This window comes from Malus domestica, chromosome 12, assembly GCF_042453785.1.
Source record: "Malus domestica chromosome 12, GDT2T_hap1".
NCBI lineage: Eukaryota > Viridiplantae > Streptophyta > Magnoliopsida > Rosales > Rosaceae > Malus > Malus domestica.
The window spans coordinates 6,886,833-6,958,397 of NC_091672.1; the positions used below are offsets into that span (position 1 = coordinate 6,886,833).

General features: G+C 39.2%; 4 protein-coding genes and 2 long non-coding RNA genes across 9 annotated transcripts; 4 read left to right on the plus strand and 2 right to left on the minus strand.

The window, feature by feature from the left end:
* Positions 1-14,740: 14,740 nt before the first annotated feature.
* LOC139190243 (protein STRUBBELIG-RECEPTOR FAMILY 4-like) lies at positions 14,741-17,795 on the minus strand. Of its 2 annotated transcripts, XM_070810201.1 has the most exons (6): positions 17,656-17,795; positions 16,725-16,803; positions 15,589-15,721; positions 15,230-15,301; positions 14,958-15,000; positions 14,741-14,769 (listed from the first exon to the last, which is right to left on the minus strand). In XM_070810201.1, exons 2-5 carry the CDS (start codon positions 16,792-16,794, stop codon positions 14,964-14,966), a joined length of 312 nt encoding a protein of 103 aa, XP_070666302.1. In that variant the 5' UTR covers positions 16,795-16,803; positions 17,656-17,795; the 3' UTR covers positions 14,741-14,769; positions 14,958-14,963. The 2 variants fall into 2 exon arrangements, with proteins under 2 accessions (XP_070666302.1, XP_070666303.1); XM_070810202.1 differs by lacking the exon at positions 14,741-14,769 and having other exon boundaries at positions 14,965-15,109.
* A 3,594-nt stretch (positions 17,796-21,389) lies between these two features.
* On the plus strand, positions 21,390-22,113 carry LOC139190244 (uncharacterized). The gene is made up of 2 exons (XR_011574337.1): positions 21,390-21,589; positions 21,729-22,113. It is a non-coding gene; the product is annotated as an uncharacterized lncRNA (long non-coding RNA).
* A 713-nt stretch (positions 22,114-22,826) lies between these two features.
* On the plus strand, positions 22,827-26,142 carry LOC108172146 (uncharacterized). Its single transcript, XR_011574336.1, has 4 exons — positions 22,827-22,987; positions 23,429-23,549; positions 23,820-23,985; positions 24,414-26,142. It is a non-coding gene; the product is annotated as an uncharacterized lncRNA (long non-coding RNA).
* Positions 26,143-27,864: 1,722 nt separating this feature from the next.
* On the plus strand, positions 27,865-30,435 carry LOC103424502 (outer envelope pore protein 16-3, chloroplastic/mitochondrial-like). The gene is made up of 3 exons (XM_008362584.4): positions 27,865-28,017; positions 28,533-28,902; positions 30,089-30,435. Exons 2-3 carry the CDS (start codon positions 28,563-28,565, stop codon positions 30,235-30,237), a joined length of 489 nt encoding a protein of 162 aa, XP_008360806.1. The 5' UTR covers positions 27,865-28,017; positions 28,533-28,562; the 3' UTR covers positions 30,238-30,435.
* A 10,243-nt stretch (positions 30,436-40,678) lies between these two features.
* LOC103455186 (rhodanese-like domain-containing protein 9, chloroplastic) lies at positions 40,679-43,158 on the plus strand. 2 transcript variants are annotated; one of them, XM_008394774.4, is made up of 6 exons: positions 40,679-40,951; positions 41,777-42,036; positions 42,204-42,354; positions 42,463-42,548; positions 42,640-42,744; positions 42,830-43,158. In XM_008394774.4, exons 1-6 carry the CDS (start codon positions 40,908-40,910, stop codon positions 42,898-42,900), a joined length of 717 nt encoding a protein of 238 aa, XP_008392996.2. In that variant the 5' UTR covers positions 40,679-40,907; the 3' UTR covers positions 42,901-43,158. The 2 variants fall into 2 exon arrangements, with proteins under 2 accessions (XP_008392996.2, XP_070666304.1); XM_070810203.1 differs by having other exon boundaries at positions 40,886-41,301; positions 41,397-42,036.
* Positions 43,159-43,360: 202 nt separating this feature from the next.
* LOC103455298 (uncharacterized) lies at positions 43,361-51,375 on the minus strand. Of its 2 annotated transcripts, none has more exons than XM_029090450.2 (9): positions 50,630-51,375; positions 48,945-49,085; positions 47,985-48,365; positions 47,170-47,274; positions 45,775-45,915; positions 44,821-45,024; positions 44,434-44,526; positions 44,163-44,274; positions 43,361-43,820 (listed from the first exon to the last, which is right to left on the minus strand). In XM_029090450.2, exons 1-9 carry the CDS (start codon positions 51,104-51,106, stop codon positions 43,777-43,779), a joined length of 1,698 nt encoding a protein of 565 aa, XP_028946283.1. In that variant the 5' UTR covers positions 51,107-51,375; the 3' UTR covers positions 43,361-43,776. The 2 variants fall into 2 exon arrangements, with proteins under 2 accessions (XP_028946283.1, XP_028946284.1); XM_029090451.2 differs by having other exon boundaries at positions 44,163-44,271; positions 50,630-51,279.
* Between the last annotated feature and the right edge of the window lie 20,190 nt (positions 51,376-71,565).

A 71,565-nucleotide genomic window follows, 5' to 3' on the forward strand; every position in this document is an offset into this window, starting at 1 on the left:
ACAGAGCTATAGCTTCGAAAGCTTCATGTACAAGAGCTCTAGCTTCAAAAGCTTCATTTACAGAGCTCTAGCTTCAAAAGCTTCATTTACAAAAGCTCTAGCTTCAAAAGCTTCATTTACACAACTCTAACTTCAAAAGCTTCATTTACAAAAGCTCCAGCTTCAAAGCTTCACTTGCAAAGCTTCACCTACAAAGCTTCAGTGCAGGGTATACAAATACCGCCTCCGAACAACCGCCACTTCGACCCATACATGGATTCAATTTGAAGTCTCCAACCAACAGACTCTATTGACCGAAGAGTTTGAGGACTACATTATGTACCATATATTGAGCCTTAACTGGGCCTCATGAAAAATACTTGGGGGACTTAAATGTAATTATGCAATAAAGGAAGGGGCAAATATGTAATAAGTGAGGAGCCATTATTCTATAAAATGACTCCTTACCCTCACAATTAGAGGAGTCCAACTCTTAGGCCTGAGGCCATTTTCCTAAGCCTCCTCACATCCCCTCTCACATTATAGAGGTTCTCTCCTTCACCTCTCAGAAATACAATATCAGTGTAGACGTAGCCTAAACCTTGGGGTGAACCACGATACATCTTGTGTTATTTACATTTCTTGTAGATTCACGGTCGGATTTACGTTGTTCTAAGACCTCCGGTTTTGTGCATCAACATGTATTGAGGAGCGATCCCTTATTCTATAAAATGGACTTCATCACTTTCATTAAAGAGCACCCATTATTCATGTACTGAGGAGCGAGCCCTTATTTTATAAAAAAGACTCTCTCACCTTCATTAGAGAGCATCGCCGCCAGCATCACTCCTAACCCATCACTTATGTATTGAGGAGCGAGCCCTTATTCTATAAAAGGGACTCCCTCACCATCATTAGAGAGCATCGCCGCCTACTGAGCAACCGCCTCGCCGCAAGCATTAACTCTAGCCTATATTTATGTATTGAGAAGCGAGCCCTTATTCTATAAAAGGGACTCCCTCACCTTCAAACGCCACAAGCCGAGCCAACCAAGGCAACATAAGCCACAAGCAGAGCAGTCTCGCAACATGTGTTACTTCTAGTTGAACATCATTTCAGATTGGGCACCGCCTCATATCGAGCATCAGTTCAAGATGACATCTAGTTACTTCGGCCCACACATGGACTGAATTTCAAGTCTCTAGCCAAAAGACTATCTTGATTGAAGACTTGGGGGACTACTGTTTATACCATACTTAGGGCCTCCGTATTTAGATCTCATACAAATACTCGGGGGACTTAAATGTAATTATGTAATAAAGGAATGGGCAAATATGTAATAAGTGAGGAGCCCTTATTCTATAAAAGGACTCCTCACCCTCACAATTAGAAGAGGCCAACTGTTAGGCCTGAGGCCATTTTCCTAAGCCTCCTTACATCCCCTCTCACATTATAGAGGTTCTCTCCCTCACCTCTCAGAAATACAATATCAGTGTGGACATAACCCAAACCTTAGGGTGAACCACGATACATCTTGTGTTATTTACATTTCTTGCAGATTCACGGTCGGATTTACGTTGTTCCAGGACCTCCGGTTTTGTGCATCAACATAAACAAATAATTCACTCGACATAATTCCACCCTCGTTCATTTTTCCGAAGACGGTTTTATTAATTTGAGTTCGACCTATTCTAGACTACGTGCCTATTAATTACAACCCTTCTTTTTGTGAAAGGAATACCATTTGATTCTAATATGAATAAATCGTAACTTGGGGATTTGGGTGTTTATTTGATTTTTTTATTGCACTAGGTAGAGCCTTAGATTGCCTACGTACCCTCGTTGAGGGACCAAGTCACTCGTAGTTCCTTATGTGTTTGTTGGGGTTTGATGTCTTGTGCAGTTTTAGCTCGTGCGGGCGAGGACTTTGAACCATTGGACCTTAACGTAGCTTCGTGGTTTTTGAGACTCGTCGCAGCTTTGTGTCATTTGATACTTTTCTTCAGCTTCGTGCCATTTGGAATTTGATACGGCTTCGTGCCCTTTGAAACTTGACGTGACTTCGTGCCACTTGAATTTGGAGCGTGGCTTTGTGCCATTTGAGAACCTAAGTGAAATTAATTCACTAATAATTTGACTTTGGCTCCGTGCAGTATCTTTGGCTTGATATCATTTCTTGCTCCATGTTTAACTTTAACTTGATGGAGGCCATACTTGTGATAAACTCACATGAGTGGTAGTTTAATTTTTTTCCTCTTCCTTTGGAGCTTCTTTCTCTTTGTTTGTCTTCTAATGCATGGATGAACATGTCTTCTTCTCTTTTGAGTTTTAAACTCATTTCTTCATTTTGTTGTGGGGAGGAATTTATTTGGAAGACATTTGCCCATCTTTTTTAAAGTGATCATGTGCATGATTTTGAGAAGAAAAAAAAAAGCCATCTTTGTAGTCACAAATATGATTGGTAACGGTGCACCTTTTTTTTTTTTTTTTTTGCTTCAGATGGACAGCCTCAAAGTCATCAAGTTCCTTGGAACTTGCATTTGTTTTGTCTTACATACTGCGGCTTTAATTGCAACTTTAGATCATCACCTCACGTGCTGACTTTGGATCGAGAACAACCACATCATATTTTGGTATGTCTTTGTGATTTGCATAGACTCTCTCTTGCTTTTGCTGTGTTTCTTTGCTCTTTCTTTGTTTTGTTTTTCTTTTCTCCTCTGTCGTCTGTCTTCTCCGCTGTGTTCTGCCGTCTCTCCGTTGTCCTCTCAGGGGAATGGTCTAGAAGCGGTCCAAGGAATCCGATGGTGGCATTTTTCCTCAGTGTAGGCGAATTTTGAGGCCTTGGAGAATCGGCATTTTGACTTCGTGGGTTCCGTTCTGTGCGTTTTGTTGCGCCATTCTGAGAGCTTGCAAGGGAGAGCGATAGCGAGCATGGCTTAAGAGATGACATCGTTGTAAGGCTAATGCCGATGTTTGGGCAAAATTGATGAACATGCAGGCCATTGAAGAATGACCAGCCTGAACCATGGGTTTATGTCGGTGTAAACTGCAGCTGAGGTTAGTTGCTGCAGTCTCTGAATGCAGCCACCTTGCCGTTGCCATTTTGGGGCTTGCTGCGTTTTGGTGGAGTATCCTGGAGAGAGAGAAAGATATCTGGCCGGTCAAACAGTCCATCCAGAGAGCCTCTTTTCTTCATCTTTTTTTTTTTCAAAAGAAGAAGAGCAATGGGGGGTTGTTGTCGACGACGAGCATCGTAACAGGAGGAGGAACCGGGCTTCAAAACAACGCCCCTTGACAAAAGGGTGGGTTGTTCCGTTTGCCTGCTGTCAGTGGAGAGGCAGCGGCGGCGAATGACATTTCCCGATCCCTTGGCGGCTGTTGATCCTTTCTTCCACTGATGCGACTTCCTACGGTTTCTTCCGGTTTTATGCGACACGACATCACCAAACCCATCTCCTTCAAGCCGCATAATGCACTACTCCATCTGGAAGACCACCGGAGACGACGGTTGGAGACGTGGCACGACTGCTACTTCCGTTTGGGCTTTTGTCTAACGTCGGTGGTTGCTAGCATATAAGTTCTTGTTGCTGAACAAAGTTTTCCAAGACAACGTTGGCCTGCAAAATATATTTACTAGAGAGAAAATGAAGATAAAAGAAACATAGTTTTGTACCTTCTGATTGTTGTTTGTGGTTTGTACCCCTTTCCCTGCAAGACTCGATTCGGAATCGCCGGCAATGGGATTGGTACTTCGTTGCTTCTTTTCTCTCTCAATTTCTCTCTCAATTTCTACAAAGTCTCCCTTCTTTTTTCTGTGTCTCGTTTTCTTTGGTTCGATGCCTTTTTATAGACGAATGGTGGACATGGCAATTGAAGTTAGTGGGATGCTACTTTCCTGGGGGTGTGGGGATGCTGAGAGAAAACCATCACCTGAGTTGAGTTTTGGAGAGTTCTAGACACACACGACTTCCATATTTGGTTGCCATGTAGATGACAAACTTCATCAGACTTGTCATGCATTGAGGTCCACGTGTGTGTGGGTGTAGAGGTTTTTTTATTTTTTATTTTTAAGTTTCTCTATTTTGACTTGCTAATATATTTTGTTTGCAAAAATATATAGCTGAATAGGAGCATTGGATAACCTTCTAATACCCCCAGGCTTTTGTCGATCAGTATTCCCAGCTGCTTCAATGAAGAAACGTGATGAATCAATCAGTCCATGATGAGGTTGACAAAGGAAACAATCAATTGCTATGGATAAAGACAGGTCAAAAACAATCCTTGATCGGGGGCCGCATGCTACACAAAGAGGTCCTAGTAGAAATTCTATCAAAACTACTTGCCAAGTCTTTGATTAGGTTTACATGTGTCTCGAAAGAGTGGTATGCCTTTATCAAAAGTTCTTATTTCATTGCTAGACACCTTTATCGCTTTCGATCTGCGAACAATGCTTGTTCTTTCCTCATCTCGGGAATTAGCACTGTTGTTGATAATTGCAAGTGTACAATATCATCCAAGTAATATAGTGATAAGTAGAGTGTTGTTCAAACAAAGATCTGATTAACCTAAATTTACGATTGAGGTTGACTTCAAACTAAACTTAAATAAAAGAAGGATTACGATGATAACTTCAAATATGCAAAGAAAAGAAACGAAAGTAAAAATAATAATTGATTGAACACGAAGTAAAAGTGAATGAATTATGCAAGATTAATTTATGCAAGCACTAGGACATCAGGTTCCTCATTCTCAATCTCATCTAATCCCGTTATTCATATTAACATCAAATTATTCCCATGTTCCTAGCAATTATCCCTTGATTCATCAATATTCCCTGTCATAAAATACTAACCGTGTTTCTAACTATCTACCCATGCTATGTCTAACCAGAGATATAGATATATCTATATGACAGACGACGTGTGCTAGATGAATTTTTTTGGCTCCTTCCCTTTTTTGCCATATCTATCAATCATACAAATACAAGAAAATTAGATGCCAATAGTACCGAAAGATAGAAAAATGAAAAAACGAAACCATGAAAGCTAAAATAAAATCGACTAGAATTAGGGTTTCAATGGCAGAAGGCAAAATATATACATAAACCCTAATTGTTAGAAAATCCCAGCAGCCATGAAAAATGAATAAAATTGAAATTTAATATATACATAAACCCTAAACTTAAAATTGGCACAAGGAGAACTCATTGTCACAAAACCTAAACTGGACGAACTAGACAAACATGATGACTTTAGGGTTACCTGTATGCTCACAGTTGTGCACTCCAAATATTGATTATGGAGAGTTTTTGTTCCCTCCTTTGAAGGTTGGAGGCATTAATATAAATAATGGCACAGATGCAACCCTAATCTAATCAAGAGTGTAGTTTCCCTCCTCTTTTTTTTTGGCCGTGGGCGGAACAAATTTTAGGAAACATTTTTGGAAATTGGGGGAGAAAAGGGAGGGACATGCCAAAACCCTAATTAATTTGGAAAAAAAGCCAAACTGCTTAAATTGCATAAAAACAAGAGTTTGGGAATTGTGGGAAAAAGAAGAGGGAAGCCAAATTTATTTTTGGGAAACGGCAAAACACTAAATTCTACAAACATTTTTTTTTAAATATAAAATAATATTGTTCCATACCATTCATTTAAGGAAAAAAGCCAAAACCCTGAACATTATCAAAAATTAATATTTGCAGTATGGAAAATTAATTTGAATGATCTAATCGTCAAACTTGTTTCTATATGCTTCAAGATCACATACATAAAAAATTGCAAAAAACAGACATTCAGATATTAGGTAACGAGACGAGACCTTTTGATGGTTATAAACGCAAACTCACGATTTAACTGTGATCTTAACTCCGATTTTGATGATTTTTTACAAATACACTCCTCAGCCCTATAAGACTATGATGAATGAATTTGATCATCAATTTAAAATATTTGCATTAATGCTTACCACAAATTATTATGTTCAACTTAATGTAAGTATAGAATAAACTCCAAGTGTTTTTTGAATCTGTCGTTTTGAAGGAATACACATTCTACAAAACTAATTTCAACGATCCAACCGTCAAACTTATTGGTATATGCTTCAAGATTGCATCCGTAAAAAATTGCAAAAAACAGACATTCAGATATTAGGTAACGAGATGTGACCTTTTGACGGTTATAAACGCAAACTCATGATTTAACGGTGATCTTAACTCCAATTTTGATGATTTTTTACAAATACACTCCTCAACCCTATAAGACTATGATGAATGAATTTGATCTTCAATTTAAAATATTTGCACTAGTGGATACCACAAATTATTATGTTCAACTTAATGAAAGTATAAAATCAACTCTAAGTGTTTGTTGAATCTGTCGTTTTGAAGGAATACACATTTTGCAAAACTAGTTTCAACGATCCAACCGTCAAACTTATTGGTATATGCTTCAAAATCGTATCCGTAAAAAATTGCAAAAAACAGACATTCAGATATTAGGTAACAAGACGAGACCTTTTGACGGTTATAAACACAAACTCACGATTTAATGGTGATCTTAACTCCGATTTTGATGATTTTTTACAAATACACTCCTCAACCCTATAAGACTATGATGAATGAATTTAATCATCAATTTAAAATATTTGCACTAGTGGATACCACAAATTATTATGTTCAACTTAAAAGTATAAAATAAACTCCAAGTGTCTTTTGAATCTGTCGTTTTGAAGGAATACACATTCTACAAAACTAGTTTCAACGATCCAACCATCAAACTTATTGGTATACGCTTCAAGATCGCATCCGTAAAAAATTGCAAAAAACAGACATTCAGATATTAGGTAACGAGACAAAACCTTTTGACGGTTATAAACGCAAACTCACGATTTAACGGTGATCTTAACTTCGATTTTGATGATTTTTTACAAATACACTCCTCAACCCTATAAGACTATGATGAATGAATTTGATCTTCAATTTAAAATATTTGCGCTACTGGATACCACAAATTATTATGTTACACTTAATGAAAATATAAAATAACCTCCAAGTGTTGTTGAATCTATCGTTTTGAAGGAATACACATTCTACAAAACTAGTTTTAACGATCCAACCGTCAAACTTATTGGTATATGTTTCAAGATCGCATACATAAAAAATTGCAAAAAACAAACATTCAGATATTAGGTAACGGGACGAAACCTTTTAATGGTTATAAACGAAAACTTACGATTTAACGGTTATTTTAACCCCAGCTGATTTTTACAACTACACTCCTAAGCCCTATAAGAGTGTGACGAACGAATTCGATCTTCAATTTAATATTTGCACTAATGGATAATACTATTTTAATATGATTTTGTGTTTTTTTTGGTCGAAAATACGGTTTTATTGTTGCGTGTATGTAATATTTTAATACCCAAATTAATGTATACAATCCCTCCACTTTAGTACTGCTTAATTATACCCAAAATAAATCTACATATAATTTTAGTTGGGATAAACAACTCTTGGATTTGTGAACTCCAATTCCTCCGTTTTATGGTTTGGACATTCTTGACTTTCTCCCTCCATTCCGTTGGACGTCTGAAATCGCACGGGTTGGAATACTGCTATTCTCTTCCTCCGCTGAGAAGTTTGTGAAATCACACGGGTTGGAACGCTGCTATTGGTTTGGGTATGCTCTCTGTGACTCCACTTTTGCTTGATTCTATTTTCCTTTCTTATTCAGATCAATGGAATTTTGGGTTTTCTTTTTTATGTTTAATTTTCTATAATTTTATTTGGCTCTGTTTGCGGTTGAGGGTAGTTGGAAGAAAAGCATGTATTCTGTAATCCATTGCAAACCCAAATGGACCGAGGATGCAGAGGAGATTCGGTTCCTTTTTTTTTGCTTCTAAAAGCATATTTACTTTTGGTTGTATTGGACTCTCTGAGATTCTTAGGAGAAGAATGTTTGCTTCTAAAAGCATATTTTGACGGTTATACTTTGTTCAATGTCAATGACAAATGTTATGATTTAACAAAGGCATGCAAATTATTTCTTTATCTAGAATACTATATTAAGTTATACACTTTTTTGCTCAATGGTTTTATTTTTAATTTAATGGTCCAATTTTCTCCATATGTGTTATAAGTTATATGATGTATTTATTGTAGAATTTAAATTAAGCATCAAACTTATTTCAAGAATATTCAAATGACACATGTGACCTTTAGTAAATAATTGATTCCAACAAAACCATATGCCTTAAAATTTATTATGACAAAGAAAAAATCTTGTCGGAAAAATATGATTACTTTCGACAACAACTAATCACCCTCGAAAATATAAAAGCATTACCGAGAGGACTTTTTTTTCCCTCAAAATTATAAAAACATTACCAAGAGGACTTTTTTTCCCTCGAAAATGCTAAATCAATTTCGTCAACATGTTACACCTTTGGAAATAACCATTCTATTTCCAATAAGAACTTTACTTGTCGTTAATACAACTGGCGCCAATTCTTACCGCCAAACAAAAGTGCAATTCCGATGAAACTTGAGACTTGTTCCGAGGATATCATGTGCGTTGGTAATACAAATTTGTTTCATGCCATGTTACCGACGACTCATATTTTATGGTCGCAAAATGTGCTTTTTACGACGGTTTTTTTGGGCCCTTGAAAAATCTTCGTCGGTAATGACTACTTTTTTTGTAGTGATAATCGAAACACTTTACACTCTATGGATAATTACACGATACTACACAAATCATAACCAGTATGTCTACTCAATTATGTTATTTATGGTAATTGTTATGAGAAGCAATCTACTAAACTCAACCTGTCAGTTACAATTTAGTTCTTCACACAAATAATGGCCAATTATTTGATAACGACGAAGCACAATAACAATTACTCAACATGGAAAATAACCGAGATTAATATATAATAACGAGAATTATATGTTCATAATAAGAGTACACCCTATGTAACATCCCACAGAGTGGATCCTGTAAGCTTTATATATATATATATATTCTCATCTCTACCTAGCATGAGGCATTTTGGGAACTCTCTGGCTTTAGGTTCCATCGGAACTCCGAAGTTAAGCTAGTTCGCGCGAGAGCAATCCCATGATGGGTGATCCACTGGGAAGTTCTCATGTGAGTTCCCATAAACAAAACCGTGAGAGCGTGGTTGGAGCTCAAAGCGGACAATATCGTGTTACGACAAAGTCAAACCCGGGATGTGGTGGGGGCCCAGGCTGAGATGTGACAATTTGGTATCAGAGCCAATCCCTGGCCGGAAGTGTGCCGACAGGGGGGTGGATTGTAACATCCAACATTGCCCAGGGGAGTGGATCCTGTAAGCCTTATATGTAATCCCATATAAGCGAGTTCGCATGAGAGCAATCCCATGATGAGTGACCCACTGAGAAGTTCTCGTGTGAGTTCCCAGAAACAAAACCGTGAGGGCGTGGTTGGGGCTCAAAACGGACAATATCGTGCAACGGTAAAGTCTAGCCCAGATGTGGTGGGGGCCCGTGCCGGGATGTGACACCCTAGTCCTAGCAAAAGAACTTAGTTCATGATCAAACTAATAACAAACATGGATGAATTCGATGACATGGGATAAATCTTGAACTCCAACTTTGTATTTGAGTGTGTATATGCGCTAGGAAAAACTTGGAGCCTTTCCCAAAAATCCTTGCGGTGCTGGGTTCTCCACCTTTCTTGCCGCACACCTTATAGGGCTGGTTTGGTATTGTTGTGTTTTGAAAAGAAAAAAAAACTGCTTCTGCTGTGCTGTGATAATAAGCTCATTTTTGCTGCTTCACGTTTGCAGCTTTTTTCACCCATAACTGTGAAAATAAGCTGTTTTTAAGTGTTTACCATACCTTTTTGAGCTCAGCTTTTTTTTATACTCACTTTTTATAAAACATCTCAGTACCAAACCAGTACTTAGGCTCTCCAAAAAAAAAAAACTCCTCTTCTTCTCCCCCCGTCTGCCTCTTAATAAGGGGATTAGACCTTTTCATTCTTGGAAAAGTCCAACGCCACTTTTTATGAAGCCCAAATTGGATTTAATTTGATAAAGCCCAAATTCTAGCACAACTCTCACGTAGCAGCAGTATACTTCGTTATTCCTTCATACTTTCTTTATAATTCTTCTTAAAAAAAACACACTTATCTCCGACTTTTATTTCTACAAAACTCACACAAAACACATCAAACTCACCAATTTAATATAAAATCATGACCAAATAATAAGTAAAAGAGGTATAAAACATGCATATAATATCACCCTAACAAGCACTGAAAAATAGTTCGTTTGCAACTGTGAAGTGCTGTTAATACATTTTTTATGGTCATGTTATGATTGAACTGTGCTCTTCATTTCAGCATGAATCAATGGAGGCACTATTGTCGGTTTGCCATGGAACCGATGAAGACCACCACTGAACTAAGTTCCGTTATGCATGGACCCCCAGATTGTCTTCCTTGTTTGATGAGATAACACCGAGCAGCAATGCGGTCTTCTCTGGAGACGGATGCACTTTGCTTGCAATGGAGATATATTTTTTTAATTAGGTCCCGGGGTCGTGGATGATCTCGGCGACAACGCCCTTGAGGTGCCGTTGCACTCTCTGAAGTTGAGGCTCCGGAAGCGGGCCGGACCGGTGGATCGCTGATTTCTCTCTTTAAAGTTTCTTTCTTTAAAGAGTCTTTTATACAACCCAAACAGTAAATTACATTTAAAAAAATCCTCCGTTGGGTTGGTCATATTGGCAAACGGCCGAAATTCGATTGCTCTCCGACGGTTTCCCTGGCTTCTGCATAAGGTCATTTGGTCATTCATTCTCAACCGTTAGATGACCGTTGACGAAATTCGAAGGTCCATGATCGGGTGAGCTTTATACTCGTACCACGTTAGTCATAAGTCGGCTCTAAATATGCACATAAGCAAACTTAAAGGTTATTTAACAGAATACATGGAAACAAATCAAAATGAAGTGAATATAGAGTTTCATGGACTAAAGTGACGACTTTTGAGTTTCAGGGAGAAAAATGGGATCAAAATCGAGTTACATGTAGCAAGGTGAAGACTATGAAGTTTTAGAGAGCAAAGTGGGGATTGTTAAGCTTCGATGGACAAAATGGGATCAAAATCGAGTTTCAAGTGCATGGCTAAAATTAGGCCTTAAACCAAAACAAAATCTCCATCCTTCCAAAATTTGCAGATCCGAAATCTCACCCCTACAACCCAACCAGCTTTAATAAGTAATTAGTTATTTTGTTTAATGCAAGTAACATCACAAACCTGAATGTGTGGGAGCTCCCCTATGGCACATAATCAAAACTAACAAAATTTTTGACGGAAGAGACTAATGGCTCATTTGGAAATGTTTTTAAAATGACTGAAAAAACTTTTGGTAAAATTAATTAAGAATTAACGTAAGGACTGAACTAAAGACTGGATGATGTTGAATATTTCAAGAATATATTCATATATTTGTTGGCTGAAAAGTTGGGTATTTGCCCAACCGTTGCTTCTCTTCAAGTGAAGCATTGTAGCATATGACATACTATATTATATATATATATATATATGAAATTGTTATTAGCACTCCAAAAATCTCATTCTACACTCTTCACAAGTGTATTTTTCTTTATAATTATGGAAAGTTTGGAATGCCAAATAAGATTTTTGGAGTGCTAATAACAATTCTCTCTCTATATATATATATATATATATATATATATATATATATATATATATATATATATATATATATATATATATATATATACACGTGTGTGTGTGTGTGTGTGTACGAAAATGATGGTACCAAAAGGTTGGATTTAATTCAACCTTGTATCTTTTGGTTGAACTACAACTTTTGGTTAAAAGATATGATGTTTACTCAAATTGTGTGAGTAGAATTAAAGATATAAATAATCAATATTTATTTTCCGAAAATTCTATATAGAAAACATGTCTTTTGGGTCAACACTATTAAGAAGGGTTGTATATCTTCAGCTAAAATGAAAGGACTCAATGAATGGGTGCTTTAATGCCTATAAATACCTATTGTGGCATAATGTTTCACAAACAGTTTTCAGAAATTTGTTTTTACATTCTTTGCTCTCTTTTCTCTCCATCACATTCATACAATTTCTTTCTAGTTATTTATAAGGGAATACAATTTGGTTTTGCTAATCGAATATTTCTTACTTTGTTGTATCCTGGAAGTGACTTTCCAAGAACCCTTTAGCAAACTCATTCGAGTAGGGGCAAATAACACTTTAAGGAAACGATTTAAGTCGTACCTCAAAGTTATCATTCGGATTATTCTCTATATTTCTATATATATTTACTCTAACAGATGAAATTTGTAAGCTAACAAAAGCAAAAGTAGACATTAACTAGGGTAATTGCATATTTAGTTACACTGGATGCTACCACTGAATTTTGTAATACAAATCTAATCAGAAGAAACAAAAACAAAAACAAGAGACAATACCGTTATGCTGAAGCAAACAGTATAGCAGCATAAGGAAATATTTCATGCTCTCCTTCAATAGGCACGTAATATGTCTATTTTTAAGGTCTGGTTTTCAAAAATAAATGATTAGATAGGCAAGTTTTAGGGTAGAAACTCGATGGGAACTGTATGATGCAATGAGTTGTTTTTAAACCTAAGAACAAATGCAGAGAACCCTTTGCTAACAATCCTTTTGGCATGCATGCTGCTACAAATTTCTAAGACTCACAGTTTAAAGTATGGCTTTCTAATTCATTACACGACAACAAAATAGACCCAACAGTTCCTAAACACTTCAAGTTTTAAGCACAAAATGTTGTGTACAACTGATATGTCATCCTCATCCACAACAAAACACACAAGTGGATGACCAAAACCCTTCCGATGCTAAGTTGTGAGTAGTATTTTGGTTTAGTGTATTATTTCCATTCCACCTTACATTTTTAAAATAATGTCAGCCGTTGTGTAGGTTCCCTTTACAGATTATCTTGTACCATATGGTATAAGATGAGGGTGACCTAAGCCAACAACGCCCCAACAATTTCCGACATGTTTTAATGGTTGGAGCTGTTGTAGGCTTAGGGGCATTGTTGTACCTCAGTGCGCAGTCCCCTAACCACGAGAAAAGAAAAGAACTAGGAGATGACGATTCAAAGAAGCGTGAACCTTCGAAGAAGCATCTGTTTGTGAATCCCAAAATCAAGGATCTTCGGCTTGCGCCCTCCCCAGCACCAGTTTTTAGACCAGCCAATTACCTAGCTATTGAAGACGGGAAGGTGGATGCTGCAGCACTCAAGAAGAAAAAAGGAGAAGGTCCTCTGCCATACAACTTTCTCACTTGGAACCAAAAAATGAGGACAAAGGGGATCCAGAAAATGAGAACAACAACAATGAGGAAAACCAAGATTGAAGCAGCTGGGAATACTGAATTAGAATGTTCGTTTTGTTGGTCTGGAAATACTAAATTTACATAACAAGTTGGTTTGGGTGGTCGTTTTGGCTGCTGTTATTTGTTGTTTTGAATTTGGATGTTCATTTTGTTGTTTCTAGAAGGGTTATGGAGACATTTCGCTATAATATGCTGGTATAGTTTCTTGTTCTTTTGTTTTGTTGCATAAACATTTGATGGTTAATGCTTGTCCTTTGGGCATTTGTTCAAGTTAGCGAATTTTGTTGTGGTTTGTCGGTGCAGGGCTTTTTGTACACAAAAAACATAAGTAAACCCACAAAAAGCCCCTAACCATTCTACAAAAGTAACCAAAAAGCCCTGCACCAACAAACCACAACAAGATCCGCTAACTTGAACAATTCCCCAAAGGACAAGCATTGTCCATCAAATGTTTATGCAACAAAACAAAAGAACAAGAAACTATACCAGCATATTACTGCGAAACGTCTTTAGAACCCTTTCTAGAAACAACAAAATGAACATCCAAATTCAAAACAACAAATACGGGCAGCCGAAACGACCGCTCAGACCAACTTGTTATGTAAATTCAGTATTTCCAGACCAACAAAACGAACATCCAAATTCAGTATTCTCAGTAGCTTCAATCTTGGTTTTCCTCGTTATTGTTGTTCTCATTTTCTGGCTCCCCGTTGTCCTTATTTTTTGGTTCCAAGTGAGGAAGTCGTACAGCTTAGGACCCTTCTCCTTTTTTTTCTTCCTTAGTGTTGCAGCATCCACAGATTCCCTCGCCTTCCCATCTTCAATAGCTAGGTAATTGGCTGGTTTAAAACCCGGTGCTGAGAAGGGAGCAGGTAAGAGATCCTTGATTTTGGGATTCACAAACAAATACTTCTTCGGAGGTTCACGCTTCTTCGAATCGTCATCTCCTGGTTGGTTAGGGGACTGCGCACTGAGGTACAGCAATGCCCCTAAGCCTACAACAGCCCCAACCATTAAAATATGTCGGAAATGGTTAGGGCATTGTTGGCTTAGGTCACCCTCAAGGTACAAGATGATTTGTGAAGGGAACGTGCACAACAGTTGACATTATTTTAAAAATGTAAGGTGGAATGGAAACAATACACTAAACCAAAATACCACTCACAACTTAGCATCGGAAGGGTTTTGGTTATCTCGGTGAAGTAATTCTTTGACAAATCCCTGTCCTCACCACTAAAAACATCAAAAGCAATGCAAAACTACTAAATAACATCAGAACCATTGAGTTGAAATAACATACACTTCTCTTAAATTCTCTAGCCAGACAAGTACATCACCAACAGGTCCAGATAACATAATGTGGCTGACATTCCTGAAAGAAAGAAAGAAAAACCCAAAAAAAAAAAAAAAAAAAAACAGATTCAGATTATGACTCAATAACCGAGAAGTAAACCAGTAAATTAAATAGGCAGTCATGTGAAATCAGTATGACATGCAACCATAAATTATATACTACGCCAAACACTATAACACGTCAAGTTGAGAACAAAAGAAACTTACAATCTGTTAAGATTCCTTAAGGTCGCAATGGAACTCGGCAGATCTCCAGTAAATTTGTTATATGGCAAATCATAAGCAAGTCAGATGGGCATTGTTTCTTGCATTTCAGACTTTTTCATATGATCATTAAGCAACCAGTTCATGCAGTGGTACTTTCCTTGACAGAAGATCAAAAGTTTTTATCGTTTTGTGTAATGAGACTCAACTTAAGATTCAAATCAAACATTGAAAAAGTATCTACTTCAAATCTGAAAGGTGTAGAAGAAGCATACAGTTGTCTTAAATTCCGCAGACCAGTAAATGCATCCCCAGTAGGTCCGGATAACAAATTATGGCTTAGATTCCTAAAATAAAGGAGCATTTCAGTTTATGGCTAATCATGATCCAAAACCAGTAATAGACTCGATTAGGCAACAGTCAGGGAATATTGAATTCACAAATATTGAAGATAGAGAGACAAGGAGTAGGGGATGTTTTCCACCACATTGTTGCATGCCAGATTTCTGCATAGAATCCTTAAAATTATCGAAAAAGCAATGGTTCAGACTATGAAGTTTTCTGCAACAATGTTAAGGTGATCAAAGAAACATTTTGTACATAATATAGTGAATGGAAGAGTTGCATTACATACAGGTATATCACAGGGGAAACAACACATGAAACTCCATCCCATGACTTTTCACAAGGATCCCCACCATCCGATTGCCACCCCTTTAGCACCAGTGGGTTGTTAAGGACCCGGTAAAAATCATGAAGTGCCGTGACTGCAATGCACAGAGTACAATTAAAATGTAAAACATAATCATCTTGAAGCTAATTCAATTCTAATTTTAGAACAAATCTTTCTTGACCACCGAAGTCGAGCGGATGGAAAGAACCACAAGACTTACTATTGTTTTGGGTTTGTTAATTTTCTGTTTGGTTCGCTAGAAAATTTAGCTTAAGTACCATAACTCTACTCATGATTTTGTTAGCACCCAAAAAGGAAACTGAACCGAAACCAGAAATTATAGACAGAAAAAAAAAAAAAAACTAATTGAACCATTATTTCGAATTTTTTGTGACCATTAGGGTTGGGCACGATGCGATTCCACCCCTAAATTGAAACCGGAACCGAAACCAGAAAATATCAACAGTTCAGTTTGGTGTGGTTCCGCTTAAATTTATTACTAGAACCGTATGATTAGGTCTACACCGATTCTGATTTGGTTCTTACCGGTTTACGGTTCCGAATACTAAATTATTTGAACCCCAAATCATCATGCATTTAAATACATCTTTTAAAACTGATTATATAAAGTTGTATACCACATATATCATTTTTAATGCAAATGTCTTTGGTCAGTGGCACCAAGTCAACCAAAAGAGACAATTAAAAGAAATATGCATTGGTCAGTCAACAAACAAAAAAATCATGAACTCAAGTAGCATTAGTCTCCTGATATTGGCAGCAGTAGCAATAGCAGCAAGAAAAAAGAAATATTCAAATAGCATTAAAGGAAATATGCATTGGTCTCTTGATATTGGCAGCAACAAGAAGCAAAAACAAAAATCCAAATGTCATTGGCAATGGCAGATTCTTTTTTAAACAGCAGCTTTTGTAAACAATCAAACAACATTTAATCAAATCAAATAACTTATTTCAGAGAGCAAACAAAATCAAACAACTTCTTATTTCAGAGAGCAAGCAAACAACATACATCAAACAACAAGCTTACAATTCAAATTAATAAGGAAGGTGCTATAAAACTAAAGTTACATACATACCATCAATAGTAAAAGGTGATGAGTTATGATTGAATAGTTTCTGAAGCCCCAATGCTAGATGTGCCACCATTCATTTTTTCTAGAACATGTAAAAAATCAAGAATTCATTAGAAAATAAGAAAGTAAGCACACATACATCAACACCTTGTATTCTCTCATCCGCGTCAAACACCAACCCACCCCTCTCCCTTCCCTCCCCTTCTAAGTTTCAATCCAATTTTCAATACAAACAACAAATCCATTCACACATATACTAAATTATAGAAATATAGATTCACACATAAGGTGTGGGCATTGTCCTTAACAACCCATGTGATTTTGATTGTCCTTAACGTTGTGTTACCAACGTTGGTTTATAAAATCCCAACCCTTGAAAACCCAACACACCCGCATGGTATTAAAACAAGCTTTTATCTTTAACACATGCCACATGGCATGCTCTTAATGGATGCAAGTTAAAACTTTGTGGTCTTTCCCACACATTAGCTTTTTGATTTCTAAAATATCATAAGCCGCTTTACTTCTCCAAAATCCCCAACTTCAGTTTTCTCCGTTGCATCCTCCATAGCCACTCCATTAAATTTCTTTTAAGATTCCTAGTTTCCTATGCAGCTTTGTTGGTATTCTGAGCATGTCGGCCCCGCCTACGGGTTGAGGGTAAACCCTGCCCAATCCACCCAATGTCCAGCCCTACCCTTTAATTCTTGGCAAAAATAATGGATGCTCTTATTGATTACCAACATATGGTAGTTTTAAGTGATACTATTACAATTTAGGCTGCACATCACTCAACACGAGCTAACCTCACAAGAATACAGTAGTACAACAAAAAAAAAAGTGTAAATTTTAATTTAGCCCAAGAGAAAATGGAAAACTAGTAGAACTCAGTCATATTCCTAATCTCAAATATGAGAAAAGATAGAGAAAATACCAAGGAGGGAGGACGGAGGACAAAGCGTTGTGAGCTGTCGCGGATGGGGGATGATGATGGTCATCATAGAGAGCTGATGTTGTGGTATGCCCGAGGAATCGCTGATGTTTTTAGATGAGAGACCATGAGTGAGGTGGTCGATTGAGTGAAAAAGAATGAAAGTTTAAAAGTGTGAAATGGGGGATGTGAGGAAGTAAGTGAGGTGAGGGTGAGATGGGTGAGCCCTAATTGGGATGGGATCCACTGTTTTGCAACTTGGTAAAACTAATTTTTCAACCTATTATACCATGACATGTGTGTGTATATATGTATATATATACATACTTTATTTATTTATTATTAATAAAACGGTTCGGTTCGATTCCGGCCAGTTCTTGTTTATTTGAAATCGGAATCGAAACCGGTTTGAACCGGTTCAGTTCGATTTTTTACTCAAAGTTGACTTTTTCGGTCGACATAGTTCTTTTTGGTTTTTTTTTTATACGGTTCGTTGCGGTTTTGCGATTTCCACCCCTAGTGACCACATCACTCTGACAGCACAAAGACCTACTTTTTCTACAGTATCTAAAACGTCAAGTCGTTTTCCAGAAACGACGGTTCTATTTATTTTCCCGCCAAATTTCCTACAGTATCTAAATTTCCTGACCTTTCCGTTTGGTATAATCCTTGGAAAACTAACATTAAAAGTCTATTTACCTGAAATTAAAAAAAATTAACCATTTTAGTCTGATCGGCCCGAATAACAGAGAGTTCACAAGTTCAGATTCTATCCTTTCTCAAATTTTCCTCCACTTTCTCGGTAACCAAACAGGAGATCATGTACCCCAAAACAACGAACTTCATCAAATGCAGCAATCAATCGTAAAGCAAATAGTCAGAGAAACGTGAAAGAAGTAAAAGTAAATTTTCTTTCGTTTTCCCGCATTTTCTCGGCAACCAAACGGAGTGGAAAGTGTGAAGAAAAAACAGTAAAATTGACCGAAACGTAATCAAGATTACATTTTTGAGAGAAGAAAACGACGTCGGAGCTCGGGTTAGATGAACTTTGGAGGAAGCAACGGGCACGGAGAGAGAGAGTGCTGTGGAGGTTGCGGACAATAAGATAGAGAGAGGAGAGAGGGAGAGAAGAATATGTCGTAACAAGTCAAAAAGCTGGAGTCCACGTAGGAACAATGCCGTTTCGTCTCGTTTCTTTGCGGGGCCACTTCTCGGCGTTTGTTCGACTTCTTCTCGATTTCATAACCTAGAGTCTCCTGAAGAGTTTTTCATCTTTCTCCGTGTGTTTGATTTATTTTTTGTGTTGGTTGTTTTCGATTTACTGATGGATTTTGTATTTAAATTTTCTTTTTATAATTTTGGGGGTTTTGTTTGTGTGCTCGGATGCTATGTGTGGCTGTCTGATTTCATTATTTTTTTGCTTTCAGGAAACGCTGGTGTTCTAATTTTGGGGTTTTTGCTGAAGTATATAGTTTGTTGAAACATTTAGTTTTTAATATATTAACAGTTTTGCAGGGTCAATTTTGTGTTAGTTTTGTTACCAACTTGTTTTATTTCTTTTATTTTTTAGGTTTCGATCTCCTTCTATTTGAGTGGTATACTGGTATACAATTTATTGTTCTAAATTCACAATCTTACACTCACAGATTTCGCCGCTCAACCTATACTTGGTAATCAGTTCGAAGTTGGACTATTTTAACCCTTTCAGTTTTTAGACTCTATAGTGTTATATCCAATGTTTTATTTTGATTCTACATTCATTTTGATTTTACTTTTGACTTTCATTCCACGTTCATTTTGATTGAGTTGTTTTAAGGACTTTGCGGAAGGACTCCCTTTGGAATTGCCGAATACTGTTGTTTGTCAGGTGGATGCCTTGGAAGCAGAGTTAATTGCTACTAAAAAGGTGTAGAAGCTTAGCTAGACCGTAACTATCATGAAGAAGTAAATAACTATAAAAGTAGTTTCATTATGGTCTATAGTCATCTGCCACACCTTTGCATGACTCTTATGATCGTATCTACCTTTGAAATTGAATTTGGGATTTGATTATTTCAATTAGTTTCTCTGGTTTATATTTCAAGGTCAGCCGGTTTTGTATTTAGCATCAATTAATTGTTTTTTTCTTGGTGAGTACCTAAATGTTTACACTTTCAATTTAACAGAAAAGGATAAATTGAGACAAACTTGGAACCTAATAAATCAATATTAGCAAACCAATAAACTTATTTCGTGACTATCACAATATAGTTTCAATATTCTACTTTTTGCTTACAATTATGTTCTCTCTAGGACGTTAAGGTACATTTTTGGTTTTTAAGTTTCACCGCCAAATACCAATTGTTTGATTGTGTTTTCTAACCTCTCTATTCTCAATAATGTTAATGTTTTGTGATACCAGCCAGCTTGTGGTAAGCCTTTCTTTTTTTTATTGCTTTCATTTGTTTATATGTGAATCAATAACTTTGTTTACAAATAATGAATGTTGCAATTGATGATAAATTGATTCCTTGTTTAAAAACTTGAACTCTAGATATGTGCAAAATATCCATAACTTGAACTCAACCTATGGACCTCAAATCTCGGTGCGTCTTCCATCATTTCTCCAATCTCACTATATTTGGAACTATTACACTTGCAATCATATTAATTCTTTAGAAACAATATTTATATTTCTCTGTAACCTGTTAATTTTGAAATATATTATCGTTTCCTTGTTGGTACATGAAAATGAAAATATAAAAATACAACCGGTTTAAGAAGCTAATCTCTTTTTACGTTCTTGGTTGTCTACAATAATTTTTAGTTATGTGAACCAGAAATCATGTATGATTTAACTTGCAAAGTTTCTCTTATCACCCCTCTGGATAGTTTCGTGAACGAAAATAAGCATGTCTCTGTTTGTCTTTGAGTTTTACTTTGATTGAAAGTCGGAACAATATCAACACAAGCAAAAAAATCCCTTTCTCTACAAAAAAAGCAGTTGTCACTGGTAATCCAAGCAAGATGAAAAAAAATATGATTAAAGTAAATAATAAACCTTATATAATTTCTTTCTAATCTTCGAATAATTATTGTTGTGTAATCATGATAGCACGACTGGTGCGGCTTGAATGAATCTGTACCAGGGCATTATGGTGGCTCTGCAGCTCACAAAATTGTATGTTCTTATTTTATTCTTAGGTTAGAGCATGCATATATTATCAGTTGCTAGATGTCATGATCAATCCCTATATTCTAATGTGAAGTAAAAAAGGAAGGAACACTCTATAACTCTAATCAGATGTCTACTGAAAAGAAAAACAAATCACATTACAGACCAATATGTGTTAAAATTGTGGTGAAATAAAAAGATGAATACAAGTTACAACGGTTCTGATAGAGATGACCCATGACAACAAAATGGTCAGGCGGAGTCATTTAATGGTTGTCAAGGTTAGTGAATAAGAGTATATCCTGTATCTGGCAAAAACACTAAGATCCGATACACTATCAATCTCATATGACAGGAGAAATAAAAGCTTTAGAAGGCTCTCCTTTTTTTTTTTAGTAAAACTAATGAAAAGGTCTCGAAAACTTTGAGTTTTAATGATAAGGACAAAATAAAGAGTAAAGTGAATAACACCAGGATTGACTTTTTAGTGTAAAAATGTGATTTTTCGTTAAAGTGAACAGTACCGAGATATTTTCGTTAAAATCCCCTTTTTTTTCTTCAATTTGTTTTTCAATTCAATTGTCAATGCTATTTGCTTTTTACTAACGTATGTTTTTTGTTTTTAATAGTATACGAACATAAAAAAGCCTCCAAACCTCCAAAGAAACCAGCAAGATTCTTTAAAAAAAATCACAAGAGAGAAACTCTGCAGGTTTTGAAAATCGCTGTGAGCAGAGTCACTGAGCTGCTCAGGTTCCTTTCCTCCTTCAACAAAAAATCCAGGTATTTTTTTTCCACATTTTACGCTTCTCAGATTCAATCTTTGAGATTTCCAAATTTTCGAGCTTTCAATTTTGTGTGGGGTTGAGAATTTGGATTAATTCTATGATGTTTTAAATTATTCTTGATTGATTGGGTTTAGGGGGAGGGAGGGGAAGGAGCAGAGGGAAGCGGAAGAGAAGAGGCTGAAGATGGAGGAAGGAGAGTGGAGAGAAGAGAGAGAAACAGGCTGGGTCTTGCCTGGGGTTTTGTATGGAGTTTTGTTGGGGTTTTGTTTGAATTTGGCGAATTACCATTGATAGATAGCATAACTCCTACGCACATTTTTATTCATATTCCTTTTCTCTCATCTCTTATTAGTTTTTTTTTTTCCTTTTTTGTACTCTCCTGGACTGTAACAAAGTGGTAAATTGCTAACGGATCCCCTCATGATCCTTTGTTGGATTTGGATTCTGGAAGGAAAAGTCTTTTGACACAGAACATTTGGTTTATGTTCATGAAAGCAACCATAACCAATTTGGCGATTATTGCTCCCTGCTTGTGTTCTTTGTGATTTTATTATTTAATAATATCATGCATCCATGATAAATTTTTTCTAGCCTCCCCCAACCCAATGCCAAACAAAGTTTTGTATATTTTTACAATGATGTAATCTGGAAGGTATCCTAAAATTCAACAATATTGCTTTTATTAATCGTTTGGTTGCTCTTAAATTGCAGCATTTGTGTTGAGTATTTTGGGGTTTTTTTCCCCCTTATTTGTTGTTGGAAACACTGTTCTACTCATGCTAATTTTGATGACAAGAAATTATGTTAAACTGCAGGACTAACTATATATAAAACAAGACATAGTATACCATAATACATATGTGTACATGTAATTGAAGAGGACTGTATACATTATAATGAGTCTTTAGTGATTGCACAAATTCATGGTTTTTTCACCCTTTTCAGAAGCAGTTGATTCAGTTGGATACGATTCTGTTGAAGCTGAAAATCTTTGGATGACAGTTTTAGTTTTAAGATCATTGACCTCCATTTCTTATGCACGGTCAATAAGTATACAATGCGTGAAGGCAACCTAGCTGTTATTGCTCCTCCTTGCGACCTTATATTATCTGCACTCAAAATATGTTGTGCAGCATATTTTCTGTTTCATTTTGTCAACATATGCACTGTTGCACTGTTTAAAATATCTGCACTCAACATATGCAGTATTTATATGCAGTGGAGTGGATTAGAATTACCTCGTTTTGAAAAACAATTTCAAAATTTAAAGTGTGGTTTTGCATTTTATTAGTTAGGTGGCAGCCAGGTTGGAGAGGTAGTGGGAGAAGAAATGTATTGCCACTGAAGAAAATTGTCTAGCTTTCTATAAATCACATATATGACAGATCAGAAGGTAATGATTTTTACACTCAAATTGTCTGTTATAGTGTATCTCTTGATTCTCCTCCAATCTATTCAATCCAAAACCAAATTCAATTAAGATATTGTATGAAAGTATGGTTTATTTTATTCTCTTCTAAATTGGAAGAATTTTTTTGTTTTTGGGTGAGTTCAAATCAAAGAAAGTTTTTTGTCTATCTTATTTTCTTTTTATTAATTTTTCTTTTCTATGAATAATATTAGTAAGACCGCTTTGGTAAGCAAATTTCGATTATATAGGCATGGTTGCTTACAAGACAAAAGATATGTTCTTTGCTTTATGATTTCTAGGCTTTTAGATTAGAAATGTTAGCTTCTAGCACCATGACATATGGTCAAGTACAAGATTGGGGTAATGACACTTTATAAAATCTGGGTTTGTAATAAGTAACTTTTTCTTCGTTCTATATCATAGCACTATGGATTCAAATTGCATTGGGTGTTGTTTATGGTGTTGTACTCTCCATGGATATTTTGGAGGCGTTGCGTGATTTATTGCATCTAGGTTGCCCTTGCTCATGGAGATCTTTGTGATGGTAAGCTATTAATCTCTGAGATCTGTTTCTTTTTGTTTATTTCACATGTGTGGCTATTTATTGAAATTTGATATGCCAAGGACTGGAGTTGGTCACGGTTTTTAGGTTAAAATTGAATCATCCATGATTTTGAAAATATTGAATTCTGATCAAACCTATAAGGATGGATGCATAGGTTATACATGCAGATTGTCACATTATTGTAGTTCTCAATTGATTTATGGAAGGTAGTCTTAACTCTTCGTCTATGTACCAATTTTCTTATGTTAGTGCTCAAGCAGAAATTATAGAGGTCCTTATTCATTGGAGATTTGAAGAGTAAAACTTAGCAGTGCGGTACCACTGGAAGTGGTAATTACTAATCAGGTTTCTACTCTTTTTTCCACATACTTTGGTTCAAAATCAATATCATTTGAATGATGAAACATTAAGGGGGGTGTATTCAATTAGGATTTTGAGGGATTTTAATTCTTTTAATGAATCTAGGGGTATTCAATCAGGAATTTAAGTGATTCTCTGAAATTCAATGTGTATTCAATCAGGATTTTAAGATAGTTTATGAAAATCCTTAGAAATCCGGGTGTATTCAATTAGAATTTTAAAGAAGTTTATAACATTCCAGGTGTATTCAATTAGAATTTGATTTTAAAGAATTTGAGAAAGTTGAGGAATTAGAGGGAATTGGAGAGATTTCGTAGTGTATTTTGAGCATTCACAAATCTCACCTCCCCCCAAGAGATTTCGAGGGAATTGAATCAAAATTTTACATGGAATCTCTACAAATCAATTAAACTCCATAAAAATCCATGGATTTATAAATCCATTAAAATCTCTCAAATTCTCAATTGAATACACCCTCCTAAGTTAGCATCTCAAGTGAACGGTATTTACCACTTCCCTTTTAAATGAATTTTAAGATCAGTTGCAATCTATGTTTGTTTAACAATGTTATATCATTCATTATATAGTTTCACAAAGATCATGCATAATCCTTGATGAACTTAGTTTGGTTTTCCTTTGTTTAGGGATAGAGTGAGTGAATCACAGTTCGACCAAGTCTTGAATGATGAATTGAGGCAGATCATTGAGGTCTCTCTGTCAAGTTAAATTTTCATTCTACTTTTTATTTGTAATGCTCATTTCTTCACTCATGAATTTGCATAAGATTAAATAAATTTTCAATCCCACAACAACGCGCGGGCACTGTTGCTAGTGCTAACTATAAAACCATCTCCAGTTTACTCTCTATAGGCTCTCCGCCACTTTATATTTTTTGCACAATATTTTATCATGTTGACACGAGAATGGTGCCAAAAACATAAGGTAGCAGAGAGTTCATGGAGAGTCTCATTTTTTAGAGAATCTCCTTAGCATTTTCCTCCCTAATTGGAGGTCGCCTATTTGATCTAGTAAGGGGAGGTAAAGGTCACAAAGAAACGTTCTTGGAATCTCATTTTGTTGCTTTAGCATTCGCATCCCACTCGCAAGAGAAATGAAGAATTCATAATTGCACTGCTATTGTTTGTAACAAGTGTGTGAGTGACCCCTGCAAGTGTACTGAGAAGTGATGCATTCATTCTCTCATTTGGAGTTGGAGAGCATTCGAAGCATCAGATATTTAATCTAATATCTTATTTTCCTTATTTTTATTTTTGGGAAAATTACATAAAACTACCTCAATTATTGGGTCATTAACAGTTTCATACCTTGTCTTTAAAAAGTTTCAATGTTATACCTTATCTTTGAATTTGTTGCAATGTCATACCTTCCGTCAGTTGTCTGTCAATTCTTCTATTAAATGCTGACGTGGCTTGAGAAGCGGAATCAAGTGTGGGGCTTTGGCCTTGGAGTTTGTTGGGCAGATGTACCAGGAATTATTACTGAGCACCGAGGTATTTCTAGGGAAGTGAAGTATCTTCGGGAAGCTTATGAAGCTCAGAAACAAGGCAATGCTACTGCGAAAGAAAAAATGACTCGTATGATGCATGAGGCAAATAAGAAAGCGGAAAAGATGAAAAAAGAGCAAGAATAAAGCATACAAAGGCTTAGGGCAGAACAAGAGGAAAGTTTGAGGTTAGCAAAGGTGCAAATGGTTGAGCAATTGAAAGCCATGTTGGCATATGTGGGCATCAACATTGGTTCATTTGGAGTGGGTGCTTTACAAAGTACTTCAACTCAGCAGCAAGGGTGTGGAAGCTCACACGTTCAGATTTCAACGCTTTTTAAAGGTGGAAATGACAAGAATATGCAGTGTGGACCTCCAGTTTCTAATGCTATGATGCATGAGGACTGCCAAAGTGAGAATATTGGTTAGTTGTCATCAAGCAGCCCTTGTAGATGTGTATTTTGTTTATATATTGCTGGTTTAACCATTATAACGTTTGAATTGGGATACAAGGTTGGATATGTTATATTTTGTTGTATATAGAGAATCCCTGGTATATCCAGCATAGGATAACATGTATTTTTTGTTTAACATTTGGATGGGTTGTATTGTTAGGTTGCATGAATCGGTCATAGCCAAGAACATGGGTTATGTAATATATTAGCTTCACTATTTTAGTGCTAATGTTGATTTATGTTTATTATGTAATGGATGATTTGTAAGTTCCTAAAATTTGGTGGAAATTAGGTCCTGTGAGCACGCCTGATGATTTCTATATTTAAATAAAAATATCCAATTGTGTCACACTTTTACAATTGTACTGGAGCTTTATTTATTTATTAAAATATAATAGAATGGCACAATTTTAAAGTTGTGGGGCCTTTTCTTTAACATTTATACAGCAATCTAAGCCGTTAAAATAGCAATTGTGCCCATCTTACACCATACATTCAATAACCTTTATTGTGAGACACAAAAAGGGTTGTATTTGTGCTTAGCCTTTGGGCACAAAACAACATATTGTGTGCTATCAGCAATGGTGACGCCCATAGAGAGCACATATACAAATTTAGTTTCTGCACTGTTGCTATTGGTCTATGAGCACAATTGTTGGTGCTTTTTGGCCTCAAAGGGCACATATAATTTATTGTGTACAGTGGCCATTTTTGTTGTAGTGTAAATGATAGGGTTGAGATTGGGTTGGGTTTGGACGGGTGTTTTTTCTTCATTTTAACCGGCCCGATCGGATTTGAAATCGAATTGAACATGGGTGAATTCGGATTGACCCACCCAAGTTGTATTCCTATTGGGAAGCTTCCATGATTGAAGAAATAGCAGCTATCCAAGCTATCAATACTTGGACCCTTGTCCCACCTTCTCCCTCCAATAACATCATCAGTTGCAAATGGGTTTATGGTTAAATGTAAACTCAATGGCAGTCTGAACAGAAATAAAGCTTGACTTATTGCCAAAGACTTTCTTCAACAACATGACATTAATTATTATGAACCTTTTCTCCTTTTGCTTATTAATGGTAATTGTGTAAATGACTCAGTCGGATAATACTTAAGAGTTAGTTTGTTGAGGTAGTTGAGGTTTGTAGTTTATTTGTTAAGAGTGCTTGGTAATTACATGTGTAAATAAGTTGTATATAAACAACTATCTTGTAATCTTATTATTAAATTTTCAATGAAAGATACACTTTTCAATATGGTATCATCCGCCTCTGTCTAAAGACTGGATCCAAAATCCACATTTCCTTCCTTTTTCTCTTCGTCTTCGCTGTTAAGCTTCGTCACTAAGCTTCCTCTATCTTAAATCTCTCTGATACTTCTCCTATTTCTTCAATTACGATCCAAAACAATGGATCTATGGTGCTAATTAAGCTGCCAAGGGTGAATACTCTTGACAAACGATAATACAAGCAGTTTGCTCGATAAATTTTAAACAAGCTCAATCTATCATTATGTTAGATATTCGGCTTGGCCCGATAAGTTAACATCCTTTGATCTTGTTTGCAAATACTTTTAAAATGGCTGAAAGTTTTTTTGGTGAAAATGTTTTGGTACCAATTATTAGCAAAAATGTAAGTGAATCTTGAAAAAACATTTCACATGCTTTTGAAACCCAAAATATTTTGCCTAAAAATGCTTTCAAACATTTTAAAAGTACTTTCAAACGAGACATTTAGGGCTGGTTTGATATTGGTGTGCTTTGAAAAAAAACTGCTTCTGCTATGCTGTGAGAATAAGCTCATTTTTGCTGCTTCACGTTTTCAGCTTTTTTTTCACAAAAAACTGTGAAAATAAGCTGTTTTTAAGTATTTAACAAACATCTTTTTTAGCTCAACTTGTTTTTTTATACCTATTTTTTATAAAAGCAAACCAGTACTTACCAACTATTAAATACAAGAGCCAGGAGGGGCAAAATGGTCAGTGCAAGTAATGATAATCTGGTGTGACAAGGTGCAGATGGCTAAACTTTCATTTCCTTCCATTTGTATTTACTCTGAGGTTGTCTTTGTTCCTCTGTTCGTAGTGAGAACTGAGTAGAAATCGCCCACTTCTTATTTTCCCCTCGAAGGTAATTTACATTTTCTGAGGAGGAATCAAATCCTCCTCGATCTTTTTTTTTTTTACAAATTTAGGGTTTCGGCTTGTTGATTAGTTTGTTTTTTTATTGATGATTGGATCGTCGTCTTCGGCGTTAGAATTTGCTCTAATTTTGGTGACAATTTTCACGAGATATTTGGGCTTTTGGTGAATTTGAGTTTAATTGCATCTGTATCGATGGGGTTTGAAAGAACTAAAATTTGGGATTTATTTGTGCAAGTTTTGATGTTACGGGGTTGAATTTTTTTTTTTCTTTCTCCAAATGCTTAGTATGCTAATGTGGATGAATTTTGTTAAGAAATGAAAAATGTGATAGCAGTAGTGATAAATTTGTAAGATTTGAACCCAGTAAAGCTTAAATTTTGAATACCGATAGCGGAAAATGAAATGTAGTTTCTTCTTTCTCTTCCGTTGTGTACGCTGAAAGATCGCCTATCAGAAAAAGGGCAAACGGGGGGTGAGTGCTGATATCTGTGTCGCTTGCAGGTTTTGTTTGTACCAGTTTAGTAGACAGTCATGGACTCCTTGGACCCGGCAGAGCGTAGGTATTTGGAGGATGAGGATACTCCTCTGATGAAGACACTTAAGGGTGCGACAAATGGATTTGTAACTGGAACTATCTTTGGGACCATAGTTGCTACTTGGTATGATGTGCCTCGTGTTGAGAGAAATGTCGCTCTTCCTGGGCTGATAAGGACCCTGAGGATGATGGGAAACTACGGGGTTACATTTGCTGCAATTGGGGGAGTGTACATTGGCGTTGAACAGCTTGTGCAAAATTATCGGATGAAGAGAGACTTTATCAATGGAGCTGTCGGTGGTTTTGTTGCTGGGTCTACTATTCTAGGTTACAGAGGTGAGGATTTCTTGTAATCCTTGATTTCTTACTTGAACTTTGTATTCCTTCTATCATGAGTGGTAATCTGTAGTAACATGATCTTATAATGTTTGGTATTTCTACAAACCAAATTGGATTTTAGTTTCCAAAAAAGGGTTTAGTTTTTACGGGATAGATTTCTTGTCAGTGTTCATTAAGAAAGTAGGTATCACCTTATGACTTATGAGGTTTTCTTTCGTTGAATAATTTCATTAGTTAAAAATGGTAATGGTAATATGTGTTTCAGTTGTGTATGTGTGTTTTGGTGTACGGTAGATGTATGGAATATGGATAGATATTTAAAAATGGTAATGGTAATATGTGTTTTGGTTGTGTATAGTTTTTGAACTAATGTTCTGAGAGAGAGTGAGTAACTAGATTGTCAAGCTTTAGGATTGTTCAAGGAAAGAAACCTTTTTGAAATGAGTTTTCACCTTCACGTGAACCTAATTAGTTGGCCTACAATTAGTACATTTCTTCTTATCCTTAAATTTTTCATCCTTAATAAATAAAATCTGACTTTAGGATAACAGCACCTTTGATTACACAAATGGTAATAGATTGAAGTGCATTGAATGGCTAAGTTTAGCTATGCTAATAAGCTTTGAACTTGGTGTTCCAATGAACAATGATACTCTCTTCGTCTCTCGTATGCCAGAGCTAGTTTGAGACCTCATGTGCAAAGTTTTATGTTGATTAGTATATGAATTTAAGAGGCTGTTGATCCTGTCCCTAAAGTTTGAAGAGAATACATCACTTTATGTTCTAATTAGAAGCAGAGTAAGTACTTGGGAATTTGCAATCCACCAAGATGGATCTATGAACAAAGCATCCCCGTGTCTGAAAACCACACTATAAGCGTTTCTCATATACTTTCAGCTCATACAGAAATGCATAATTGACACGTAGTTCTCCATGCACATGACCAAACTTGCACTTGATTTTCTAATCCTTGTTTACTGCGTTTGTGTGCGTGCTTCCCAATTATTTTTTCCACTCAATGGCCGCTGCAAGCATTATTGTTTTGATTTGTATACGTATTGATTAGTGATTCAGTACTATTATTTCACGGGGGAAATAAATTGGGACTTTGGACTCTCCATTCCTAGTTGATATTTTTGCTAGCGGGTACTTGTTCTCAATTACATTAATCATTTGCTGTCAGGAAAGAGCATTTCAACTGCAATTTCTGCTGGAGCAGCCCTGGCAGTCACTTCGTCGCTCATTGATGCTGGGGGCCAGACCACGAGAATTGATAATGGCAAGGAGTACTATCCTTACACCACCAAGAAAAGATCCACATCCGATTCATAAACTTAACTGATGAAAAGGTGAACACTTGTTTCTTGAATTGGCTGTATTTCCAGAGATGCAATCATACTCTCAGTTCGCTTTCTCTGATGTCCAAATTTATGTTTTTGACCTTGAATGGATGTCTTGAATAAGTTTTCTATTTCGTGCTGTTGAAATGTTACGAAAATATATATCATTTTGTACACGAGTTTTTCAATATTTAGACTGGTTTTTATTCCGGTTCTTGCGAGTTAGTAAAAATCGCAACGAGAATATAACATGTTTACACTATGATTCCTAGCTTTTAGTGAATATCTCAACGCCTCATTCAAATTTCGTTCCTTTCGTTCCAAGCTCGTGTTTAAATAAACACATCATATCATTTTACTAAACCCCTTTTAATTTTCCGAACAAGTGTTTACTTGTGTGTGCAAAAGAGTCGCTTTTGTAATTGCAATGCATTATAGAATGTGAGATATCGGTTCATATCCTTTGACTTTGAAAAAATGCTTCTATAAGTCTTTCCGGAAGAGTATATTGTCGTGGCAAAACCACCAGGTGGTTGCCTTTTTGAAAGAAAAAAAAAAAATCAGACGCTTGCAACATACTGTGATCAAAACCTAATACTCATTAAATAGGACAACCGCAAGGTCATGTAACATGTACTATTAGCTTCTCAAAAGAGTGCGAATGCAATGTCATTACATTCTCGAATGTTGTTTAAACGTACAAAATTAACCGCAATGTCATTTCATTTTAATACAAGTTAGCTTTGTCCAGTGGCAGATCCAGGATTTTAATATCGGATGGTCCTAATATAAAGCTAAAAAAATTAGATGAAAATAACATTGAAACATTAAACGATCAACTACAACTTTTTATTCTTAATCTTAATATAAACAACAATTTGATGCAACCCTTTTTTTAGCAAGATCACTAATCCCTTACAATTGAGAAAAGTCACTTATTAAATGCATTGAATGAATATAAATATCAAGTTAATCTTAAAATGTATGGGTATGTGAAGGCTGAAGTAGAGATCGGAGAAGAGATGGTGGCCTTCCGTTGGGTGGGGTGGGAATATTAGGGAACGGGGATTAGGGACTAGGGAGTTAATTTGGGTGGAGTGGAATTGTTTGAAAGTCGAACCCTTTTTGTTTTTTTTTTTGTTTGTTTTAATAAAAAATGGTGAGGCTCTCAGCCTCCCGCGTGACCTAGGATGGTGTTCTCAAACAATACATCAATACTCACTGTTTTACTTAAAGCTCCACGTGACATCGTGACCTAGGATAGTAGGATGCCGTTTAAAAAGTAAATAGTCTTCTTCTTCTCTTCTTCTGGTTTGGCAGAAAGCCAGAATATTTGTGCAGCTACTGCTCTTCCCCTCCACCACTGCCTAGACTTGTGGTCCTTGGAAGTCCTCACAGCCAATTATCTGAGCTTTTGGGTGGTCCCGGGACCACCCAGGTCCCTTAATAGATCCGCCCCTGGCTTTGTCATTGTACGTGGAGCTCACTTGTATTATCTAGTACTTCAATAGTATGATCAGTTTTATATGTCTAAACAACATTACTCGATTGGTGCTAAGCTTTGTTGAGTTGTAAAATTAATTGAAAGGCGTGAGGAGACAAAGGAAGAAATGGTCCGAATGCTCTTACTCATGGAGACTCAAATGGAAAAGGAAGATGCAGCATACCTTTTAGAGCAAGAAATGTTCGAGTTTGAGGGAATGAAGGAGGACCTCAACAAATATACTCCAAGGAGGAAGAATTCTTCCCTTATAACTTATAAGTAAGCAAAAATTATAAGACCCCATGCCACAAGGAATGTTTTTTATTCATCTAATGATCAAAATAATGATCCACCCAGACCAAGTCCACCACCAAGTCAACCAAATCCCTATGAATGTATTAGTAATTGTTGTAATTTTTATTTGCTAATGTCTATTGTTTTAATTTTTTTTATATAGTATTTGACACACCCCGACCTAGATCAAGGCATGCTGGCCGTCACGTCAGAGTGACGTAGCCATGTGTACAGTGCGGAAGCGATAATGATAAGAATTACATGGATAATTGAAAACCAAATTACTAGAGTGCACTACTAAACAGAAAGTGATAGGAGTTAGTTAAAACAGTAAACACTCATAATCAGAGCATAAAGTCTAGGTGCAATCCAGTATGACAAGTACTAGTTATACAGTACCAGGAATGTCCTACTATTAATTAAATGAGTCAGAACAGCCGACGCCCTCGAGCCACCAACAACAAGCTTACTTAAAATCTGGAGGGGCGCAAAACAGAAAACGTGAGTGGGCCAAAACAAATGTTTTACAAAACCATTTCATTTACCAACATAACTAACCCCTCGCTGTAAAACATGTATAATTTCCCAAAATCAAGATATAAGCATATATATATATATATATATATATATATATATATATATATATATATATATATATATATATATATATCTGAAATCATATCAAGTCGGTTCATGCTTCACATAATCATATTCATATGTATGTCATGCCAAAATATAACAAAGTAAACAATCCAGGTAAAAATAATTTCATAGAAATATGATATGTTAGCCAGAATTCCTGTGGTAGTCTGTACGGCTGAATTCATAGCTCAAACTCAATCTAGCCGGAGTCACTATTATGACCTATACGGCAATATACTGCACATAAGTCGGAACCACTGAAAAGGGGTCTGTACGACAAGATTTGGTGAAATATAATTATGCTCAATTCTATTCTCTCATAATAGCTGGGTGATAATTCGCTAGTCACCTATGAGTCGGAACCATAAATAAGGTCTGTACAACAAGACTATGCACTTAAGTTGGATCCAATATGAGCATATAGTGCGGGAGGTGATGTAAATAAACAAGCATGTACTTCATATCTCTGGCTAATTCATAATCACCCTAGGTGCAGTTTTATGAGCTCAACATTACTCAATCACATATCACATTATCGATGATTCACATAACCAAACATAACTTACATGTGCCTCCACAGCACCACATTTATATATATATGCAATCATGAAATGCATATTCAAAATATAAAAGCATTTGGCATATTATTTCAAAGCATACTTTTCTTAAAATGCAATTCTGGGAAATATATCAAGTATATAAATATATACTGAAAACAAAAACCCACTCACTGATATGTTGACGGGTCGTAACCCCTGAGTCGCCCCTGGATACGCTCGTCCTCGGGATAAGTCTCACCTATATGCGAATTAACTATAAAAACGTTATTTGAAAGCTCATAGACAAAACTAGCTAATAACTTCTCATACATTGCTCAAAATGGGTATATGAATATACCACAGTGATCTACACAACCTCAGGATCATCCCCATATTTTTAGAAATAGTTTTGGACCTCCCACGCACCGCCATGCGCCGGCGGGTGCACGGCAAGACACGCTACCACGCGCAGGGAATCCTGACAGATTCCCTAACTGCCGTTAGGAATATTCCTCGGAATATTCCGTTAAAACCCAACGGAAACCGTCCAAACTAACTGACACTGTGAGAATATTCCGTCAAACTTGACGGAATATTCTTCCATCTCCTACCTCCAGCTCCGGCAACTGTCGCCGGCGCCGGAAACTGGGCAATTTTTCAAACTCCTTAATCTCGCTCATTTCTTCACCATTTTTCATGCAATTTATACCAAAATGAAGCTAGGGACATCTACAATCATGTTATACCATTTCAAAGCACAGCAATACCAAACCAGCCCTAAGTTTGGCTGGAGTCTTTCTACTAAGTGCGTCCGCCACCGCATTTGCACGACCAGAGTGATACTCAATCGTGCAATCATAGTCACTAAGTAACTTAATCCACTTCCGATGTCGAAGATTAAGATCTCTCTGAGTAAACAAATACTGAAGACTCTTATGATCTGTAAAGATTTTACATTTCTCACCATAAAGATAATGTCTCCAAATCTTCAAAGCAAAGATGATAGTTGCTAACTCCAAATCATGTGTAGGGTAATTCTTCTCATGAGGTTTCAACTGTCTCGAAGCATAAGCAATTACCCTACCATGTTGCATCAATACACAACCCAAACCATTCAGAGAAGCATCACTATAAACCTCATAATTACCCATATCATCTGGAAGTGTTAGAACATGTGCATGAGTGAGATAGTACTTCAACTGCTGAAAACTTTGCTCACATTTATTATCCCACTCAAACTTAACATCATTTCGAGTCAACCTCGTCAATGGCAAAGCAATTACTGAAAAGTCCTTAACGAACCGTCTATAATAGCCTGCTAAGCCAAGAAAACTTCGTACCTCTGTGACGGTTCGAGGTCGCTCGAATTCTCCACAGCTGCCACTTTCTGAGAATCCACTTGAATGCCTTGAGCAGAAATGAAATGTCCCAAAAATGCCACTTGATTCAACCGGAATTCACATTTGCTAAACTTAGCATATAGTTGGTGTTCCCTCAAACTGCTCAACACCAACTTCAGATGTCTAGCATGCTCAGCCTTAGACTTAGAGTATACCAGAATATTGTCAATGAAGACAATAACAAACATGTCCAAATATGGCTGGAATACTCGATTCATCAAATCCATAAAAGCTGCTGGTGCATTAGTTAACCCGAATGACATCACAAGAAACTCATAATGACCATATCGAGTCTTGAATGCAGTTTTAGGGACATCCTCATTTTTAATCTTCAACTGGTAGTAACCTAACCTCAAGTCAATCTTAGAAAATACACAGGCACCTTTAAGTTGATCAAATAAATCATCTATACAAGGCAATGGATAACGATTCTTAATATTTACCCAATTTAATTGCCTGTAATCAATGCACAGCCTCAAAGTTCCATCTTTCTTCCTCACAAATAAAACTGGAGCTCCCCAAGGTGAAGTACTAGGCTAAATAAAACCTTTATCCACTAACTCTTGCAACTGCACTTTCAATTCTCTTAATTCAGCAGGAGCCATTCTGTAAGGAGTCAAAGATATAGGATTCGTACCTGGAAGTAGATCAATTACAAACTCCACCTCTCTATCTGGCAGTAATCCAGGCAAATCCTCAGGAAATACATCTGGAAAATACTGACCACACGAACATCCTCCACACTACTAGGTGCATCATCATTCAACACCACATGAGCCAAATATCCCTGACAACCTTTTGACAACAATCTCTTTGCTTTCATGGCTGAAATAATACCATGCCTCACCCCACTAGGCTCTCCTACAAACGTAACTTCAGGTAATCCAGGACCATGAAATGTGACTGTCTTTCCATAACAATCTATCTTAGCACGATTATAGTGCAACCAATCAGTGCCCAAAATCACATCAAAATCCATAATATCCAACGGCATAAGATTAGCTGGCATAATTACGTCCTCTACTACCACTGGACATCCTGGATATACACGATCCACAAAACAGCTATCCCCTCTAGGCATAGAAAACTCTAAATCATATCCTAGAAGTGTAGGATGGGGTTGTGTCACTTGAGCAAATGTATGAGAAATAACAGAATGTGTAGCACCACAATCAATCAATACTCTAGCAAAGTGACCAAGAATATTTACCTATGATTAAATCTGGATTATTCTAGGCATCTTACAGTGACATGTTATGGATACGCCCTTGACTCTGCTGTCGTCCACCGCGACATCTGTTGGCGTGAATACCACGTCCCTGCCTCTGCTGACCTAACTGCCTCAAAGATCCTACACTACTAGCAGCAATCTCTCCCTACTGGGGCTATCCCCCTTGGTACCACTGAGATCCACCAGCTGAATGTGGCTGATAAGACATAGATCATCCCTGATACTGAGGATACCTATTCTGATACTGAGGATCCTGAGAGTACTGTTGTTGTCCTGAGGTGTAGGGAGCGGTGTCGCCCTGGTAGTGGTAGGCACATCCTCGTCCAATCTGAGTATAACCACCAGAACCTGAAGCGTGTTAGGTAGGTGCAGGTGGTGAGAAGGAAGGCTGCTAGGGTCTTTGCTAACTCTGAGGGCATTGGGCAGCCCTATGACCCATATGTCCACAAGTAAAACATTCATTGCTACCTCTCATTCACTCCCCAAAATGCCGATTATTACACCTGCGGCATAAGGGAGCACCAGATCCACCTGTACCACCAAAATCTCTCTGTCTCTGGAACCTTAGACCTCCAGTGAATCTACCACCTCTCCTCTACATATTAGTACTCAATCCCCCTCTAGAAGAGCTGGAACTGCCACCACTCCTCTTAAAGTTCTGAGTCTTGCGGGGTCCCTGAAATGCTTGCCCTTTTCCTTTGTCATCTCGTCTCTGGCCCCCATTTTTTCCTTCATCATCTTCACTTTCACTAGGCACGTTCTCTGAGGCCTCAATCCTCAGTAGAATCTCATAAAACTCCTGGTAAGAGGCATAATGAGTCGATGTCACTATGGAATGCCATTTCTTCTTAGTACCCAAACTGAAACGGCGAAGCATCTCTACCTGATTAGCAGCAACCTCCGGATCATATCTCGACAGATTAGTAAACATCCTGTAATACTCATTAGCAAATATCTTTCCTTGCATGAGATGAGTAAACTCATGTTTCTTAAGATCGATATACGCAGGAGGAATGAACCTTTTCCAAAACCGCTCTTTAAACACCCTCCAGTCCGCAATCTCTTCTGGGGTCATCTGGTAAGACTCATGTCTCCACCAGGATGCAGGCTGTTCTCCCAAAAACTAGGTAGTCGTCTCGACCCACCTATCAGGAGAAAGATTCCCATGACTCTGCATCACCTGAAAGGTCTTCTCCACATGATTAAGCCATTTTTTTGCCCCCTCATGACCTTCATTTCCTATGAAGTGAGTCAACTTCAAATTATGAACTGTCTCAAGAGGTGTCCTCTGAGGAGTATGGAATGATGTCTGAATGGCAGAAACTATAGCTTCCCCTAATTGAGCAATATCAGGGAAACTAGATTCAGCTGGTTGACGGGGCTCTCTACGAGGCGGCATAGTTCTGACATAAGACATCACAAGGATTAGAACATTCAAGAATTCTACACGACTGCTAAACCTAGGCTCTGATACCAAACTGAAATACCCCGACCTAGATCAAGGCATGCTAGCCATCACGTGAGAGTGATGTAGCCATGTGCACAGTGCAGAAGCGATGATGATAAGAATTACACGAATAATTGAAAACAAAATTACTAGAGTGCACTACTAAACAGAAAGTGATAGGAGTTAGTTAAAACAGTAAACACTCCTAATCAGAGCATAAAGTCTAGGTGCAGTCCAGTAGGACAAGTACTAGTTATACAATACCAGGAATGTCCTACTATTAATTAAATAAGTCAGAACAGCCGACGTCTTCAAGCCACCAACAGCAAGCTTACTTAAAACCTGGAGGGGCGCAAAACAGAAAACGTGAGTGGGCAAAAACAATGTTTTACAAAACCATTTCATTTACCAACATAACTAAGCCCTCGCTGTAAAACATGTATAATTTCCCAGAATCAAGATATAAGCATATACATATATATATCTGAAATCATATCAAGTCAATTCATGCTTCACATAATCATATTCATATGTATGTCATGCCAAAATATAACAAAGTAAACAATCCAGGTAAGAATAATTTCATAGAAATATGATATGTTAGCCGAAACTCCTGTGGTAATTTGTACGACTGAATTCATAGCTCAAACTCAATCTAGCCGGAGTCACTACTATGACCTATACGGCAATATACTGCACATAAGTCGGAACCACTGAAAAGGGGTCTGTACGACAAGATTTGGTGAAATATAATTATGCTTAATTCTACTCTCTCATAATAGCCGGGTGATAATTCACTAGTCACCTACGAGTCGAAACCATAAATAAGGTTTGTACGACAAGACTGTGAACTTAAGTTGGATCCAATATGAGCATATAGTGCGGGAGGTGACGTAAATAAACAGACATGTACTTCATATCTCTGGCTAATTCATAATCACCCTAGGTGCAGTTTTATGAGCTTAACATTACTCAATCACATATCACATCATCGATGATTCACATAACCAAACATAACTTACCTGTGCCTCCACAGCACCACATTTATATATATATATATATATATATATGCAACCATGAAATGCATATTCAAAATATAAAAGCATTTGGCATATTATTTCAAAGCATACTTTCCTTAAAATGCAATTCTGGGAAATATATCAAGTATATAAATATATACTGAAAAAAAAGCCCACTCACTGATATGTCGACGGGTCATAACCCCTGAGTCACCCCTAGATACGCTCATCCTCCGGATAAGTCTCACCTATATGCGAATTAACTATAAAAACGTTATTTTAAAGCACATAGACAAAACTAGCTAATAACTTCTCATACATTGCTCAAAATGGGTATATGAATATATCATAGTGATCTACACAACCTCAGGATCATCCCCATATTTTTAGAAATAGTTTTGGACCTCCCACGCACCGCCATGCGCCGGCGGGTGCACGGCAAGACGCGCCACCACGCGCAAGGAACAGATTCCCTAACTGCCGTTAGGAATATTCCTCGAAATATTCCGTTAAAACCCAACGAAAATCGTCTAAAATTATTTAATGTCATAAGAATATTCCGTCAGACTTGACGGAATATTCTTCCATCTCCTACCTCCAGCTCCGGCAACCGTCGCCGGCGCCGGAAACTGGGCAATTTTTCAAACTCCTTAATCTCGCTCATTTCTTCACCATTTTTCATGCAATTTATACCAAAATGAAGCTAGGGACATCTACAATCATGTTATACCATTTTAAAGCTCTAAAGGTCACGAGATCTCACTGGAGAACTCCAAGAAAAACCGGCCAAACTTCGTCCACACGATCCCGACGTCTAAAACCTTCAAACGAAGCACTCCGAGCTTCCTTGGGACTTCACTAAGCTTCCTACAAGCTTGAAATTTCCAAAAACACGGAGATTTAACGTTTGCATGAACAGTACCCCAAATCGGGGTTATGGTTTCAACATGAAAACGAAGTTGTCCTTACCTAAAAATGGTCTAGATGTGTTCCTGAGCTTGCAAGGAACACGATGGTACCTTCAACATCCTCGATCCGTCACGATTCAACGAGTTTTGGTGTTGTCCGTACACAATGCCGAGAGGGAGAAAGAGGGTGAAACCGAGAGAAATGAGAGAGAGAGCACGGGAGAGTGAGAGGGAGAAAGGTATGGATGTGTGTGGTCCAAAATGCACACCAATCACAATTCTTTAATCTTTTAGTTCTAATTGGGTCCAATTAGTTAGGAATAGAACCAATTGACCCAATTTCTTAATCCAAAACACAAACACACATCCAACGCTCAAGGGTAAATCCGTCTTTTCACAACCACAATAATTAATCCTCGGGACGGGCTGTGACAGTATTTCAATTATTATTTGTATTAGTAATTGTTGTATGATTGAATTATGAATTTGTGTTTAAGAATGAGGTAAGTTACCAAGTTGTGTGATTTTTTATTATTTATCGAAATTAAAGAAATGTTCATAAAAAACAATTAGAATAATTTACCTAAACTTTATTTTTTTAAAAGCTACCGGAAAAAAAAAATTAGAATAATTATTTAATAATCTCAACTAAAATTTTAAGTCATACCATTAGAGTGGAAAAGCAGTTTTTAGGTTATGACCTAAAAAATTTTGGATTAAATTTTTAAATTTTATCCCCAACCATTGGAGTTGGTCTAAGAGGAGAAAAATTGTTTGAATCCGAGATACATTGGGTTGAAAAGAACGACTGTAATTAACAATTCATCACTTACAAACGGTTTTCTTTTGTCAATTTTGCCATCTTCCTGGGAATGAGAGTGAAATTAAATATATAAACCAAATACTTAAGGGAAGGAGAATCTTCCATTCACCTTCTAATTCTCACCGATCTTACGTTGTACATAATAATAACCTCAAAATCTCAGCCACCACAAAAAGTTGCCCCATTAAATAAAAATGTGAATTGTTAATTTAGTTCCTGAATTATCACCTGAGTGAAAATTAGATCTTTAAACTATTTTTTTTAGAATAATCAATCATTGAATTATAAAACTTTGCCAATTACATCCATAATATTATATATTCGAAGCTACCGTATTCAATTTTCCGTCAATTTAAGTCACGTTACTTGCATGTGATACAAAGTAAAGCATTGGTAATTTTACATGAAGAAATAGTGTATGGAGTTAACTTTGGAGGGTAAATTAGACATTAGGTTCGCAACCTATATGAAATGTTGAGGGCTTACAGGCGAGAAAAGAACGGTATTACACTCTAAAGTATGTTAATTAATTTTATAAGATGTTGAGCTACATTTCATATTGTTAATTAATTTTATAATAAAATTCAAAATCTTTTTATGGTATCGGAATCGGATTGTCCCACACAGGACTAATTTTGTTTGTGTATATGTAAAAGGGCTAGTAAGCCCAATTTCCGTAAGATGCATTCCCATATAGTGAGAAAAGACAACGAGCAAAAAGGTTGGGAAAATATATCTACTATCCAATACCATTTGCCACGTGGTAGAAACCCATTTGCCGCATCCAAATTTCTTGGGCCATCATTGGCGGTTGATTGCGTCCATAAGTAACGGAGGAGAGAACTCAGAAGTTTGAGGATTGGAGAAACTCCTTCGATGGCAGGGATTGGCTGTTGCTGTACAACTCTGTCGTCCACAAGGTAACCTACTCCCCGTCTTTGTTTTTATGTTGGAAGGACTGCATCTTTACTAGGACAAGTTCCTATTCTGAATACTCTCAGGTTCTCGATGGTGAGTTTTCTTGTTTGGTTGCTGAGAAATTGTAGAAAACTAAGATTATAGAACCTTCTGTTCTATTGAAGCATTATGAGATGAAGAATACATTCAACTACTCATCTACATAGATGTGTTTTCTGGTAGTTTAGCTTGTTTTCAGACGAGGTCTAAAAGCGTTTTCAGATAATCAAAAACATTTATGATGGTGTTTAGAAGTTAAAAGTGATTACGGAATTCTGGAGAATCACCTAGTTCCAAGTGTTTTTTAGAGAAGGTTGCACCGAGGCCAACAACTGCCCGACCGTGTAGTGGTTCAGTTTGGATAATATCGCACGATTAGCACCTAGTTCCAAGTGTTTTTTAGAGAAGCGCGTGTGGAAGAATAGATTTCCCATCGGAAACTTCACATGGTAAATTACAAATTACATTGTATGGTTCATTTTTAGTTGCACCGAGACCAACAGCTGCCCAACCGTGTAGTGGTTCAGTTTGGATAATATCGCATGATTAGCAGTTGGCCGCTAGCCCGACTACTAAGTGCTTTTTGAGAAGCACTTTTGAAATTTTTCTAGAAACTTAGCACTTGTTTAGGTTCACATTCTCATATACAGTACAAAATTTATCTTCATTTTGTTACATTTTGTTTCTTTTTAGATCATTTTGAACTCATGATAATATATGTCAGTGAATGTAGTGAAATTGTTCACATACATGAATATGAAAGTAAGGCGTACGAATTTTTTTGACAGCAATCTCCACACATCTTGGTTGAAATTTGAGACTCGTACTCATGGTGAAGGAACCATCTTAGGGCAACCAACCCGTCCTCGTCGGAATTTCTCAATCAGAGCAGAAGTGAATTTTGTAAGTGCAGAAGAAGCAAAAGAACTTATTGCAGTCGAGGGATATACTGTCATTGATGTCCGGGACAAATCTCAGTACGAACGAGCTCATATCAAATCTTGCCATCATGTGCCTCTCTTCATTGAAAACCAAGACAATGATTTTGGTAAGCAAGTCTTTCTTTGACAACTCATTCTGACTGACGTGGCATCATATCACCGTAAAGTAAGGATAATCGGAACTGCTCATTCTCTTTATCATCATCTAAAGATCATCTCTAGAAAAAGAAAAAGAAAAACGGAATTTTGATTTTTTTTTATGAATTATGGGCAGGAACAATCATAAAGAGGACTCTCCACAACAATTTTTCTGGTCTTTTCTATGGGTTGCCTTTTACCAAACCGAACCCTGAATTTGTAGAGTCAGTAAAAAACCGGTTCTCACCTGAAAGTAAACTGTTACTGGTGTGTCAGGAAGGATTGAGGTTGGTTTTTTACCTAGTAATGCTAAGGGATTTCGATAACCAAAAGCGCTTCTGGCGGTGTTTTGTAAACCATTTGACAGTGTTCTTTTGTTTGCTTTTAATTTGAAGGTCTACTGCTGCTGCTGATAAGTTGGAGCAAGCGGGTTTCGAAAACATAGCGTGTATAACTTCGGGTCTTCAAAGCATAAAACAAGGTTAGGATTCTAGCTCCAACGTCTTTGCTTTCTCCGGGATTATCTGCTGTTTAAGATTGATCAATGACATTGCTACTCTTTACTACACCAGGAGCATTTGATTCCGTTGGTTCGACGGAGTTGCAAAATGCCGGCAAAGCCGGATTAGTCACTATTCAGGGAAAGATCTCGGCTGTACTTGGAACTGTGCTAATCTGTACGTCCTTTTGTATACTCTTAAAAGCACCTCCTGTTGCCATGGTCCATGAGATATCATATCTTCTTTTTTGATCAAATGCCAGGTGCATATTTGTTCATCACCTTCTTCCCCGATCAAGCAGAGAAGCTACTCGCAATTTTCACGACCACCTAGCCCGAAAACGATGCTGACATTTACAAGAAAGTTTGGCAGATCTCTCCAACCCCAAGTGATTCGAGTAAGGAGAGATTTCTAGGCATCTGCAACATCATAACATATCAAGGAAAAGAGGAAGAAAAGCCAGCTTGTATGAAATGGATGTATAAACTGTACATTTGTCTCTGTAAATTGTACTACCCCAACATTGTAGCGCGTTTTTGCAACAGCAAACCTTGGCTTAAAAATTCATTTCAAAGGGAACTTCAATGGAAATCCACCGGAGAAAACGATTCATTCAAACTCCGGTCCATCGACAGAAAAAAAAAAACTCCGGTCCATCTAGTCAAACAACGAAATCTAACCGGACATAGTTTATGTCAAAACAGTAATGCACAAACAACATTGAACAAGTTTTTGCTACCTGATTCAGGTTCCAAACCAGTAGATCATGAGGGCAATCTACAACAATACAAGATGACGTTCCAACTATAAAAAAAATTAATATAAAGAGCTAAATCGCTATAGAATTATAATCTAAAAACAAAACCTCGCGATAAAGTAAAGAAACTCGAAGGTTAGAGTCGAGATCCAACATTCTAGACCCACAAAAGAGAGAATGGAAAATTCACAAGGCTGTGAACCTAGGTTAACAAAATATTACAGTAAGATTTTTTTTTTTACCCAAAAAAAATATTACAATGAGATTAGCAAATGTTTTTCTGATTCCATCTGTGCACCCTATCAATGCAACAATTATGCAGGGTACCATTCCAGAGTACCTGGGGTTGATCGGCAGCTGCCAACGGCACGACGAGCATGATAGGATTGAAGAATAAAACAGCAAGCTTCTTTCTGCACCGCTCTTGTTCTACGGCAGATGATGCCAAAAAATCATTCTCCTTGTAGGCAATAGAGCTGACGGATGTTTCCAGAAGCTGTCACATGGATTAAATTAGATAAACAGGGATCAAATCGATAAGCTTTTAAATGACATCCTACTCATCTTCTATAAAAGCTCATGAAATTACATGTAATGGTATGTCTTTGGCACAATTTCAACTCAATAATATGCAGTGATGGTTCACATAAAGCCACATAAAAGAGGTTATTAACAACAGCCGTTTGTCGCCTGAAAATGCTGACAGAAAACAGTTCTTGATTGATCAAAATATAGGATATGCTGATTAACTTTGTTTTGCAAAGTGCTGATCATGTTCCAAAGTACAATATTCTAGCACGTGTCAACGTGAGGAAACAATTGTAATAATGAGCATTACCATACAACCAGTCTTTAAAGTATACGTGGAGAGCAGTTGATAATTCCCGCTTTCTATTTTCTTCAAGAGGTGCTTCCTTCAATAATTGCTTTACCTCCCCGAGATTGTTCTGCTGCAGAAAAAGTTGAGAATAATTAAAAGATAAATAACACTTGACCACGTCAATCAAACATCAAGGAATTCTTAGTAAAACTGTAAGAAAATATCTACTAACTTAACCCAAATATAAACATAAAAAATCTACACTAATATTAAGCCGGAGTAAACATACGTTTCTATGCTGGGAAGCCATATAAGCATCTGGTAATGGAAATGGGTTGTCTTTAGTGGAGCCCTGTGATTCACCTCCGTACCAGTTTGGAATCTGAATATAAAAGAAACATAAAGGACATAACTAGATAATTCAGAAAGAAAATGAGTAACTGTACAACCATGGCCATCTCAACCACCCTCCCCCAACCAAATGAAGAAACATACTCATAAAATACAACTGTTATGCCCCAAAAGTGCATGACTTTGTCCGAAGACTTTGCTGGTAGAGCCTTTCAGAGGCTTTTCTCTATTTAACTTCCGATAAAATTACTTCAGAAAATTAAGGAAAACTCTTTAATGCGCTATCCAAATCTAAATTAACAATCTGTAGTAAAAATTATAATACCAAGAAATTTGTGAACTGGTCAGGGTCTAAGTGTGCAGCAGACTCGGCCTGAGCCTCGGAGACACCTGCTGGATGAGATAATGAATCATGTGGGTCAACCGCTCCAAGTGGCAGGGGCTCATCCCATCTGTTGATAGTAGCGTCAACCCCAACTTCCTTCATGTGCTCCTCCAACTGACTGTAAAATGTATTGTATGGTGCCACCTGATAAAAGTCGGGAGGTGAAAACAAAGATCTGAACATGCTAAATCTTCATTAGAACTCGAAGAATGAATCACATAAAACTATGATCATAACAAATATTTATTATGATCAAAGAATTTAATGCTACATTTCAGTAAAAACAATTTAATTTTGTTAAAGTCAATTCAATTTGACGCCAAATGTTCAACATAACAAAACCATGCATACAAACCACTATTCAGAAATAAACCACAGCAAATAAATGCGTCAAGACTGTCAGCAAACATCAGTTTGAAAGGATGTGTGCATGTGTGTTGCAAAAACATGTTGACTATAAGTTGGTAAGTTTTGCATGACATTTCTTTCTTGTTTTACTCAGCAATTTAAAGAGTACAGGAAAACCTCTCAAATCTTAAAACAGATGTCAAAAACAACTATTACATCTGGGGACATGCTATCAAATGTAGAATGGAAAGAAAGTTCGTTTCTGACGATACGAATCACAATAGAAGTAGAAGAGTGGCCAATAACATGCCAGTGGAACATATTATTGTTTTAAGTTCAATGCATATATGAGATAACAGAAAGAAAGTCATGGAGGTTTACAAAAAACCAAACAGGTTGAACCAATATACCAGCAAACCCACATTAAGATTAGTTGTAACAAAAAGAAATCGACGTTAAGATATATTGCGGTAGATTATATTGTGAAAATTAATCTTCCCTAGTACTGGCTAGAAACAAAATGAAATCAACTCTTAGGGGCAAGACCTGCAGCTTATGGTTATCACCAACAATAAGTGGTCGCTGGTTGACCCCAAGGAAAAACATGCATTCGCGGCAGTTAGCAATGCAGATTCGATTTGCTGCTGTAATCACATGAACTCGCTCACAGTGTTCGATTCTCACAGCCTGCAAGAGACATCAGATCATCTAAGCTATAAGATTCAACTTAACCAGGTGACACAACGACCCACGTTCATTGCATATAAAACAGTAATTACCGGGTGGGCCACGCCACATGACAGTAATAAATCATTATACAGATAGGTAAGGATCAAAACATGATTTTCCAGCATCATAAAGCTCAAGACATGTTAAAATTAAGACTGGCCATTTAAATAGAAGTGCATAGTTGGCCAGATGTATTTACGGGGAGTCTTTTGTTTTCAGATAATATTATAAAGCAATCACCAGACTATCAAAGCAAATAATGATATATAGTATTTACAGAATAAGGCTTTCCAGTAGAAAGCAAATATAAACATACATTGAAACAGAGAATGTCTGAATTTTCTAAAGACCGGTTTAGTGTAATATACAGACATTGGACTACTTCCAATGTTCACTAAAGGGTAAAACGTCAGGCCTAACAATTAGATGTAACAAAAGTTATTAAATTTGATTAACTAAACCATTATGCAAGAACTGTAACTCAAAAACAAGTTGTGCAAAAACTTCCAACTAAAATTGAATGAACTTACAACAAGATATCAACTTTGCATAACCACCACATAAGAAGCATATGAGGTAACTCACAGAAGCACCAGTCAACTTATGATTTCACAAACATAGATAACAAGAAATCATCCGTAATTGTTCGATTGTGATCCAACCCAGTAATTTACACAATCATTCTATTATACAAGCTACCAGACAAACAAAATTCAAAAGCCTTCTTTTTCATTGTGTTATATACTTGCATGGTAATTTCATTGACTTTAAAAAGTCGACTGCAAACGAACTTTGTATTCATAATAGGAAAGGGTAAATGAGTGCCAAAAGAAAGTGACTGGGCGGGCAAAGCTTAGTGGGAATGAAATGCAACGTGCCTACTTGCAAAGTCACTCTGAAGATATCAGTTATTAGCATTATTGCAAAACATCAAGTAACCAAACTCAACCAACTTATCTAATACTAAATTTTCAGAGATGAGGGATAAACAAATCCAGAGACCTTTACAGACCACAAGCTAATCATTCTGATAGTATGTTTAAAATTACTAGAGCGAGAAAACTATTTCCAATTCAACTATAAACTTCAGTACCACAGAAATAACCTTTTTTCGATATCCAACTATATATTAGGGAATAAGTACAACCAAAGTACACATATCACTCAACAGTCAATAAGCCAAAGCATATATACAAATGCCTTTCCTATTACCTTTCCAACAGCTCCAAGAACAATTGTAGCATCAGAGCATCCATAAACTGTGGCATATCTCAGAGGTGCTAATATGTAGATAACTGAATCGTGGCAATTTAAAACCTGAAATTGCAAACGAGTTACTACCAAACCAATATACCTCTTAGAAGGAACAATCCAATTTTAGTTCACTGCTTTTACGCACAAAGCATGTAAAGAAACATGTTGAGAAAAGATAACAAGAAAGCTGACAATCTTGACAAGTTTCATTAACCAAGTGCATTATTAGTTCATTGGTCAATGATCTTTATAACTAAGATTAGGATCAAACTGAATGAGCAGCTACCTCCCTTCCTTGTGCATAATAGCAAGACCCAACAGACTCGAAACTTAAATAAGTAAATAATAATTAAAAGTGAAAAAATGCATTTATGAAATAATTTAAAATAAGTTAGCCAATTTGGAAACCAAAATATAGCCAAAACCTTCAATCCATCACAAACACAACACAACAGGTGCATTCTCACAGCCCCAAGAGCAAGTCCCCAATGTGGCATGCAATCACTCACATCTTCATAATCATTTCATGTCTATAACATGTAGCTATTAAGTTATTAGAACCCCAATAGAAATAATGACTTGATTCTTGTGCCTTATTAAGAATTGAGTTCTCTTCATTTTATTCTTTCTGATTCTAGATCCTGAACTTCTAGAAGTGTTGAATTTTGAAACATCCCGTAAATGTAGGACACAGAGGAAAAAAGAATGGATATTACATTTTTATAAACTAGTTACAAGAAAACATAAAAATGTCTTATGATTCATGAACAAACCTTTACAGAAGAACCTTTAAGATCAGATGACTGCTTTACAAGTGATGACTTAGAGATCCCCTCAATAAAACTTGGGCCCCTGACACTAGATGAGCCCTTGTTTGAACTCGTGCAGGCATCAGCCATGGGAACATCTTGGTCTGAGGAACTGGGAGGCCCATTTTCTTTTGGAGAAATCCTTTCTGAAATATGTTCCAAAGAAGAACCTATATTCTGTAGAACCCAATCGTGAACTTGTGCTGCAGGAACAGGAACATCAGGCATATCAGGATCTGAATTTGCAAAAAAAGGAGCACGTTGGCTGAATAGATTTCCGTCAGATCCCTTGTCACCAAAGTGAAGCAGAAACCCAAGGTGCTCAAATTTCTCCATGGTCAAAACCTATAAAGGGTTAAATCAGATCATTAAGTGGGCTTGGGAGATACCAACAAAAATGATACAACTATAAATTCCATAACATAAATAGAAACAAGAAATCAGCACCGGATGTCTATGATAAAAACACTAGGATACATAAGTTCTATGGCCCAACTTATTGTCATCCAGATTAACTGTTCCACCAGTACCATGTGTTGGATTTATTGAACTGCATTTCCATTCCATTAAACCTGTCCTACTTTACCTTTTTTTAGATTAATAATAACCAAACTTCAGTAAATATCATGCAATTGGAATGCAGAATGTAAGGTTCATTATTCAAACTTCAAACTTATCATGAAGAAATCACTTCCCACAAATACAAATGTTCATAAGTGATGATAATTGGTGTTGCACTTATGACCCAACCAAAGCACAGATCAAGGATTTGGGTGGTGCTCACAGTACGAATAGTGTTTTTCTATCGAATTGGGAAAAAGTACCAGCAACCATTATCTTTAAATGCACACAATTTACTTTTTGGTAGCCAAAAAGGTGAATAATCGACTAAACCAGAGAAGATTAAGTAGTAATTTCACATACCAGAGATTCTTCGCCATCACCCTCCACAGGTTCTGCTAAAAGAGAGACAAGATTGGCCAAATGCTTTTGCAGATATGATAACTGGTGTGCTTCTTCATCAGCCTGTGATGGCATAAACCGACGGCTATTGCTACGCACAAGCTGTCATGTGTTGGAATTCCAAGGTTGATATTAGTTTAAAGGTCGTACCCAGTGCACAAGGCTCCCGCTTTACGCAGGGTCTGGGAGAGGTGAATGTCGGCTAGCCTTACCCCCATTTATGGAGAGGCTGCTCCCAAGTCTCGAACCCGAGACCTACCGCTCAAGGTTGATATTAGTTTAATCCAATAAAATAAATGTCTCAAATCAAAGTCCGAGCAATTAAATATAAAATACGAAAAGTTTCAGGACACAAATGTTGCAACAAGTTATATAGTATTGCCCAAATCTTGATACTGAAAATGCTTTAGTATAGCCCTAAACCCTATGTACTACAAAAATCATCCAAATGAAACCAAATCAACAAAACCCTTTCCTAAAAGTTTATAATCAATCTCGTGATTAACATTTTGCAACACTATGAGTACTTAAAGCTAATCAAACTGGGGCAGACACAATGTAGCACTGCCATTCCAAAGGAATCTAAGCATGCACATCCTAGAAGATAAAACTAAGAGCACCACTACAGGCTGAGGTTCGGTACTTGAGCATTCTAATAGTGCAGTTCAATCCAACAGTGTGGTAGACAAGGTAACGAATTGTTACAACTCCATCCTAAAGTTTATAATCAACCTCATGATTACTATTTTGCAACGCTATGAGTACATAAAGCTAATTAAACCAGGGCAACCACAATGCAGCACTGCCATTCCAAAGGAATTAAACATACACATCCTGGAAGATAAAACTAGGAGGTCCACTCACTACAAGCCCAGATTAGGAGCTTGAGCATTTTACTTTAGTGCAGTTCAGTCCAACGACGTGGTAGACAAGGAAATGACTTGTTATAAACCCACCCTAAAAGTTTATAATCAACCTCGTGATTACCACTTTGCAACACTGTTGAGTACATAAAGCTAATTAAACCAGGGTAGGCACAATGTAGCACTGCCATTCCAAAGGGATCTAAACATACACATCCAAAGGGATCTAAACATTCCAAAGGGACAAACTAGGAGGCCCACTCACTACTAGCCAAGATTTGGTAATTGAGCATTTTACGTTCAGTGCATTCAATCCAACGACATGGTTGACAATGCAACTAGTTGTTACAACCCCCACCCCAAGCACGCAATTGATCAAAACTCTAACCAGAACACAATGACTAGTAAGATTAGCCAAATACTAACCAAAATAATTTCCAATAATCAATAGATCAATAAAACTAGATTCCATTTTAATCCACATTGTATTCCAATACCAATAACTCTTTTGCCCCAATGAACGAACACACACAAAGTTAAAAAAATTACCTGAATAAACCATTTTCAACATGGCAGCAATCCCATGTCAAGAAAACCAACGTCTTGAATGAAATTACCAACCTTTTCGACTTACTTAACCGAAATTTACCCGAAATATGAAAACTAACCCCAAAAGAAAGCAATTAATCGCAGCACACCAATTCCTAATCCCACGCATTGCACAATGCATCACCGATTAACTAAAGAAAGGAAAAAAGAGATCAATTCAGAACAGCTTGTCACCTGCAACGGCGACAAAGCGGACAAATACCCATCGAAAGCGGACGTCGAAGGCCAGACATCGGCGACGGCAGCCGAGTCCTTGTGCGTCCGCGGCAGCAACTTCTTGTACGACTGAATGTAGAGGAACAGAACCAGATCATGCACATCGGCTCCGGCCTCATCAATCCCGTCCGGCTTGGCTTTAACGAGCAGGTCGGACTCCGAGTGCAGAACCGAGGCTAGGGTATCGAGGACGAGCTTTGCCTGATCAATGGAGATCTGGAGCGCCTCGGAGATCGCGGCCGAGTCGACCCGGTGACTCGGCGACTTCTCGATCAGCTTCTGCTTGAGCGGAATTAGGGTTTGGGTCGGGTCGGTGAAGATGAGCTTGGGGATGGGCAGCAGCCCGTGCTCGAACGGCTCGCGGCGCGGGTGAATCAGGAGGGCCGGATCCTTGGCCGAAGACGACGTCGTTGCGGGCTCAATTGGGTCGCTCATGGCTTCTTTTCTCACGAGGCAGCAAAACGCAGAGTTTTTGTGTAGACACAGATTTGTGAGTTGCAGATCTTCCAGAAATGAATAGAGAGAGAGGTTGAGGAGAGAGTGAGGGAATGATCCGGTGCGGTATGGTGCATGGCGTGGACGTGTTTGATTGGCGGTTTTGGTTGTAAGGACCCGTAATACGTTGAATTTGGGCTAATTTCAAGAGGTTAATGGAGAACAAGTGCATTAGAGGGCGTGGGTCCGTGAACCGGACATTTGTACGAGTAATTGATTCAATTATCAAGTATGAACTTCTTTTAAGCTTTTGACCATAAAGTTGCAAGAATTTTAAAGTGGTGTTAAAGAAGTCATGTTTTGAAGACCATATGTCAATTGTCTGTCCCATCTACTGGGGAGAGTTTTTCAAAGTGTTCAAAACACAGGACGGTACATCACATGTCATTATATAAGAAGGAGTACACTTGAAAAAAGAAAGTTTTATTCACTTGTATAATGACATGAAGCATACCGCCTCATGTTCCACATTGAAAAATGTATCCTCTATTGGACGATTAGCCAGTCACGTGCAACTACCGTGAAGCGTGGGAGACTCGTTGGTTTGAGGGATTTGTATCCCTCAAAAGCGGAAACACACGACACAAGCTAGTCAAATCCAATCGTTGTCTCATCTAATCCATCGCATGGGGTTATTCTAGATCACGATAGTGTTCTGGAAGAGAAATAGTCACCTCCTGAGAATTAAGAGATTTTGATCTATTATGCTAGCTTGGATATGGTTTGAAATCACAATGAGATTATCGTCAATGATGCATTTGTAGTAGCTACTGAGATTCTAATTAGCGATGACATCGAACCTCGTTTTGTTGATAAATGTCGACGTAAAATTGATTGGTCAAAATAGAAGGAAGCAATCCAGGTTGAACTTGATTCCTTAACAAAACGTAAAGTATTTGGACATGTAGCTCCAACACCATCCGTTGTGAAACCCATTGGCTGTAAGTGGGTATTCGTAAGGAAGCGTAATTGGAATTATAAAATGGTGTGTAACAAAGCACGCCTTGTGGCACATCTCTCAATACCCTAGACTTGACTATAAGGAGGCTTATTTCCTGTAATGTCATAATGCTATGCTACCTTTTCAATCTGTTAACTTTCGAAATTTTAAATATGCAACTCATGGACGTGGTCATAACGTATCTTTATGGGAACCTAGATACATATATTTATATGAAAGTTCATAAAGGACTTCCGAGTGACTACTTAAATAGATCCCAGCCATGGAACACTCTCTCTATAAGATTGAGAAGTCTGCATTACAGATTGACGCAATCTAGATCTCAATCTAGAGGGATGTGGTATAACTGTCTTAGCGAGTATTTGATCAATCGGTGATATGGGAATAACAAGTTATGACCTTCCATGTTTATTAAGAAGTCATATTCCGAATTTGAGATTGTTGCAGTCTATGTCGATGATATGAATCTCAATGGGACTCCGAAAAGGTTGGGAAAATTGTCTTACACATGAAGCCAGATTTGAGATAGAAGATCTTGGAAAAACTCGATATTGTCTTGGCATGGAGATCGAGCATTATTCAAATGGTACTCTGGTCCATCAATCGAACTACACCTAGAAGGTGTTATACACTTTGTTGATGCACAAAACCTGAGGTCTTGGAACAATGTAAATCCTACCGTGAATCTGCAAGAAAGTAAATAACACAAGATATATCGTGGTTCACCCCAATATTTGGGCTACGTCCACACTGATATTGCATTTCTCTGAGAGGATTGTGAGGGAGAGAGAGTCCGACCGTGAATCTGCAAGAAATGTAAAGAATACAAGATGTATCGTGGTTCATCCTAATGTTTGGGCTACGTCCACACTAATATTGTATTTCTTTATGAGGGAGAGAAAGCCTCTGAATAGGAGAGTGAGGCTTTTGAGGGTGGGAGTCAGGCCTAAGAATTCGCCTCCCTTAATGAGGAGAGTGAGGGATTCTTCTATAGAATAAGGGCTTCTCACTTATTACATATTTGCCCCTCAATTTATTACATAATGGCATTTGAGTCCCCTGAGTATTTATACGAGATCTAAATACGAAAGCCCTAAGTATGATACAAACACACTTTATTGAAGATAAAGCAAAACCTTCGAGTATTCTCATGGTCGTTCAAATACTAGATGTACAACGAAATCAATTATGTCCTTAAAATGACGATGAAGAGGTCTTGAAACCTGAAGTTCCATACCTAAGTGCTATATGTGCTTTATTATACTTGGCTCAATGTACTATACCAGACATCTCATTCGCTATGAATCTTTTGTCAAGATATAGCAATACTCCAACAAGCAGACATTGGACATGTATTTAAAGACATCATGTATTACCTTAAAAGTACAATGGATATGGGCTTATTCTATCCCTATGCATCTCTAAGTGGATCCAACCTTCTGATCCTCGAAATGTTGTTTGTCTTATTGGTTGTACTTACGCTGATTATTTATCTAACTAGCATATGACGCATTCTCAAGTGGGTTATGTCTTTACCATTGGAGACACTGCAATATCTTGGAAATCCACCAAACATAATTTGTTTGTGATGTTTTCAAATCAAGTTGAGATTCTAACCCTAAACGAAACAACAACATGAGATATTTTGTAGACTACTCATGGAATTTGAATTGAGAGGATTTGTAATATGTTGTTGTTGACCCTAAAAACTACCAAGCCTACGTGGCGCGAAGGCCGAGTAATCTATAAGTTAACTACGTCCTTCGGTGAATGCGGGGCGTGCCAACTCGTCGGCCGAGCTCGACCGAGGAGTAAAATTTGTTGATGTTGCATTGGGTGTGCGGCTGACTTCTGCGTCTTGCGATTGCGGCCGAGAAAGGAACACGTCTCGGCCTCTTGGGCTCTCGAACCTGAAGACAAGGTTACTATTCTTACGAAGTTCATGAGTCGTCGTCGTCGGATTCGGTCACAGTGATGTTATTCGTCAGAGTAAACTCGAGCCGAATCGACACCAGAGTGTAAGGGCACAAATACTCAAAGCAAATATAAGTTTTAATGGTGAACGTGGTTCGGCCGTCCGAACGCCGAACTCTAAATCCTATTTGGGAATATCCAATCATAAAATAACTCGGCGAGCAAAGCACCGAGCTCGATATACCGTAACACCTCACTTCGTTGAGAAGGCTAATGAGATGACCTCAATCAATAAGGATCCGGAAATCCTCCTCGACCGAGACTTGGATAGGTAATCAACCGTTCTCGCCGCAGTGCTGTTGATGCCAACGGAAGATACTGCGAAATCGACTGATTCTACGGTGACAGAGCTATCTATGCCGACTTAAGATATAACCGGTTGCTTCCACAGTGCTGTTGATGCCAACGGAAGATGTGTCAGCGAAAAAGAAAGAAAAAAATCTCAAGTTGTTGAGAGTTTGCGCAGGGCAGTTTTGTATTGATTTGCAGGGGGCTTGAATGATGCACAGCCTATTCTATTTATAGCAACGGCTCCCCCCAAGGTCGAGTTAAAACCCTACTCGGACTAGGTCTTCTTCTCCTGATCAGCACCAACTCGACCAGTCCTATTTTCACTAGGATTGTGAACCTAGTCCTTAACCGAGTCGGATTCGCTTCCGGGTCATTAATCCTACTGAGACTCCCTATTGCACTAGGACTCGACTTGTCTTGTGTTGTGACCTAGCCGACCTAGGTTTAGAGGCCCATGTGCTGAACGATCCATGGCATTCTTATCGCAAGGCCTTCCGGGCCGAGAATGATTCTATACTCGGCCCAAACTATTATTTTGGGCCCAAACATTGCCCCCTCGCTTCTGAGGTCCTCGACCTGAATTCGTTGGCCGAGTTTCGGCCTTGAAGAAGCGAATGTAACCCTCAGAACCCTAGTGCTCTATTTCCAAGGCGCATTTATTGAGCACGATTGCACGATCTTGATCCTACTAACCAACTCGCCACGTGGCGTATTCTAACACGACCAATCCCTAATAATGACGTCTAAGACGTGCGACTACCTGAACCGTCGTGCCATCATGACCTTATGGTTGAACTTAGCCACTCTACCTCAATCCGTGAGCCGCTTGTCATCGTGCAGACGTCGAAATGTCTTTCGCCATTAATCTCGCCATGACACATAATCGTGCGCCCCCAAAACCTGAGACTCTCGGTCTTCTCAACTGCATTTCCTAAATGTTCATCATGATCAGTGATTCCTTCGGTCGATTTTGCCCTTTGTTTTGAATTTCGAACGATTGCCCTTCCTTCCAAAATCCTATAAATACTGAGAATCCCTTATTCATACTTTACGCTTTCAAAATCTCTCTGAAATTTCTTGCCCTTGTTCTCCAGCGCAGTTCTTTTTCCAGGTCTTCGTCTCCAAATCCCCCAACCCAGAAAAACCCTTTTTTCACCGTACCTTTTAAACCTCCTACAATGGCCTCCTTCATCTCTAAGCTTTCCAGGGAATGTGATCAGTGTCAGAAGATTCTTGATCGAAGCTCAATCAAAACCATACGATTTGAAAGTGACATGAGCACTTCTCACCAAATCTTGGGTCCTCTTTTCAAAGCGGCAGTACCGTCAGCCATTACTGGACTTCTCCAGGAGCATTGCCTATCACCCTTGCTCCAAGGGTTTGAATGGTCAAGATGTGATGCGGCGAAACCTCAAGGCTCTTGGCCTTCGACCACTACAACCTGGGCAGCTTGGGTTGTTCGAATGGAAAAGCTCTTCGGCGAGCAATGGAAGGCCCTCGGTATCTACGACATCATCCTCCTTTCATCTATGGACGTCATTCTCGACAAGGAGCTTCTCCTAGCAACCCTATGTTTCTGGTGTTCGGCCACCAACACCATGGTTCTCCCTCTTGGTCCCATCGGCCCCACCATTCTTGATGTCACTGCCATTTTGGGAACTTCAGCAACTGGAATTCCCATTGATGCTGCCCTCGCCGGGTACCCGTCAAATCTTGACCTGAAGATGCTTTTCGACCGACGGGCTTCTGAAACGTTGAGCCGTGAGGGTCATATCCCCTCAAAAGAAGACGTTCAGAAACTTCACAAGAACTTCTTCAACTACAACACCCTCTATCTCCATTTTGCCGGCCGAGGAGAAGAGGCCCTACGAGAAGGGAAACATGAAGCTTTCCTTTTCTATTGGTACAACAAGTACATTTGTTGTACCAAATCGAACAAATGCTTGGTCGAGAACATGCCGGTGGCCGAGGCCCTGGCTAGTGGTCACGTCCTGGCACTTAGTCCTAACATCCTGGCCCATCTCTTCCGTTGCCTGGCTGAGACGACCCTTCACAAGATCGACCCATACCAAAACGGTCCCCTCTGGGTCTTTCAACTCTGGGTGCAAGTTTATTTTGCCTCCCTTCGGCCGGCGATCGTCGATTTCTCGCCAACGGAACGCTTGGGCCTCAGCTGGCCTCCCGACCAACACCCCATCACCAAGCCGAAGAGGTATTCAGATACTTTTTTACCCTTGATGACCTTTCCAACGGGGAGTTCTTGATATGCCGTCGTCGAGAATATCCCTCCTCAATCAAGCTACCCACATCAATGTGGGGCGCGGACGAAGATGCCGACCTTCGTCAGTCTTGGGGGTCGTTCGTGCTTACTCGCGATCTTCCTCTCGGCTGTGATGGGAAACGAGCGAGCTGGGAAGTATACCATCCTAAGTTCCTTGCTCGACAGCATGGCTACCTCCAAGGCTGCCCGGTCCCCCTTCTCTCATCTCGAACCGTCCTAAGCCGTGGGCGCGAACCGGGCTCCTCAGAGAAGGAATGCACTATTGCCAAGAGGGAGTTCCAAGAGCAATGCCAAAGTTTTCGTCTTCGACCGGCCACCCCTGAAACCCTTTGCACTGACACCTTCGGTGACTGGTGGGAACAGTATACCCAGGAGTTCTTTGGTGCTCCGGTCGAAGGCGTGTTGAACAAACTCTTCGGTGACCGGCCTAAGAAGGCCTCAGCCCCCCAAGCTCAAGGTAACTTTTTTTTTTTTCAATTTTGCACATTGATTTGCCTTGCTGATTTGCTTTTACTTTTTCAGGTAGTCGGCCGTTGAAAAAGGTGGAGGTAGTCGCTGCAGCTGCGGCCGAGAAAAAATCGGTCGTTGCTAAGAGGGCCAAGACTGCTGTGCTGCGCAAACGGCCTCGTCAAGAGGCCGAGCTGGTCATCGAGCCTCCGTCGCCTGCCAAGCGGGTCAAAAAGCTGGCAAAGAAAGGAGCACGGGAGATCCACGTCATCTCCAGTCAAACTACGGAGGCGACGACTCCCGGTGTTTCTTCTTCTCCCACCGTCGGCCAAACCTTGGTCGAGAAACAGCCAACTCCGGCCGCAGAAACAGTCCAAGCACGGCCTGTTTCTGAGGTCGGGACACCAGTTGTAGCTCCATCGGTCGAGGCTGCGCCTGTCCTAGAAATGGCAGTCTCTGCGACCAAGGGGGCTTCTCCCACACATCCAAAACCTTCGATCCTCGTTCTGGAAGAGAGCGAGGGGAGCGATGAAGTTCCATTGGCGAGTCGCCCTCATCCTCGTCGTCGACCTCCTCATACGTCCAAGGCGGCCATTCCAGTCGATCCTTCCACGACCGGCTGTGGCAAACGATCAGTCGGGTAACCAGCAGCGGTGGCGGAATCGCCTGCTCCTCCACAGGACCAGGATCTCAATCCTGCATTTGAAACGGCTGTCTCGGTCGGCCCTTCCACGGTAGACCGTGGCAAACGACCTGCTGAAGAGCCAGAGGCGACGGCAGAAACGCCCGTTCATCCTCAGGACCAAGACCTCAATATTCCTTCCCAAGAAGCCGCTTCGGCCTTCGTAAGTGCCCTCTACCGCCTTTCCTTGATTACTTTTCTGCCTTAGAATTCTAAACGAGGAAAGTACTAAATGTCAGGTGCCTATACACTATTTTCATCAAAAATCCTATGCGCCGAAGGGCGTTATCTATATTTCTTGGCCACCTCAGTGGCCATCGAACGTAGATAACCTCCATCTGCCGCGTGAACTGAGAAGCAGTCTAAGACACTGGGCTCGGCCATTGAGTTCTTTAGGTTCGAGCAACGATCCTAGAGACATGGCCGAGGTCTCCTCTCGACAGGTTAAAAGAAACAAAACCTTCTTGCTATCTTTTTTTAGACTTCTTTTGAGCTTAACCTGATTTGTGTGTGCAGGCTTCGTGGGAGGTCGAATTTAAAGCTCTTTTGTCCAGCACCACCGGAGGGTCTGGTCCTTCGGCCGCCACAACTGACGCTGCCGATTCAACTGCTCTGACTCGGCTGCAAGAGGTCTTGTCGCTTTCGGCGTCGCAAGTCCTTGAGCGCAAAGGTCTTGATGTGCTGGGTGCGTGTCTCAACGACCTTGGAGCCGACGGTCAGCTGAGCGGCGATGCTGTCGTTCGGGCGTCGATCGTCTTGGAGTGGGTTCGAGAAACTTTCAGTATTTTTTAGAGTGCTCAAAGGGCCGAACAAGACCTGCAGGCTGCCATGGCCGTTCAAGATACTTTCCGTTCGAAGATTGACGCCCTAAAGGCTAAAGGAGAAGCCTTGGCCGACCTCGACCGTCAAATGGCCGAATTGGCGAAACGCCGGTCGGCCATTGCTTCCGAGCTTGCCAAGGACTTCGAGTCGGGCGACAAGGTTTGTTTGACCGAGTATGCTGCGAACACAAAACGGGTCGAGCGGTTGAAGCTAGACAAGAAGAATCGGCAGGCCGAGGTCATCATGGGTGAAGTGCGGTGGTTGGAGCTGAAGGCTCTGCTCGGCACTCTTCTACCTTCTTCACCTTAAATGTATTTGAATGTAAACCGATCTCATTTTGTACATGCTTATCAATCTGAATGAACTGGTTTTTTATTCCCGCATTTCCCATGTGACCAGATAATATTTCTTTAAAAACTTCACATTGATTGGTAATCTGTGAACTACACCGGTCCGGTCTTTAAGATGATACGCCCTTTTTTCGTATACTTTATGCACAACAAACGGCCCCTCCCAATTTGGCGACCACTTGCCGAACCTAGGGTCTTTTAGTCCTACGGGTAACACCGTTTGCCAAACCAATTCACCCTCGCCGAATGTTTTCTGACGCACCTTTTGATTATAGGCTCGCTCGGCAATCCGTTTTTGTGCCACCAGTAAGTTATAAGCGTCAAGTCGCGCTTCTTCCAAATCTTCCAATTCCTGTCTCATGGAATGATTATATTCGGCGCTAAACAAACTACTTTGTTCAATTAGTCGTAACGAATTTATGCTTAACTCGACTGGTAACATTGCATCGTGTCCGTAGGTTAATGCATACGGGGTTGTCGCAGTCGCCGATCGGGGCGATGTTCGGTATGCCCATAATGCCTCGTTCAACTTCAAATGCCACATGCCGGGTCTTTCTTTTATTATTTTTTCGAGGATGCCGATCAACACTTTATTACTTGCCTCAGCCTGCCCATTCGCTTGTGGATAATACGGTGTAGACTGTTCGAGCTGAATTTTTAAATTTGCCGTATACTCTTTAAACCTTTCGGCTATGAAGATTGTTCCATTGTCAGTTATGATCATTTCTGGTACGCCAAATCTGGTCACAATGTGTTCCTCCACGAAGTCGCAAACTTCTTTAGACGTTAGCTCGGCATATGATTTTGCTTCGACCCACTTAGTAAAGTAATCGGTTGCGACTATTATCCATGCGTGCTTGGCAGCTCCGGAGGATGGCGTGATTTTGCCGATTACGTCCATGACCCATCCTCTAAACGGCCATGGTTTAATGACCGAATGCAACGATTCGGCCGGGACCCTTTGTATAGGCCCGTGGATTTGGCACTGTACGCATCCTCGTGCAAACTCGATACAATCCTTTAGTATTCTCGGCCAAAAATAATCGTGTCGTCGAAGTAGCCATCGTATTTTTCGTCCGGATTGATGAGCTCCGCAAACCCTTTCATGGACTTCTATGATCGCCCGAGCACCCTCTTGGGGGTCGAGGCATATCAGTAGCAATCCATCCTCCCTTTTTCGGTATAACTCGTTTTGGTACGTGACATAGTTCGTGGCGTGAACTCGTGTCTTGCGACTATGTTTTCCATTGGGATTGTCAAGGTACTGCATAATGGGTTTTCTCCAATCATCTGGTGTTGCCTCGACGGTACAAACCTCTATAGTGTCTTGTCGGTCTAGCAACGAAGGTAAAGATATGACACGGGTGCGTATTACATCGTCGCGCCGGAGGATTTGCTGGTTAACCAAGGCAGGGTATAGTTGTCGTAACACCGGTATTTCTCGGCCTAGCTTGCCCCCCAGGAGTTGTGCACCAGAGGCAATTTGAGCCAACTCGTCCGCGTCGGTATTATGGATCCGGGAAATATGTTTGAACGTAATACCGTCGAAGGACTCGGCCAAATAGCTGGCAACCATTTGGTAGGGTGCCAGGGTACAACTCATGCAGCGGAAAGACCCATTAAGTTGGTTAATCACAAGCTTAGAGTCGCTGAGGACGAGGGCACGGGTGGCCCGTAAGTCATGAAGGAGGCCAAGGCCGATGATAATGGCTTCATATTCGGCCTGATTATTGGTGCAGTCAAAATCCAACTTAAGCGAAAAATACTAACGATCGTGATTAGGAGATTGAATGACAACCCCAACACCGGCCGAGGATGAAGTACTGGAACCGTCAAAATACATCGTCCAATAGTTGTCGCGTGTTTCAACCATGCCGATTTCGACATCGGTGTCCCCAAAACCATAGGGGGAGGGGTGGTGAGCAAGGAAATCGGCCAATGCTTGGCCTTTGACAGCTTTCTGGGGCACATATTGCAAGCTAAACTCGGACAACTTCATCGTCCACTTCCCAATTCTCCCTTTTACGATTGGCTGGGTAAGCATGTACCGGATAACGTCGGTCTGGGCAATGACTTGTGTGACCGACGGAAGCATGTAATGCCGGAGCTTGGAGGCGGCGAAGAACACAGCAAGACAGAGCTTCTCAACGACGGAATAATTGATCTCCGGTTGATTAAGATTTCGACTGAGGTAGAAAATAGCCTGCTCTCGCCCGACATTGTTATCTTGGGCAAGGAGGCAGCCGATGGACTCTTCAGTCGCCGAGATATATAATTTGAGAGGTTTACCGCGCCGAGGTGGAACAAGGACAGGTGGTGTCGTGAGGGAGACTTTGATTTGTGTAAACGCCGCCTGATGCTCGTTCGTCCACGCAAATGTATCCGAGTCCTTAAGTTTCAAAAGCGTTGAAAACGCTTTCATTTTCCTTGCCGAGTTAGCTATAAATCGGCGGAGAAAATTTATCTTGTCGAGTAAGGACTGCAGCTGTTTCTTCGTAGTCGGGGGTGGAGCACTAATGATTGCACGTGCTTTATTTTCGTCCACTTCAATCCCACGGTGATGTACCAGGAAACCGAGAAAATTACCGGCCGACACACCGAATGCACATTTGGCAGGATTCATTTTGAGATTGTGTTGGCACATACGAAGGAAAGCCTGTCGGAGATCATCCATATGAGTCCGCCGTTGTTTGGATTTAATTACAACATCGTCGATATAGACTTCAACGATGGTTCCAATTAAATCATGAAATATGGTGTTCATTGCCCGTTGGTATGTGGGGCCGACATTTTTTAGGCCGAATGGCATAACAACCCATTCATAAGTGCCGAGTGCCCCCGGGCAGCGGAAAGCAGTTTTGTGCACATCGGCTTCGGCAATGAAAATTTGGTTGTACCCGGCATGTCCATCCATAAAGGATAAGATCGCATGATTCACCGCGGCATCGATTAACAGATCTGAGATCGGCATTGTATACTCATCTTTGGGAGTTGCCAGATTCAGATTTCTGAAATCGATACAGATGCGCAGTGCACCATTCTTCTTTAAGACAGGAACGATATTCGCCAACCATTCCACATATCGAGCTGTCCGAATGAACCCGGCTTTCAAAAGTCGAACCAGTTCGTCTTTGATGCCGAGTTGCACTTCGGTCGAGAATCGACGAGGTGGCTGTCGGAAAGGTTTACATCCGGGCTTAATACGTAATTCATGCTCGACAAGAGTACGATCTAAGCCGGGCATTTCATGGTAGCTCCAAGCAAAACAATCTTTGAACTCCGTAAGCAAGGCACGAAGTTCGTCCTTCATTTGTTGGGGAAGTAAAACACTAATAAACAAAGGCCGTGGGTCGTCGGCCGTCCCAACATTAATCTCTTCCAGGGGGTCCTTAACTTAGGGCTGATGATCTTCGAACTCGGCCGGGGCGGCTCGAACTTTGTCAAGAGATAAGACAGGACCATTATTTCCTTCGGCAAGGAACTCGACGAGGTTAACGCCCGAATTTGGTTGTTTAGATATAGTATACCAATGGGCCAGCAGTCGTTCCATAGTAGATGAAATCGCGGCCCTACGTTCCTCCCGATCGGTGTCAAACATCGGCTTCGGGGAGAAAGTTGGCTAATCCGAGTCTCGCCGAATCCTGGTGGACAGTCTCGGCGCCAACCTTGATAGCTTTCTGAACAGAAATCCGAGTCGGTCGTCCTTCATCATTGAAGCCTTGCAAAGTAATGTAGCCGACGTGGTCATCATAATACCGTGCTTGGATCATGTTAGTTTCGAAGGGTTGGCTATCGGCCGGGTGAACAGTGACCGATTTGCCGTCCCAAAAAATGAGCACTTGATACAATGAGGAAGGAATACAACTGGTTTGGTGAATCCAGTCTCGACCAAGTAGTGCATTATACTCGGTCTTGGAATCAACCACGAAGAAGGCGGTCATGTGAGTACGACCGGTAATATTCACTGTTAACGGAAGTACACCTTTCGTTTGGGATTTGTCGCCGACGAAACTACTCATTGTGATCCCTGACGGAATAAGTTCGTCATTAGAGCGACGTAAGGCCTTCATGATGTTCATAGGCATGATATTGACGGTAGCTCCACAGTCGACAAAAACTTTAGAGACTGGATATTCCTCGATATGGGCCGTCACATACAATGGTTTTAAATGATGGAGGTTGGCCGATGGTGAGCGAGGAAACAATTCGGCCAAAGCTGCTTTGATATTATCATCTTTTGTTGTAGAGTCAACTTCAGCAACAGATATAAAATCAATATGGCCAGCTTCCTCGGCAACTACATCACCATCGAGGAAATTCGGCTGAGCTATGCTGGATTGAAAAGCAGCGGGTAACACATGGACCATACTGATTTCCATGTTATCCAAGACTGATGGGCCCATCGGGTTATGATCCTCCTCGCTAGCCTCATCTCTCGTCTGGTCGGCGACTACGGCTTCCGTTGTTGTCAGAGTTGGACAAAGAGACTCTTCTGCTCATTCTTCAATGGTTTGATCCTGCGGTGCTGCTTCGGCAGCTTGTTGGTTCTGCGTGATTGCCTCAAGTGAGGTTAAGATCGACAGTGTGCTTGGGGTCAAGATCCGAGCCTGCTCCTGGTAGTGTATTCGGGCATCCCTGGTGTCGAGATAAGCATCCAATCGCGCAACACGTGCTATTTCATCGGTCGTAAGGCCGAAGAGAGAAACAGCCGAAAATACTTCGAAGTGATATCGTAAATACTGAAGGTCCTCCATTGAGAAAGGAAGGTCGGTTGCATCGATATCAATGTATGGGTCGACTTCAAATCCAAGGACACGAGCTTCTCGTATGTGCTGGAACCTTGCTTTCAATCCTAGGTCTGAGGTCTTCTGAATGATTCGCTCGGCATCAGGACAAGTCAGGACTAGATCAATTGTATCCTGACATGCCTTCGGCAAACCATACAGATCATTGGCCGAATGTTTCTTATGAAATTCTCGCATGTATTCCAAAGTCTCCTCGAGGAACGGTGGGTGCAAATTCCGTCGAATTTTGATCAAAGGTTCTTGTATGGCCGGCGGGGCTAATTTGCTTTCGGCCTCTTGCCTGAAATGCTCGAGGCGTGCCTTCATCTCCCCCGGCCGAAGAAGAAGTTTGATTCGTTTATCAGCCTCTTCGAATGTGGTTTCGACATCTCGGTTGACTAGCCGTTTCCCTTGAACCAACTCTGTCATAATAGCTGGAGGTGGTCGTTCATCATCAGTAACAATTGTGTCCTTCGGCCGCCATTGAGGGACCGAAGTTTCTTGGGCCGCTTATCGGCGAGCCATGCAATCTCTCCTTTGGTGCCGGCGTTTCTGGGATTTGGACAGTGCGGTGTAGACGCCTTTCGAAGAATGATATGTATACCAACGTTGATTGTTAGGTTTGGGAGGTTTGAAAGTTTTTTGGCTCCGCGATGATTCTGAACTGCTAGAATTACGTTTATAGTAGTCCTTGTCATAAAATGAAGCATCAAAATCAAGGCGCCGCCGGACTGAGGGTGCCTCTTCCATCCTCACTTTAGGACCGAGCCTATAAAAAACCCCTTGATGTTGGCCTACGTTGGCAACCTTTTGCTAGGTTGCGGCTGTAGGTCGTTCTGTTATAAGCGAAGAGAGCTTCTCCTCTGGCTCATTGCCGACCTTTGCTTTACATTTACTGCACAAAACCGCTGTCCCACTGTCTTCATCGGTGGTATAATCCATCATAGGTTTGACAATAGCAGGTCCCGTTAAAGCTGTTGGTGGTTTGTTTGAACGAAAATCGGCCATGAAACGTGACCGAGAATTCTGATTCCGAAAGCGTTGCGTCGTAACATCTTCGGCCTTCCCTTTACCTTTGTCTTTAGGTAGGCACGCATCGACCATATTTACTGTTGCTGTGGGGAACGGGTCAGTATCAACACTCATCTTCTTCTCTGGAAATTTCAGTTTGCCATTATCAATCCAGCTTTGGACGTTGTCTCGAAACACGACACAATTGTTTGTCGTGTGTTTGCTTGAATTGTGGTATTTGCAATATATCTTTCCTTTAAGCTCTTCGGCCTTGGGATTGTTGTGCCCAAGCCGAAGTTTGATGATCCTTGCTGATAACAGTTGATAAAAAATTGCATCGGCTTTTGTAATATCAAAAGTATAAACTTTCGACGGTTTCAGTGCTCCTTCAGTAGCCGAGCGGGTTTTGACTTCCTTAGAGTCAACTTGAGTCAGTGCCTTGCAGACGTATGGCTTATCTATCACTATCTCAGCTGCATCCACACTAACGCATTCATCCTCGGTTGATGCATAATTGACAGTAGGATTCTTGTAAATCGTCCCCCGAGATGGAGCTTTCGAAATCTTTTCCTCGCGGAGCAAATAATCATACTGCTCGACATGTTGGGCTAATTCGTACATATCCCGAAAGTTTGCCCCCAAGAATTTCTTTTTGTATTCGACGTCAAGACCGTTCAGAGCAAGTCTGACGAATTCAACTTCGGGGAGAGGCACTCGGCACCAATTCCTAGCTGATTTGAATTTAGTAAGATAATCCATTGGTGACTCGTCGGACGCCTAAGCCATCTTTGTTAGTGAGGATACTGACATTTCCATTCCCGGCCGATAAAACTGCTCATGAAATTTCTCGACCAACTCCTCCCAACTCTGGACGGAGTTCGGTGGGAGGTTAATATACCAAGGGTGCGTTTGGTACGTGAGACGGGACGGGACGGAACGGGACGAGGCGTTCCGTCCCGCGTTTGGTGCGTCAAAAATGGGTGGAACGGGCTGTTCCATGGGACAGATTTTAGGTCTTTTTGCGTCCCACCTCCACCCCTTGGAACGGGTTTGTTCCACGTCTGTGGAACACAATGTTTTACCATTTTAAGACAAATATACCCCATGTCTTTTTCAAAAATTACACATTCGTTCCGTCCCGTCCCGTCCCGTTCCATCCCGTCTGCGTACCAAACGCACCCCAAGCGAACGCTGAGCCGGTCAACGAAAAATTGAAAAGTCGCAGCTTGTGAAAGTCACTATTAACGTCTCCGCATTGTGCGGTGAAGCGAGCTACATGTTCTAACGAGGATAAGGATGATTCTCCGGCAAAAAGGCTAAAATCCGGGATCTTGAAACCTCTAGGGTATTCGACCTGTTCCACGTAAGCTGGATACGGGTGTATAAACTTAGGGAACTTCGGCCCTTTCTTCATGGCCGAATCGATCATTCGTTGAACTTCGATCATATCGACTGGCGTTACTTCCACTCTCTGGTCGGATCCGTCTGACCTACTATTGGACCCTCCTCATTTTTCCAATTGAAGTGGCCTGAGCCGAGCAGGAATTGGCTCGGCCGGTGCACTTGATAATAGATTATTCCTCGGCGGCAAATGCTGGGCAAGATCGAAAGTTCTACCATCGCTGACCTTACTAACCAGTATTTCGAGTAATCTGGTTTGTGCTTCACTGGAATTGCGTATCACGTCATGAAGCTTATCGATTCCTCGACTCAATGTCTGTTCAACCGTCCGAGATTGCTCGTCAAGCCGTTTTCGAAGAAACGACCTTGTGGGTGGATCAGATCCTTCGCCACCATCTTCATCACAATCTTCTATTACTCCTTCATTGAGAACGCAAGTGTTCCTGTCGGGAATTTCAAGACTGCGAACCTGACCGCCAAGATTAACTTCCCTCTATCAGCGAGTTGCGCTCGTGGACTCAGGTGTCACGGCGCTGATGGGATTCTGCGCTTGTGGCACATGGTGTCCTATGTTCTGATTTGGTAGATCGGCTGTCGACTTTCCCATAGCTGTTTTCTTTTTTACCGATCGTGTTTCAATTGGCATGAACTTCGTAGTTTAGCACTGGGTCCCACTGGGCGTGCCAAAATGTTGACCCTAAAAACTACCAAGCCTACGTGGCGCGCAGACCGAGTAATCTATAAGTTAACTACATCCTTCGGTGAATGCGGGGCGTGCCAACTCGTCGGCTGAGCTCGACCGAGGAGTAAAATTTGTTGATGTTGCGTTGGGTGCGCGGCTGACTTCTGCGTCTTGCGATTGCGGCAAAGAAAGGAACACGTCTCGGCCTCTTGGGCTCTCGAACCTGAAGACAAGGTTACTATTCTTACGAAGTTCACGAGTCGTCGTCGGATTCGGTCACAGTGATGTTATTCGTCAGAGTAAACTCACGCCGAATCGACACCAGAGTGTAAGGGCACAAATACTCAAAGCAAATATAAGTTTTAATGGTGAACGTGGTTCGGCCGTCCGAATGCCAAACTCTAAATCCCACTTGGGAATATCCAATCATAAAATAACTCGGCGAGCAAAGCGCCGAGCTCGATATACCGTAACACCTCACTTCGCCGAGAAGGCTAATGAGATGACCTCAATCAATAAGGATCCGGAAATCCTCCTCGACCGAGACTTGGATAGGTAATCAACCGTTCTCGCCGCAGTGCTGTTGATGCCAACGGAAGATACTGCGAGATCGACTGATTCTACGGTGACAGAGCTATCTATGCCAACTTAAGATATCACTGGTTGCTTCCACAGTGCTGTTGATGCCAACGGAAGATGTGTCAGCGAAAAAGAAAGAAAAAAATCTCAAGTTGTTGAGAGTTTGCGCAGGGCGGTTTTGTATTGATTTGCAGGGGGCTTGAATGATGCACAACCTCTTCTATTTATAGCAACGGCTCCCCCCAAGGTCGAGTTAAAACCCTACTCGGACTAGGTCTTCTTCTCCTGATCAGCACCAACTCGACCATTCCTATTTTCACTAGGATTGTGAACCTAGTCCTTAACCGAGCCGGATTCGCTTCCGGGTCATTAATCCTACCGAGACTCCCTATTGCACTAGGACTCGACTTGTCTTGTGTTGTGACCTAGCCGACCTAGGTTTAGAGGCCCATGTGCTGAACGATCCATGGCATTCTTATCGCAAGGCCTTCCGGGTCGAGAATGATTCTATACTCGGCCCAAACTATTATTTTGGGCCCAAACTATTATTTTGGGCCCAAACAGTTGCACAACATGGTTTTGACTCTCATCTCGTCCATCTAAAGCCATCTTCATCATCATCATCTCATCATCATCTTTTCATCATCATAATCATCATCATCTCTCTCTTTTCCCCATCTAAAATTACCATCATCTTCTCTATCTCTCTTTTCCATAAAAAAAAAAGGGAAGTATTGCACTCTAAAAATCACACTGTACACTCCTCACAAGTGTATTTTTATTTCAAAATATAGAAAGTTAGGAGTGTAGAATGATAATTTTGGAGTGCTAATAACAATTCCCAAAAAAAATTGTAGGAAAATATTTTCCTGATGTTGGTTTTGTGTTCGGATGGATAATGATCAAAGTTGGGTCCATAATTGAAGCAATGAGAATTTCAATTTGATTGCATCTATGTTCAATTTTTTAATTTCATATTTCATTTATTTCTTTCCAAATTTCTTTCAATTTTTTTTTTCCACAATCGAGTTTAGTTTCCAAATATCGTTCAATTTATTTTTCAAACTTTTCTTTTTCTTTTTCAATTTTTTTTTGTGTGTGGGAGACGAGAAGCTCGAAATTCTTTCATCAATATATTTTTGGTTTTGAATCCTAACCTAGTTGAGTTATCTACACACCACACACTGAACAAATATCCCAAGCCTATCCATACCAATTTTTTAGCCTAACCAATCCGAAATGGACCCTTAGGGTTGAAGTTGTATTCTGCTCACACCATCAAAGGTATTCTCGTCATATTGAGCTCATAATTCACATAGCACACTTTGATTGGGCTTAAATTCCGTAAAACCTATAATTATTTTTCATAAACAACATGAAAGCAATTGAGATGTCTTAAATTTCTTCATCATGCCCTTCATGCCTTTAATACGTGATTAGTGGATAAAACATAAAAGCTAGACTATTGATAATTAGGTAACTTTTGATTTACGGTAAAGATTTATTAGGCATTGCAAACGGTACGAGTGCCATTTGCAAGGCCATGAATTCTCTATGTAGAGAGGACAAATCCCATAAACGCACAAACCCCATTAAATAAGGGATTTGAGTTTCCATACTTCATAGATCTTATGTGCAATTTAGTTAATTGACAGACACGTACATGGCCTAGGAGTTTATTAGTATTGGGCTCTATGGCCAACTTTGATAGAGAAGGGGCTCCAACATGGTTGCACTAAAAACAAAAAAAAAAGGTCTTTGTGTACTAATTAAGAACACAAATGAGGGGTTTGTGTCTTTGTGAACACTAATAAAGTGAAACAATGCACATTCAATATAGGGCACCAATATAAAAAATAATGGACACAAATACATTATTGGGCACGGAAAACCAAGCAAAGTGGGATATTAACCTTTGGTATGACAACTTTTTGATTGAACATGGACACGAAAGGACTTTTGTGTGTATACATAGGCTTCATATGCACAATTGTATGTGTCCTACTTTATCATTGTAGACATAAAACCTTATTTTGTGTGTACACATGTGAACGGCACGTTCCAAATAAATTTTATTAATTAAATATATATAAATGTGTGGTCACAATGGCTTTTGTGCGTTTACACAAGCTACCCACTTCTATTTAACATATATGTTTCTCACAGGTTAGTACACTATCACGAACCTCTCTTCCATCTTCAAATTCTCTACATTTTTTTTTCAGAAATAATGAAGCCCAATTTTTTTATTTTTTTTTTTGTAATCAATTATTCAATCACGAGTTAAGAAATCCAAAGTCATCTACTAGTTTAACCACTTTAGATAGTAGAATGATACATGAACTTTTAGCTCAAAACAATGATTTTGCCCTTAACATCATGACCAGACCACACTTGACTTTAAAGGGCTAAACGTTTGCCTGCGCTATATGTCCTAGGCCTTTAGGCTCATACATATATCAAGGCATCCTCCAGGCCCATGATATCTCACTCTTGCCACTATGACTTCCCCGGCTCAAGAAGGCCTCCTTGGATGTCCTTCCGCTAGCTTCTTGCGAAGTGTGATCTGCAATACGCTAGCATAACATATCGGTCTGCTTAACATGGCATGCGGCTTCACCCTCTAGCTACCTCTGAGGAGTCTTTCCTATAAATAGCCAAGTCAAACAAGGAGATCGATAATTACCATTTACTACTTAGAATTCTCTTTGTTCTTGTTTCTCTCAAAACATTTCTAACATAGGCATCGACTGCCTTTGACAGACACCCTTCTATTTTTTTATCGAGTGTTCGTCAATTAGGCTAACAACATAATTTGTTTTGTATGTGTTCTTCCGTCAATCCAGCCTTGGATGGAATTTGCATCGACAATAAGCTATACCATTTATACATGTAAATTCATTAGTTAGAGATGTGAGTTTTTGGAAGCAAACATAATGTATTTCATGTTTGACCTACTCTAAGGGTAAGCGACTATATTTAGGCATTTAGGTACTTACTGAAAGTGCTTAGGAAAAATGAGTTCAAGAGTCCTTGATCCCTTTCTTGAGTTTCAAACTCCAAATGGGAAAACGTAACTTTGTAAGAGAAATGTTTGAGATAATTGACAATCAACCCAAATTTTAAAGTTGAGTTTTGATTTCTTTGTGCTTCTAAACAGGTGAGCAAGGAGTGTTATTTATAACTCAAACTTTGGTTTGAAATGACCTAGAAATTGCTTGTTGGGAGTCAAGTTTGGTTGAGTTGATAGGTTATGACTTAAAACAATTAAGGCAAAGAATGTAGCTGGCCATGCTTAAGCAGATACTTTATTTGTTAATCTCATTACAAAATCGATCTTAGAATCTCCTAATTTTAATTTAGGGATGAAACTAGCAAGGGCGTTTTAGTAAAAAATCCTGAAACTTTCCAAAATGGCTAACAATAATTTCTAGACAACAAAAGCATATTCTTAGCTAGATAAGAGGCATGTTCTAAGAAAATTTTAATTACAAAAAATATGTAAATCAAATAAAATAAAAAAAATTAGAACATGATGAAGGCATTTTGGTCTTTTTTTCTAAAGTTCGTTTTTCCACTTCTTTAACATTTGGAACTTCAACACAAATATAGAGTAATCTTAGGAAGACTAAATTTGTAGACAAATTTTTGAAAACTAAATGACATGAAGGTTAATAATTGATTTATTACTTAAACGTTGATAAACGTACTTATTTTTATTGATGACACATCATTTAGTTTGTAAATTTAGTCTCCTTAGCATTACCCTAATATGTAATATGATTTTAAAACTAACAATTGTTTCTAGAAGTATAACTAAAACTAGGGTAAATTACACAAAACTACCTCAATTATGGGTCGAACCACAATCTTATACCTCATGTTTTAATAATTACAATGTCATACCTCATTTTACGAATTTATTGCAATGTCAAACCTTCGTTAGTTTTTCTATCAATTTCTCGGTTAAATACTGATGTGACTGAAGGTGGCCCACTCTCTAGCCCAATTGGATTAAAAAATTAATTAATTATTAAAAATTAAAAATAAAATCATTTAAATATTTTTATAAAAAAAAAGTGGGAACCACCCCTACAAACCCATCACCCTCACCATTCTTTCTCAATTTATTCT

Excerpts from the sequence above, each read along its gene's own strand:
- LOC139190243 (XM_070810201.1), bottom strand. The coding sequence starts at position 16,794 with ATGGTGGCACATCTAGCATTGGGGCTTCAGAAACTATTCAATCATAAC. Across the intron at positions 15,302-15,588 it reads GTTTCCCCTGTGATATACCT|GAATCTAAGCCATAATTTGT; the intron begins GTATGTAATGCA and ends CCTTTATTTTAG. Across the intron at positions 15,001-15,229 it reads CTGCGGAATTTAAGACAACT|ATCTGCCGAGTTCCATTGCG; the intron begins GTATGCTTCTTC and ends AATTTACTGGAG.
- LOC103424502 (XM_008362584.4), top strand. The coding sequence starts at position 28,563 with ATGGACTCCTTGGACCCGGCAGAGCGTAGGTATTTGGAGGATGAGGAT. Across the intron at positions 28,903-30,088 it reads TACTATTCTAGGTTACAGAG|GAAAGAGCATTTCAACTGCA; the intron begins GTGAGGATTTCT and ends ATTTGCTGTCAG.
- LOC103455186 (XM_070810203.1), top strand. The coding sequence starts at position 41,706 with ATGTCAGTGAATGTAGTGAAATTGTTCACATACATGAATATGAAAGTA. Across the intron at positions 42,037-42,203 it reads AAACCAAGACAATGATTTTG|GAACAATCATAAAGAGGACT; the intron begins GTAAGCAAGTCT and ends AATTATGGGCAG. Across the intron at positions 42,549-42,639 it reads TCTTCAAAGCATAAAACAAG|GAGCATTTGATTCCGTTGGT; the intron begins GTTAGGATTCTA and ends TTACTACACCAG.
- LOC103455298 (XM_029090450.2), bottom strand. The coding sequence starts at position 51,106 with ATGAGCGACCCAATTGAGCCCGCAACGACGTCGTCTTCGGCCAAGGAT. Across the intron at positions 48,366-48,944 it reads GTGATGGCGAAGAATCTCTG|GTTTTGACCATGGAGAAATT; the intron begins GTATGTGAAATT and ends AACCCTTTATAG. Across the intron at positions 43,821-44,162 it reads CTTTAAAGACTGGTTGTATG|CTTCTGGAAACATCCGTCAG; the intron begins GTAATGCTCATT and ends TCCATGTGACAG.